A 72,089-nucleotide genomic window follows, 5' to 3' on the forward strand; every position below is an offset into this window, starting at 1 on the left:
GCACAAATGGAAAGGATTGCAGGAGAAACTTTTACTCTGGTTTCTCAGTCTGTTTCCTAGTGCCGGTTTGAAGTTCCTGCAGTTTTCACTGTAAACCCGAGTTGGAGCTTGTACCCCCCCATATATATGTATTTAGTGGAGTTTGCAACTGAAAATAAACTTTGTGTTCCCAACAAGCTAGGTGAAGGATGGCTTTCACACACACTTATCTCTCAGAAATGAGCATGTGGAGAGACATTCGTTCATCTAGCCCAAAGGGAACGGGTTGCAGGGGAAACATTTTCTCTGGTATCTCATTCTGTTTCCTAGTGCCGGTTTGAAGTTCCTGCAGTTTTCACTGTTAAAACGAGGTGGAGCTTGTACCTACCCATATAAATGTATGGATTGGAGTTTACAAGTGTAAAGAAACTTTGTGTTCCCAACAAGCTAGGTGAAGGACGGCTTTCACACACACATTTCTCTCAGAACTGAACATGTGGAGAGAAGTTCGTTCACGTAGCACAAAAGGAACGGGTTGCAGGGGAAACTTTTACTCTGGGTTCTCAGTCTGTTTCCTAGTGCCGGGATGAAGTTCCTGCATTTTTCACTGTAAACCGAGTAGGAGTTAGTACCTCCACATATATATGTATGGAGTGGAGTTTGCAACTGAAAAGAAACTTTGTGTTCCCAACAAGCTAGGTGAAGTACGGCTTTCACACACACTTATCTCTCAGATCTGAGCATGTGGAAAGACGTCCGTTCATCTAGCACAAAGAGAACGGGATGCAGGGATACTTTTACTCTGGTTTCTCAGTCTGTTTCCTAGTGCCGGTTTGATGTTCCTGCAGTTTTCACTGTTAAAACGACTTGGAGCTACTAAATCCCCATATATATGTATGGAGTGGAATTTGCAACTGAAAAGAAACATTGTGTTCCCAACAAGCTAGGTGAAGGACGGCTTTCACACACACATATCTCTCTGACTGAGCATGTGGAGAGACGTTCGTTCAGCTAGCACAAAGGGAACGGGTTGCAGAAGAAACTTTTACTCTGGTTTCTCAGTCTGTTTCCTAGTGCCGGTTTGAAGTTCCTGCAGTTTTCACTGTAAAACCGAGTTGGAGCTTGTACCTCCCCATATATATGGATGGAGTGGAGTTTGCAACTGAAAAGAAACTTTGTGTTCCCAACAAGCTAGGTGAAGCACGGCTTTCACACACACTTATCTCTCCGAAATGAGCATGTGGAGAGACATACATTCATATAGCACAAAGGGAACGCGTTGCAGGAGAAACTTTTTCTCTGGTCTCTCAGTCTGTTTCCTAGTGCCGGTTTGAATTTCCTGCAGTTTTCACTGTTAAACCTAGGTGGAGCTAGAACCTACCCATATAAATGTATGGATTGGAATTTGCAAGTGTAAAGAAACTTTGTGTTCCCAACAAGCTAGGTGAAGGACGGCTTTCACACACACATTTCTCTCAGAACTGAGCATGTGGAGAGATGTCCGTTCATGTAGCACACAGGGAACGGGTTGCAGGAGAAACTTTTACTCTGGTTTATCAGTCTGTTTCCTAGTGCCGTTTTGAAGTTCCTGCAGTTTTCACTGTAAACCGAGTTGGAGCTAGTACCTCCACATATTTATGTATGGAGTGGTGTTTGCAACTGAAATGAAACTTTATGTTCCCAACAAGCTAGGTGAAGGACGGCTTTTACACACAATTATCTTTCAGAACTGAGCATGTGGAGAGACTTTCGTTCATCTAGCACAAAGGGAAAGGGTTGCAGAAGAAACATTTACTCTGGTTTCTAAGTCTGTTTCCTAGTGCCGGTTTGAAGTTCCTGCAGTTTTCACTGTAAAACCGAGTTGGAACTTGTACTTCCCCATACAAATGTAAGGAGTGGAGTTTGCAATTGAAAAGAAACTTTGTGTTCCCAACAAGCTAGGTGAAGGACGGCATTTACACACAATTATCTCTCAGAACTGAGCATGTGGAGAGACTTTCGTTCATCTAGCACAAAGGGAAAGGGTTGCAGGAAAAACATTTACTCTGGTTTCTAAGTCTGTTTCCTAGTGCCGGTTTGAAGTTCCTGCAGTTTTCACTGTTAAACCGAGGTTGAGTTAGAACCTACCCATATAAATGTATGGATTGGAGTTTGCAAGTGTAAAGAAACTTTATGTTCCCAACAAGCTAGGTGAAGGACGGCTTTCACACACACTTATCTCTCAGAACTGAGCATGTGGAGAGACTTTCATTCATGTAGCACAAAGGAAACGGGTTGCAGGCGAAACTTTTACTCTGGGTTCTCCGTCTGTTTCCTAGTGCCGGTATGAAGTTCCTGCAGTTTTCACTGTAAACCGAGTAGGAGCTAGTACCTCCACATATATAAGTATGGAGTGGAGTTTGCAACTGAAAAGAAACTTTGTGTTCCCAACAAGCTATGTGAAGGACGGCTTTCACACACAATTATCTCTCAGGACTGAGCATGTGGAGAGACTTTCGTTCATCTAGCACAAATGGAAAGGGTTGCAGGAGAAACTTTTACTCTGGTTTCTCAGTCTGTTTCCTAGTGCCGGTTTGAAGTTCCTGCAGTTTTCACTGTAAAACCGAGTTGGAGCTAGTACCCCCCCATATATATGTATTTAGTGGAGTTTGCAACTGAAAATAAACTTTGTGTTCCCAACAAGCTAGGTGAAGGACGGCTTTCACACACAATTATCTCTCAGAAATGAGCATGTGGAGAGACATTCGTTCATCTAGCACAAAGGGAACGGGTTGCAGGGGAAACATTTTCTCTGGTTTCTCATTCTGTTTCCTAGTGCCGGTTTGAAGTTCCTGCAGTTTTCACTGTTAAACCGAGGTGGAGCTAGTACCTACCCATATAAATGTATGGATTGGAGTTTGCAAGTGTAAAGAAACTTTGTGTTCCCAACAAGCTAGGTGAAGTACGGCTTTCACACACACTTATCTCTCAGAAATGAGCATGTGGAGAGACGTTCGTTCATCTAGCACAAAGGGAACAGGTTGCAGGAGAAACTTTTTCTCTTCTTTCTCAGTATGTTTCCTAGTGCCGGTTTGAAGTTCCTGCAGTTTTCACTGTAAAACCGAGTTGGAGCTGGTACCTCCCCATATATATGTATGGAGTGAAATTTGCAAGTGAAAAGAAACTTTGTGTTCCCAACAAGCTAAATGAAGGACGGCTTTCACACACACTTATCTCTCAGAACTGAGCATGTGGGGACACGTTCGTTCATCTAGCACAAAGGGAACGGGTAGCAAGAGAAACTTTTACTCTGGTTTCTCAGTCTGTTTCCTAGTGCCGTTTTGAAGTTCTTGCAGTTTTCATTGTAAAACAGAGTTGGAGCTAGTACTTCCCCATATATATGGATGGAGTGGAGTTTGCAACTGAAAAGATACTGTGTGTTCCCAAGAAGCTAGGTGAAGCACGGCTTTCACACACACTTATCTCTCCGAAATGAGCATGTGGAGAGACATACATTCATATAGCACAAAGGGAACGCGTTGCAGGAAAAACTTTTTCTCTGGTCTCTCAGTCTGTTTCCTAGTGCCGGTTTGAATTTAATGCAGTTTTCACTGTTAAATCGAGGTGGAGCTAGTACCTACCCATATAAATGTATTGATTGAAGTTTGCAAGGGAAAAGAAACTTTGTGTTCCCAACAAGCTAGGTGAAGGACGGCTTTCACACACACTTATCTCTCAGAACTGAGCATGTGGAGAGACTTTCGTTCATCTAGCACAAAGGGAACGGGTTGCAGGAGAAATTTTTACTCTGGTTCCTCAGTCTGTTTAATAGTGCCTGTCTGAAGTTCCTGCTGTTTTCACTGTAAAACTGATTTGGAGCTAGTACCTACCCATATATATGTATGGAGTGGAGTTTGTAATTGAAAAGAAACTTTGTGTTCCCAACAAGCTATTTGAAGGACGGCTTTCACACATACATATTTCTCAGAACTGAGCATGTGGAGAGACGTTCGTTCATCTAGCAAAAATGAAAAGGGTTGCAGGGGAAACTTTTACTCTGGTTTCTCAGTCTGTTTCCTAGTACCGGTTTGAAGTTCCTGCAGTTTTCACTGTAAAACCGAGTTGGAGCAAGTACCTCCCCATGTATACGTATGGAGTGGAGTTTGCAAGTGAAAAGAAACTATGTTTTCCCAACAATCTACGTGAACGGCGGCTTTCACACACACTTATCTCTCAGAACTGAGCATGTGGAGAGACGTTCGTTCATCTAGCACAAAGGGAACGGGTTGCAGGAGAAATTTTTACTCTGGTTTCTCAGTCTGTTTCCTAGTGCCGGTTTGAAGTTCCTGCAGTTTTCACTGTAAAACCGAGGTGGAGCTAGTACCTCCCCATATATATATATGGAGTGGAGTTTACAAATGAAAAGAAACTTTGTGTTCCCAACAAGCTAGGTGAAGGACGGCTTTCACACACACATTTCTCTCAGAACTGAGCATGTGGAGAGATGTCCGTTCATGTAGCACACAGGGAACGGGTTGCAGGAGAAACTTTTACTCTGGTTTATCAGTCTGTTTCCTAGTGCCGTTTTGAAGTTCCTGCAGTTTTCACTGTAAACCGAGTTGGAGCTAGTACCTCCACATATTTATGTATGGAGTGGTGTTTGCAACTGAAATGAAACTTTATGTTCCCAACAAGCTAGGTGAAGGACGGCTTTTACACACAATTATCTTTCAGAACTGAGCATGTGGAGAGACTTTCGTTCATCTAGCACAAAGGGAAAGGGTTGCAGAAGAAACATTTACTCTGGTTTCTAAGTCTGTTTCCTAGTGCCGGTTTGAAGTTCCTGCAGTTTTCACTGTAAAACCGAGTTGGAACTTGTACTTCCCCATACAAATGTAAGGAGTGGAGTTTGCAATTGAAAAGAAACTTTGTGTTCCCAACAAGCTAGGTGAAGGACGGCATTTACACACAATTATCTCTCAGAACTGAGCATGTGGAGAGACTTTCGTTCATCTAGCACAAAGGGAAAGGGTTGCAGGAAAAACATTTACTCTGGTTTCTAAGTCTGTTTCCTAGTGCCGGTTTGAAGTTCCTGCAGTTTTCACTGTTAAACCGAGGTTGAGTTAGAACCTACCCATATAAATGTATGGATTGGAGTTTGCAAGTGTAAAGAAACTTTATGTTCCCAACAAGCTAGGTGAAGGACGGCTTTCACACACACTTATCTCTCAGAACTGAGCATGTGGAGAGACTTTCATTCATGTAGCACAAAGGAAACGGGTTGCAGGCGAAACTTTTACTCTGGGTTCTCCGTCTGTTTCCTAGTGCCGGTATGAAGTTCCTGCAGTTTTCACTGTAAACCGAGTAGGAGCTAGTACCTCCACATATATAAGTATGGAGTGGAGTTTGCAACTGAAAAGAAACTTTGTGTTCCCAACAAGCTATGTGAAGGACGGCTTTCACACACAATTATCTCTCAGGACTGAGCATGTGGAGAGACTTTCGTTCATCTAGCACAAATGGAAAGGGTTGCAGGAGAAACTTTTACTCTGGTTTCTCAGTCTGTTTCCTAGTGCCGGTTTGAAGTTCCTGCAGTTTTCACTGTAAAACCGAGTTGGAGCTAGTACCCCCCCATATATATGTATTTAGTGGAGTTTGCAACTGAAAATAAACTTTGTGTTCCCAACAAGCTAGGTGAAGGACGGCTTTCACACACAATTATCTCTCAGAAATGAGCATGTGGAGAGACATTCGTTCATCTAGCACAAAGGGAACGGGTTGCAGGGGAAACATTTTCTCTGGTTTCTCATTCTGTTTCCTAGTGCCGGTTTGAAGTTCCTGCAGTTTTCACTGTTAAACCGAGGTGGAGCTAGTACCTACCCATATAAATGTATGGATTGGAGTTTGCAAGTGTAAAGAAACTTTGTGTTCCCAACAAGCTAGGTGAAGTACGGCTTTCACACACACTTATCTCTCAGAAATGAGCATGTGGAGAGACGTTCGTTCATCTAGCACAAAGGGAACAGGTTGCAGGAGAAACTTTTTCTCTTCTTTCTCAGTATGTTTCCTAGTGCCGGTTTGAAGTTCCTGCAGTTTTCACTGTAAAACCGAGTTGGAGCTGGTACCTCCCCATATATATGTATGGAGTGAAATTTGCAAGTGAAAAGAAACTTTGTGTTCCCAACAAGCTAAATGAAGGACGGCTTTCACACACACTTATCTCTCAGAACTGAGCATGTGGGGACACGTTCGTTCATCTAGCACAAAGGGAACGGGTAGCAAGAGAAACTTTTACTCTGGTTTCTCAGTCTGTTTCCTAGTGCCGTTTTGAAGTTCTTGCAGTTTTCATTGTAAAACAGAGTTGGAGCTAGTACTTCCCCATATATATGGATGGAGTGGAGTTTGCAACTGAAAAGATACTGTGTGTTCCCAAGAAGCTAGGTGAAGCACGGCTTTCACACACACTTATCTCTCCGAAATGAGCATGTGGAGAGACATACATTCATATAGCACAAAGGGAACGCGTTGCAGGAAAAACTTTTTCTCTGGTCTCTCAGTCTGTTTCCTAGTGCCGGTTTGAATTTAATGCAGTTTTCACTGTTAAACCGAGGTGGAGCTAGTACCTACCCATATAAATGTATTGATTGAAGTTTGCAAGGGAAAAGAAACTTTGTGTTCCCAACAAGCTAGGTGAAGGACGGCTTTCACACACACTTATCTCTCAGAACTGAGCATGTGGAGAGACTTTCGTTCATCTAGCACAAAGGGAACGGGTTGCAGGAGAAATTTTTACTCTGGTTCCTCAGTCTGTTTAATAGTGCCTGTCTGAAGTTCCTGCTGTTTTCACTGTAAAACCGATTTGGAGCTAGTACCTACCCATATATATGTATGGAGTGGAGTTTGTAATTGAAAAGAAACTTTGTGTTCCCAACAAGCTATTTGAAGGACGGCTTTCACACATACATATTTCTCAGAACTGAGCATGTGGAGAGACGTTCGTTCATCTAGCAAAAATGAAAAGGGTTGCAGGGGAAACTTTTACTCTGGTTTCTCAGTCTGTTTCCTAGTACCGGTTTGAAGTTCCTGCAGTTTTCACTGTAAAACCGAGTTGGAGCAAGTACCTCCCCATGTATACGTATGGAGTGGAGTTTGCAAGTGAAAAGAAACTATGTTTTCCCAACAATCTACGTGAACGGCGGCTTTCACACACACTTATCTCTCAGAACTGAGCATGTGGAGAGACGTTCGTTCATCTAGCACAAAGGGAACGGGTTGCAGGAGAAATTTTTACTCTGGTTTCTCAGTCTGTTTCCTAGTGCCGGTTTGAAGTTCCTGCAGTTTTCACTGTAAAACCGAGGTGGAGCTAGTACCTCCCCATATATATATATGGAGTGGAGTTTGCAAGTGAAAAGGAACTTTGTGTTCCCAACAAGCTAGGTGAAGGACGGCTTTCATACACAATTTTCTCTCAGATCTGAGCATGTGGAGAGACGTTCGTTCATCTAGCACAAAGAGAACGGGTTGCAGGAGAAACTTTTACTCTGGTTCCTCAGTCTGTTTCCTAGTGCCGGTTTGATGTTCCTGCAGATTTCACTGTTAAACCGACTTGGAGCTAGTAAATACCCATATATATGTAAGGAGTGGAATTTGCAACTGAAAAGAAATTTGTGTTCCCAACAAGCTAGGTGAAGGTCGGCTTTCACACACAATTATCTCTCAGAACTGAGCATGTGGAGAGACGTTCGTTCATGTAGCACAAATGGAACGGGTTGCAGGAGAAACTTTTTCTCTGGTTTCTCAGTCTGATTCCTTGTGCCGGTTTGAAGTTCGTGCAGATTTCACTGTAAAACCGAGCTGGAGCTAGTACTTACCCATATATATGTATGGAGTGGAGTTTGCAATTTAAAAGATACTTGGTGTTCCCAACAAGCTAGGTGAAGAACGGGTTTCACACAGACTTATCTCTCAGAACTGAGCATGTGGAGAGACGTTCGTTCATCTAGCACAAAGGGATCGGGTTGCAGGAAAAATTTTACTCTGGTTTCTCAGTCTGTTTCCTAGTGCCGGTTTGAAGTTCCTGCAGTTTTCACTGTAAAACCGAGTTGGAGCTAGTACCTCCCCATATATATGTATGGAGTGGAGTTTGCAATTGAAAAGAAACTTTGTGTTCCCAACAAGCTAGGTGAAGGACGGCTTTCAAACACACGTATCTCTCAGAACTGATCATGTGGAGAGACGTTCGTTCATCTAGCACAAAGGGAATGTGTTGCAGGAGAAACTATTACTCTGGTTTCTCATTCTGTTTCCTAGTGCCGGTTTGAATTTCCTTTAGTTATCACTGTAAAACCGAGTTGGAGCTAGTACCTCCACATATATATGTATGGAGTGGAGTTTGCAACTGCAAAGAAACTTTGTGTTCCCAACAAGCTAGGTGAAGGACGGCTTTCACAAACAATTATCTCTCAGATCTAATCATGTGGAGAGGCATTCGTTCATCTAGCACAAAGGGAATTGGTTGCAGGAGAAACTTTTACTCTGGTTTCTCAGTCTTTTTCCTAGTGCCGGTTTGAAGTTCCTGCAGATTTCTCTGTAAAACCGAGTTGGAGCTAGTACCTCCCCATATATATGTATGGAGTGGAGTTTGCAACTGAAAAGAAAGTTTGTGTTCCCAACAAGCTAAGTGAAGCACGGCATTCACACACACTTATCTCTCCGAAATGAGCAGGTGGAGAGACGTTCGTTCATCTAGCCCAAAGGGAACTTGTTGCAGGAGAAACTTTTTCTCTGGTCTCTCAGTCTGTTTCCTAGTGCCGGTTTGAAGTTCCTGCAGTTTTCACTTTTAAACCGAGGTGGAGCTAGTACCTACCCATATAAATGTATTGATTGGAGATTGCAAATGAAAAGAAACTTTGTGTTCCCAGCAAGCTAGGTGAAGGACGGCTTTGACACACACATATCTCTCAGAACTGAGCATGTGGAGAGACGTTCTTTCATGTAGCACAAAGGGAACGGGTTGCAGGAGAAACTTTTACTCTGGTTTCTCAGTCTGTTTCCTAGTTCCGGTTTGAAGTTCCTGAAATTTTCACTGTAAAACCGATTTGGAGCTAGTACCTACCCATATATATGTATGGAGTGGAGTTTGCAATTGAAAAGAAACTTTGTGTTCCCAACAAGCTATTTGAAGGACGGCTTTCACACATACATATTTCTCACAACTGAGCATGTGGAGAGACGTTCGTTCATCTAGCACAAAAGAAAAGGGTTGCAGGGGAAACTTCTCCTCTGGTTTCTCAGTCTGTTTCCTAGTGCCGGTTTTAAGTTCCTGCATTTTTTACTGTAAAACCGAGTTGGAGCTAGTTCGTTCCCATATATATGTATGGATTGGGGTTTGCAAGTGAAAAGTTACTTTGTGTTCCCAACAAGATAGGTGAAGTACTGCTTTCACACACACATATCTCTCAGAACTGAGCATGTGGAGAGACGTTCGTTCATCTAGCCCAAAGGGAACGGGTTGCAGGAGAAACTTTTACACTGGTTTCTCAGTCTGTTTCCTAGTGCCGGTTTGAAGTTCCTGCAGTTTTCACTGTAAAACCGAGTTGGAGCAAGTACCTCCCCATATATATGTATGGAGTGGAGTTTGCAAGTGAAAAGATACTTTGTTTCCCCAACAAGATAGGTGAAGGACGGCTTTCACACACACTTATCTCTCAGAAATGAGGATGTATAGAGACGTTCGTTCATCTAGCACAAAGGGAACGGGTTGCAGGAGAAACTTTTACTCTGGTTTCTCAGTCTGTTTCCTAGTACCGGTTTGAAGTTCCTGCAGTTTTCACTGTAAAACCGAGTTGGAGCTAGTACCTCCCCATATATATGTATGGAGTGGAGTTTGCAATTGAAAAGAAACTTTGTGTTCCCAACAAGCTAGGTGAAGGACGGCTTTCACACACAATTTTCTCTCAGATCTGAGCATGTGGAGAGACGTTCGTTCATCTAGCACAAAGAGAACGGCTTGCAGGAGAAACTTTTACTCTGGTTCCTCAGTCTGTTTCCTAGTGCCGGTTTGATGTTCCTGCAGATTTCACTGTTAAACCGACTTGGAGCTAGTAAATCCCCATAAATATGTACGGAGTGGAATTTGCAACTGAAAAGAAATTTGTGTTCCCAAAAAGCTAGGTGAAGGACGGGTTTCACACAGACATATCTCTCAGAAATGAGCATGTGGAGAGACGTTCGTTCATCTAGCACAAAGGGATCGGGTTGCAGGAGAAATTTTACTCTCTTTTCTCAGTCTGTTTCCTAGTGCCGGTTTGAAGTTCCTGCAGTTTTCACTGTAAAACCGAGTTGGAGCTAGTACCACCCCATATATATGTATGGAGTGGAGTTTGCAAGTGAAAAGAAACTTTCTGTTCCCAACAAGCTAGGTGAAGGACGGCTTTCAAACACACTTATCTCTCAGAACTGTGCATGTGGAGAGACGTTCGTTCATCTAGCACAAAGGGAACGTTTTGCAGGAGAAACTTTTACTCTGGTTTCTCAGACTGTTTCCTAGTGCCGGTTTGAATTTCCTTCAGTTATCACTGTAAAACCGAGTTGGAGCTAGTACCTCCACATATATATGTATGGAGTGGAGTTTGCAACTGCAAAGAAACTTTGTGTTCCCAACAAGCTAGGTGAAGGACGGCTTTCACAAACAATTATCTCTCAGATCTAATCATGTGGAGAGGCATTCGTTCATCTAGCACAAAGGGAAATGTTTGCAGGAGAAACTTTTACTCTGGTTTCTCAGTCTTTTTCCTAGTGCCGGTTTGAAGTTCCTGCAGATTTCACTGTAAAACCGAGTTGGAGCTAGTACCTCCCCATATATATGTATGGAGTGGAGTTTGCAACTGAAAAGAAACTTTGTGTTCCCAACAAGCTATTTGAAGGACGGCTTTCACACATATATATTTCTCAGAACTGAGCATGTGGAGAGACGTTCGTTCATCTAGCACAAAAGAAAAGGGTTGCAGGGGAAACTTCTCCTCTGGTTTCTCAGTGTGTTTCCTAGTGCCGGTTTTAAGTTCCTGCATTTTTTACTGTAAAACCGAGTTGGAGCTAGTACCTCCCCATGTATATGTATGGAGTGGTGTTTGCAACTGAAAAGAAACTTTGTGTTCCCAACAAGCTAAGTGATGCACGGCTTTCACACACACACATCTCTCCGAAATGAGCAGGTGGAGAGACATTCGTTCATCTAGCACCAAGGGAACGGGTTGCAAGAGAAACTTTTTCTCTGGTTTTTCAGTCTGTTTCCTAGTGCCGGTTTGAAGTTCCTGCAGTTTTCACTTTTAAACCTAGGTGGAGCTAGTACCTACCCATATAAGTGTATTGATTGGAGTTTACAAATGAAAAGAAACTTTGTGTTCCCAACAAGCTAGGTGAAGGACGGCTTTCACACACACATATCTCTCAGAACTGAGCATGTGGAGAGACGTTGTTTCATGTAGCACAAAGGGAACGGTTTGCAGGAGAAACTTTTACTCTGGTTTCTCAGTCTGTTTCCTAGTGCCGGTTTGAAGTTCTTGCAGTTTTCATTGTAAAACAGAGTTGGAGCTAGTACTTCCCCATATATATGTATGGAGTGGAGTTTGCAAATTAAAAGATACTTTGTGTTCCCAACAAGCTAGGTGAAGGACGGGTTTCACACAGACATATCTCTCAGAAATGAGCATGAGGAGAGACGTTCGTTCATCTAGCACAAAGGGATCGGGTTGCAGGAGAAATTTTACTCTGGTTTCTCAGTCTGTTTCCTAGTGCCGGTTTGAAGTTCCTGCAGTTTTCACTGTAAAACCGAGTTGGAGCTAGTACCACCCCATATATATGTATGGAATGGAGTTTGCAAGTGAAAAGAAACTTTCTGTTCCCAACAAGCTAGGTGAAGGGCGGCTTTCAAACACACTTATCTCTCAGAACTGAGCATGTGGAGAGACGTTCGTTCATCTAGCACAAAGGGAACGTGTTCCAGGAGAAACTTTTACTCTGGTTTCTCAGACTGTTTCCTAGTGCCGGTTTGAATTTCCTTCAGTTATCACTGTAAAACCGAGTTGGAGCTAGTACCTCCACATATATATGTATGGAGTGGAGTTTGCAACTGAAAAGAAACTTTGTGTTCCCAAACAGCTAGGTGAAGGACGGCTTTCACACACAATTATCTCTCAGAACTGATCATGTGGAGAGACATTCGTTCATCTAGTACAAAGTGAAATGGTTGCAGGAGAAACTTTTACTCTGGTTTCTCAGTCTTTTTCCTAGTGCCGGTTTGAAGTTCCTGCAGATTTCACTGTAAAACCGAGTTGGAGCTAGTACCTCCCCATATATATGTATGGAGTGGAGTTTGCAACTGAAAAGAAACTTTCTGTTCCCAACAAGCTAGGTGAAGGACGGCTTTCAAACACACTTATCTCTCAGAACTGAGCATGTGGAGAGACGTTCGTTCATCTAGCACAAAGGGAACGTGTTGCAGGAGAAACTTTTACTCTGGTTTCTCAGACTGTTTCCTAGTGCCGGTTTGAATTTCCTTCAGTTATCACTGTAAAACCGAGTTGGAGCTAGTACCTCCACATATATATGTATGGAGTGGAGTTTGCAACTGCAAAGAAACTATGTGTTCCCAACAAGCTAGGTGAAGGACGGCTTTCACAAACAATTATCTCTCAGATCTAATCATGTGGAGAGGCATTCGTTCATCTAGCACAAAGGGAAATGTTTGCAGGAGAAACTTTTACTCTGGTTTCTCAGTCTTTTTCCTAGTGCCGGTTTGAAGTTCCTGCAGATTTCACTGTAAAACCGAGTTGGAGCTAGTACCTCCCCATATATATGTATGGAGTGGAGTTTGCAACTGAAAAGAAACTTTGTGTTCCCAACAAGCTATTTGAAGGACGGCTTTCACACATATATATTTCTCAGAACTGAGCATGTGGAGAGACGTTCGTTCATCTAGCACAAAAGAAAAGGGTTGCAGGGGAAACTTCTCCTCGGGTTTCTCAGTCTGTTTCCTAGTGCCGGTTTTAAGTTCCTGCATTTTTTACTGTAAAACCGAGTTGGAGCTAGTACCTCCCCATGTATATGTATGGAGTGGAGTTTGCAAGTGAAAAGAAACTTTGTGTTCCCAACAATCTACGTGAAGGGCGGCTTTCACACACACTTATCTCTCAGAACTGAGCATGTGGAGGGACGTTCGTTCATCTAGCACAAAGGGAACGGGTTGCAGGAGAAATTTTTACTCTGGTTTCTCAGTCTGTTTCCTAGTGCCGGTTTCAAGTTCCTGCAATTTCACTGTAAAACCGAGTTGGAGCTTGTACCTCCCCATATATATGTATGGAGTGGAGTTTACAAGTGAAAAGGAACTTTGTGTTCCCAACAAGCTAGGTGAAGGACGGCTTTCACACACAATTTTCTCTCAGATCTGAGCATGTGGAGAGTCGTTCGTTCATCTAGCACAAAGAGAACGGGTTGCAGGAGTAACTTTTACTCTGAATCCTCAGTCTGTTTCCTAGTGCCGGTTTGATGTTCCTGCAGATTTCACTGTTAAACCGACTTGGAGCTAGTAAATCCCCATAAATATGTAAGGAGTGGAATTTGCAACTGAAAAGAAATTTGTGTTCCCAACAAGCTAGGTGAAGGACGGCTTTCACACACACTTATCTCTCAGAACTGAGCATGTGGAGAGACTTTCGTTCATCTAGCACAAAGGGATCGGGTTGCAGGAGAAATTTTACTCTGGTTTCACAGTCTGTTTCCTAGTGCCGGTTTGAAGTTCCTGCAGATTTCACTGTAAAACCGAGTTGGAGCTAGTACTTCCCCATATATATGTATGGAGTGGAGTTTGCAAATTAAAAGATACTTTGTGTTCCCAAAAAGCTAGGTGAAGGACGGGTTTCACACAGACATATCTCTCAGAAATGAGCATGAGGAGAGACGTTCTTTCATCTAGCACAAAGGGATCGGGTTGCAGGAGAAATTTTACTCTGGTTTCTCAGTCTGATTCCTAGTGCCGGTTTGAATTTCCTTCAGTTATCACTGTAAAACCGAGTTGGATCTAGTACCTCCACATATATATGTATGGAGTGGAGTTTGCAACTGAAAAGAAACTTTGTGTTCCCAAACAGCTAGGTGAAGGACGGCTTTCACACACAATTATCTCTCAGAACTGATCATGTGGAGAGACATTCGTTCATCTAGTACAAAGGGAAATGGTTGCAGGAGAAACTTTTACTCTGGTTTCTCAGTCTTTTTCCTAGTGCCGGTTTGAAGTTCCTGCAGATTTCACTGTAAAACCGAGTTGGAGCTAGTACCTCCCCATATATATGTATGGAGTGGAGTTTGCAACTGAAAAGAAACTTTGTGTTCCCAACAATCTAAGTGATGCACGGCTTTCACACACACACATCTCTCCGAAATGAGCAGGTGGAGAGACATTCGTTCATCTAGCACCAAGGGAACGGGTTGCAAGAGAAACTTTTTCTCTGGTTTTTCAGTGTGTTTCCTAGTGCCGGTTTGAAGTTCCTGCAGTTTTCACTTTTAAACCTAGGTGGAGCTAGTACCTACCCATATAAGTGTATTGATTGGAGTTTACAAATGAAAAGAAACTTTGTGTTCCCAACAAGCTAGGTGAAGGACGGCTTTCACACACACATATCTCTCAGAACTGAGCATGTGGAGAGACATTGTTTCATGTAGCACAAAGGGAACGGTTTGCAGGAGAAACTTTTACTCTGGTTTCTCAGTCTGTTTCCTAGTGCCGGTTTGAAGTTCTTGCAGTTTTCATTGTAAAACAGAGTTGGAGCTAGTACTTCCCCATATATATGTATGGAGTGGAGTTTGCAAGTGAAAAGAAATTTGTTTTCCCAACAAGCTAGGTGAAGGACGGCTTTCAAACACACTTATCACTCAGAACTGAGAATGTGGAGAGACGTTCGTTCTTCTAGCACAAATGGAACGGTTTGCAGGAGAAACTTTTTCTCTGGTTTCTCAGTCTGTTTCCTAGTGCCTGTATGAATTTCCTGCTGTTATCACTGTAAAACCGATTTCGAGCTAGTACCTACCGATATATATGTATGGAGTGGAGTTTGCAATTGAAAAGAAACTTTGTGTTCCCAACAAGCTATTTGAAGGACGGCTTTCACACATACATATTTCTCAGAACTGAGCATGTGGAGAGACGTTCGTTCATCTAGCACAAAAGAAAAGGTTTGCAGGGGAAACTTTTACTCTGGTTTCTCAGTCTGTTTCCTAGTGCCGGTTTTAAGTTCCTGCATTTTTCACTGTAAAACCGAGTTGGAGCTAGTTCCTCCCCATATATATGTATGGATTGGGGTTTGCAAGTGAAAAGTTTCTTTGTGTTCCCAACAAGCTAGGTGAAGGACGGCTTTCACACACACTTATCTCTCAGAACTGAGCATGTGGAGAGACGTTCGTTCATCTAGCACAAATGGAACGGGTTGCAGGAGAAACTTTTACTCTGGTTTCTCAGTCTGTTTCCTACTGCCGGTTTGAAGTTCCCGCAGATTTCACTGTAAAACCGAGTTGGAGCTAGTACTTCCCCATATATATGTATGGAGTGGAGTTTGCAATTTAAAAGATACTTTGTGTTCCCAACAAGCTAGGTGAAGGACGGGTTTCACACAGACATATCTCTCAGAACTGAGCTTGTGGAGAGACGTTCGTTCATCTAGCACAAAAGGAACGGGTTACAGGAGAAACTTTTACTCTGGTTTCTCAGTCTGTTTCCTAGTGCCGGTATGAAGTTCTTGCAGTTTTCACTGTAAAACCGAGTTGGAGCTAATACCTCCCCATATATATGTATGGAGTGGAGTTTGCAAGTGAAAAGTAACTTTGTGTTCCCAACAAGCTAGGTGAAGTACGGCTTTCACACACACTTATCCCTCAGAACTGAGCATGTGGAGAGACTTTCGTTCATCTAGCCCAAAGGGAACGGGTTGCAAGAGAAACTTTTACTCTGGTTTCTCAGTCTGTTTCCTAGTGCCGGTATGAAGTTCTTGCAGTTTTCACTGTAAAACCGAGTTGGAGCTAGTACCTCCCCATATATATGTATGGAGTGGAGTTTGCAAGTGAAAAGAAACTTTGTGTTCCCAACAAGCTAGGTGAAGGGCGGCTTTCACACACACTTATCTCTCAGAACTGAGCATGTGGAGAGGCTTTCGTTCATCTAGCACAAAAGGAACGGGTTGCAGGAGAAACTTTTACTCTGGATTCTCAGTCTGTTTCCTAGTGCCGTTTTGATGTTCCTGCAGTTTGCACTGTAAAACCGAGTTGGAGTTTGTACCTCCCCATATATATGTATGAAGTGGAGTTTTCAAGTGAAAAGTAACTTTGTGTTCCCTACAAGCTAGGTGAAGGACGGCTTTCACACACACTTATCCCTCAGAACTGAGCATGTGGAGAGACGTTCGTTCATCGAGCACAAAGGGAACGGGTTGCAGGAGAAACATTTACTCTGGTTTCTCAGTCTGTTTCCTAGTGCCGGTTTGAAGTTCCTGCAGTTTTCACTGTAAAACCGAGTTGGAGCTAGTACCTCCCCATATATATGTATGGAGTGGAATTTGCAATTGAAAAGAAACTTTGTGTTCCCAACAAGCTAGTTGAAGGACGGTTTTCACACACACTTATCTCTCAGTACTGAGCATGTGGAGAGACGTTCGTTCATATAGCACAAAGGGAAAGGGTTGCAGGAGAAACTTTAACTCTGGTTTCTCAGTCTGTTTCCTAGTGCCGGTTTGAAGTTCCTGCAGTTTTCACTGTAAAACTGAGTTGGAGCTAGTACCTCCCCATATATATGTATGGAGTGAAGTTTGCAAGTGAAAAGAATCATTGTGTTCCCAACAAGCTAAGTGAAGGACGGCTTTCGCACACACTTATCTCTCAGAACTGAGCATGTGGATAGACGTTCGTTCATCTAGCACAAAGGGAACGGGTAGCAGGAGAAACTTTTTCTCTGCTTTCTCAGTCTGTTTCCTAGTGCCGGTTTGAAGTTCCTGCAGTTTTCACTGTAAAACCGAGTTGGAGCAAGTACCTCCCCATATATATGTATGGAGTGGAGTTTGCAAGTGAAAAGAAACTCTGTGTTCCCTACAATCTACGTGAAGGGCGGCTTTCACACACACTTATCTCTCAGAACTGAGCATGTGGAGAGACGTTCGTTCATCTAGCACAAAGGGAACGGGTTGCATGAGAAATTTTTACTCTGGTATCTAAGTCTGTTTCCTAGTGCCGGTTTGAAGTTCCTGCAGTTTTCACTGTAAATCGAGTTGGAGCTAGTACCTCCCCATATATATGTATGGAGTGGAGTTTGCAACTGAAAAGGAACTTTGTGATCCCAACAGGCTAGGTGAAAGACGGCTTTTACACACACTTTTCTCTCAGATCTGAGCATGTGGAGAGACGTTCGTTCATCTAGCACAAAGAGAACGGGTTGCAGGAGAAACTTTTACTCTGGTTACCCAGTCTGTTTCCTAGTGCCGGTTTGATGTTCCTGCAGATTTCACTGTTAAACCGACTTGGAGCTAGTAAATCCCCATATATATGTAAGGAGTGGAATTTGCAACTGAAAAGAAACTTTGTGTTCCCAACAAGCTAGGTGAAGGACGGCTCACACACACACATATCTCTCAGAACTGAGCATGTGGAGAGACGTTCGTTCATCTAGCACAAATGGAACGGGTTGCAGGAGAAACTTTTACTCTGGTTTCTCAGTCTGTTTCCTAGTGCCGGTTTGAAGTTCCTGCAGATTTCACTGTAAAACCGAGTTGGAGCTAGTACTTCCCCATATATATGTATGGAGTGGAGTTTGCAAGTTAAAAGATACTTTGTGTTCCCAACAAGCTTGGTGAAGGACGGCTTTCACACAGACTTATCTCTCAGAACTGAGCATGTGGAGAGACGTTCGTTCATCTAGCACAAAGGGATCGCGTTGCAGGGGAAATTTTACTCTGGTTTCTCAGTCTGTTTCCTAGTGCCGGTTTGAAGTTCCTGCAGTTTTCACTGTAAAACCGAGTTGGAGCTAGTACCTCCCCATATATATGTATGGAGTGGAGTTTGCAAGTGAAAATAACTTTGTGTTCCCAACAAGCTAGGTGAAGGACGGCTTTCACACACACTTATCTCTCAGAACTGAGCATGTGGAGAGACGTTCGTTCATCTAGCACAAAGGGAACGTGTTGCAGGAGAAACTTTTACTCTGGTTTCTAAGTCTGTTTCCTAGTGCCGGTATGAATTTCCTGCAGTTATCACTGTAAAATCGAGTTGGAGCTAGTACCTCCACATATATATGTATGGAGTGGAGTTTGCAACTGAAAAGAAACTTTCTGTTCCCAACAAGCTAGGTGAAGTACGGCCTTCACACACAATTATCTCTCAGAACTGAGCATGTGGAGAGACATTCGTTCATCTAGCACAAAGGGAAATGGTTGCAGGAGAAACTTTTACTCTGGTTTCTCAGTCTTTTTCCTAGTGCCGATTTGAAGTTCCTGCAGATTTCACTGTAAAACCGAGTTGGAGCTAGTACCTCCCCATATATATGTATGGATTGGAGTTTGCAACTGAAAAGAAACTTTGTGTTCCCAACAAGCTAATTCAAGGACGGCTTTCACACACACTTATCTCTCCGAAATGAGCATGTGGAAAGACATTCGTTTATCTAGCACAAATGAACGGGTTGCAGGAGAAACTTTTTCTCTGGTCTCTCAGTCTGTTTCCTAGTGCCGGTTTGAATTTCCTGCAGTTTTCACTGTTAAACCGAGGTGGAGCTAGTACCTACCCATATAAATGTATTGATTCGAGTTTGCAAATGAAAAGAAACTTTGTGTTCCCAACAAGCTAGGTGAAGGACGGCTTTCACACACACATATCTCTCAGAACTGAGCATGTGGAGAGACGTTCGTTCATGTAGCACAAAGGGAACGGGTTGCAGGAGAAACTTTTACTCTGGTTTCTCAGTCTGTTTCCTAGTGCCGTTTTGAAGTTCCTGAAATTTTCACTGTAAAACAGAGTTGGAGCTAGTACCTCCCCATATATATGTATGGTGTGGAGTTTGCAAGTGAAAAGATACATAGTGTTCCCAACAAGCTAGGTGAAGTACTGCTTTTACACACACTTTTCTCTCAGAACTGAGCATGTGGAGAGACGTTCGTTCATCTAGCACAAAGGGAACGGTTTGCAGGAGAAATTTTTACTCTGGTTTCTCAGTCTGTTTCCTAGTGCCGGTTTGAAGTTCTTGCAGTTTTCATTGTAAAAAAAGAGTTGGAGCTAGTACTACCCCATATATATATATGGAGTGGAGTTTGCAAGTGAAAAGAAATTTGTGTTCCCAACAAGCTAGGTTAAGGACGGCTTTCAAACACACTTATCACTCAGAACTGAGAATGTGGGGAGACGTTCATTCTTCTAGCACAAAGGGAACGGTTTGCAGGAGAAACTTTTACTCTGGTTTCTCAGTCTGTTTCTTTGTGCCGGTTTGAAGTTCCTGCAGTTTTCACTGTAAAACCGAGTTGGAGCTGGTACATCCCCATATATATGTATGGAGTGGAGTTTGCAAGTGAAAAGAAAATTTGTGTTCCCAACAAACTAGGTGAAGGACGGCTTTCACACACAAATATCTCACAGAACTGAGCATGTGGAGAGATGTTCGTTCATCGAGCCCAAAGAGAACGGGTTGCAGGAGAAACTTTTACTCTGGTCTCTCAGTCTGTTTCCTAGTGCCGGTTTGAAGTTCTTGCAGTTTTCACTGTAAAACCGAGTTGGAACTTGTACCTCACCATATATATGTATGAATTGTAGTTTGCAAGTGAAAAGAAACTTTGTGTTCCCAACAAGCTAGTTGAAGGACGGCTTTCACACACACTTATCTCTCAGAAATGAGCATGTGGAGAGACTTTCGTTCATCTAGCACAAAAGGAACGGGTTGCAGGGGAAACTTTTACTCTGGGTTCTCAGTCTGTTTCCTAGTGCCGTTTTGATGTTCCTGCAGTTTGCACTGTAAAACCGAGTTGGAGTTTGTACCACCCCATATATACGTATGAAGTGAAGTTTTCAAGTGAAAAGTAACTTTGTGTTCCCAACAAGCTAGTTGAAGTACGGCTTTCACACACACTTATCCCTCAGAACTGAGCATGTGGAGAGACGTTCGTTCACCTAGCCCAAAGGGAACGGGTTGCAGGAGAAACTTTTACTCTGCTTTCTCAGTCTGTTTCCTAGTGCCGGTATGAAGTTCTTGCAGTTTTCACTGTAAAACCGAGTTGGAGCTAGTACCTCCCCATATATATGTATGGATTGGGGTTTGCAAGTGAAAAGAATCTTTGTGTTCCCAACACGCTAGGAGAAGGACGGCTTTCACACACACTTATCTCTCAGAACTGAGCATGTGGAGAGACTTTCGTTCATCTAGCACAAAGGGAACGGTTTTCAGGAGAATCTTTTACTCTGGTTTCTCAGTCTGTTTCCCAGTGCCGGTTTGAATTTCCTGCAGTTTTCACTGTAAAACCGAGTTGAGGCTTGTACCTCCCCATATATATGTATGGAGTGGAGTTTGCACCTGAAAAGTAACTTTTTGTTCCCAACAAGCTAGGTGAAGGAAGGCTTTCACACACACTTTCCTCTCAGAACTGAGCATGTGGAGAGACGTTCGTTCATCTAGCACAAAGGGAACGTGTATCCGGAGAATCTTTTTCTCTGGTTTCTCAGTATGTTTCCTAGGGCCTGTTTGAAGTTCCTGCAGTTTTCATTGTAAAACCGTGTTGGAGCTAGTACCTCTCCATATATATGTATGGAGTGGAGTTGGCAAGTGAAAAGTTACTTTGTGTTCCCAACAAGCTAGGTGAAGGAAGGCTTTCACACACACTTATCTCTCAGAACTGAGCATGTGGAGAGACGTTCGTTCATCTAGCACAAAGGGAACGGGTTGCAGGAGAAACTTTTTCTCTGGTTTGTCAGTCTTTTCCCTAGTGCTGGTTTGAAGTTCCTGCAGTTTTCACTGTAAAACCGAGTTGGAGCTAGTAACTCCCCGTATATATGTATGGAGTGGAGTTTGCAATTGAAAAGAAACTTTGTTTTCTCAACAAGCTAGGTGAAGGACGGCTTTCATACACACTTATCTCTCAGAACTGAGCATGTGGAGAGACGTTCGTTCATCTAGCACAAAGGGAACGGGTTGCAGGAGAAACTTTTACTCTGGTTTCTCAGTCTGTTTCCTAGTGCCGGTTTGAAGTTCCTGCAGTTTTCACTGTAAAACCGAGTTGGAGCTAGTACCTCCCCATATATATGTATGGAGTGGAGTTTGCAACTGAAAAGAATCTTTGTGTTCCCAACAAGCTAGGTGAAGCACGGCTTTCACACACACTTATCTCTCAGAACTGAGCATGTGGAGAGACTTTTGTTCATCTAGCACAAAGGGAACTGGTTGCAGGAGAAACTTTTACTCTGGTTTCTCAGTCTGTTTCCTAGTGCTGGTTTGATGTCCCTGCAGTTTTAACTGTAAAAGCGATTTGGAGCTCGTAGCTCCTCATTTATATGTATAGAGTTCAGTTTGCAACTGAACAGAATCTTTGTGTTTCCAACAAGCTAGGTGAATGACGGCTTTCACACACACTTATCTCTCAGAACTGAGCATGTGGAGAGACGTTCGTTCATCTAGCAAAAAGGGAACGGTTTGCAGGAGAAACTTTTACTCCGGGTTCTCAGTCTGTTTCCTAGTGCCGGGTTGAATTTCCTGCAGTTTTCACTGTAAAACAGAGTTGGGGCTTGTACCTCCCCATATATATGTATGGAGTGGAGTTTGCACCTTAAAAGTGACTTTGTGTTCCCAACAAGCTAGGTGAAGGAAGGCTTTCACACTCACTTTCCTCTCAGAACTGAGCATGTGGAGAGACGTTCATTCATCTAGCACAAATGGAACGGGTTGCAGGAGAATCTTTTTCTCTGGTTTCATAGTATGTTTCCTAGTGCCTGTTTGAAGTTCCTGCAGTTTTCACTGTAAAACAGAGTTGGAGCTAGTACCTCCCCATATATATGTATGGATTGGAGTTTGCAAGTGAAAAGATACTTTGTGTTCCCAACAAGCTAGGTGAAGGACGGCTTTCACACACACTTATCTCTCAGAAATGAGCATGTGAAGAGACGTTCGTTCATGTAGCACAAAGGGAACGGGTTGCAGGAGAAACTTTTTCTCTGGTTTCTCAGTCTTTTCCCTAGTGCCGGTTTGAAGTTCCTGCAGTTTTCACTGTAAAACCGAGTTGGAGCTAGTACCTCCCCATATATATGTATGGAGTGGGGTTTGCAATTGAAAAGAAACTTTGTGTTCCCAACAAGCTAGGTGAAGGACGGCTATCACACACACTTATCTCTCAGAACTGAGCATGTCGAGAGACATTCGTTCATCTAGCACAAAGGGAACGGGTTGCAGGAGAAACTTTTACTCTGGATTCTCAGTCTGTTTCCTAGTGCCGGTTTGAAGTTCCTGCATTTTTCACTGTAAAACCGAGTTGGAACTAGTACCTCCCCATATATATGTATGGATTGGATTTTGCAAGTGAAAAGAAACTTTGTGTTCCCAACAAGCTAGGTGAAGGACGGCTTTCCAACACACTTATCTCTCAGAGCTGAGCATGTGGAGAGACTTTCGTTCATCTAGGACAAAGGGAATTGGTTGCAGGAGAAACTTTTACTCTGGTTTCTCAGTCTGTTTCCTAGTGCCGGTTTGACGTTCCTGCAGTTTTCAATGTAAAACCGAGTTGGAGCTAGTACCACCCCATATATATGTATGAAATGGAGTTTGCAACTGAAAAGAAACTTTGTGTTCACAACAAGCTATGTGAAGGACGGCTTTCACACACACATATCTCTCAGAACTGGGCATGTGGAGAGACGTTCGTTCATCTAGCACAAACGGAACTGGTTGTAGGAGAAACTTTTACTCTGGTTTCTCAGTCTGTTTCCTAGTGCCGGTTTGAAGTTCCTGCAGTTTGCACTGTAAAACCGAGTTGTAGCTAGTACCTCCCCATATATATGTATGGAGTGGAGTTTGCAATTGAAAAGAAACTTTGTGTTCCCAACAAGCTTGGTGAAGGACGGCTTTCACACACACATATCTCTCAGAACTGTGAATTTGGAGAGACGTTCGTTCATCTAGCACAAAGTGAACGGTTTGCAGAAGAAATTTTACTCTGGTTTCTCAGTCTGTTTCCTAGTGCCGGGTTGAAGTTCCTGCAGTTTTCACTGGAAAACCGTGTTGGAGCTAGTACCTACCCATAAATATGTATGGAGTGGGGTTTGCAACTGAAAAGAAATTTTGTGTTCCCAACAAGCTAGGTGAAGGGCGGCTTTCACACACACTTATCTCTCAGAACTGAGCATGAGAGAGACGTTCGTTCATCTAGCAAAAAAGGGAACGGGTTGTAGGAGAAACTTTTACTCTGGTTTCTCAGTCTGTTTCCTAGTACCGGTTTGAAGTTCCAGCAATTTTCACTGTAAAACCGAGTTGGAGCTAGTACCTACCCATACATATGTATGGAGTGGGGTTTGCAACTGAAAAGAGATTTTGTGTTCCCAACAAGCTATGTGAAGGACGGCTTTCACACACAATTATCTCTCAGAACTGAGCATGTGGAGAGACGTTCGTTCGTCTAGCACAAAGGGAACGGTTTGCAGGAGAAACTTTTACTCTGGTTTCTCAGTCTGTTTCCTACTGCCGGTTTGAAGTTCCTGCAGTTTTCACTGAAAAACCGAGTTGGAGCTAGTACCTCCCCATATATATGTATGGAGTGGAATTTGCAAATGAAAAGAAACTTTGTGTTCCCAACAAGCTAGGTGAAGTACGGCTATCACACACACTTATCTCTCAGAACTGAGCATGTGGAGAGACGTTCGTTCATGTAGCAAAAAGGGAACGTGTTGCAGGGGAAACTTTTACTCTGGTTTCTCAGTCTGTCTCCTAGTACCGGTTTGAAGTACCTGCAGTTTTCACTGTAAAACCGAGTTGGAGCTGGTACCTCCCCATATATATATATGGAGTGGAGTTTGCAACTGAAAAGAATCTTTGTGTTCCCAACAAGCTAGGTGAAGGACGGCTTTCACACACACTTATCTCTCAGAACTGATCATGTGGAGAGACTTTCGTTCATCTAGCACAATGGGATCGGGTGGCAGGAGAAACTTTTACTCTTGTTTCTCAGTCTTTTTCCTAGTGGCGGTTTGAAGTTCCTGCAGTTTTCACTGTAAAACTGTGTTGGAGCTACTACCTCCCCATATATATGTATGGATTGGAGTTTGCAAGTGAAAAGAAACTTAGTGTTCCCAACAAGCTAGGTGAAGTACGGCTTTCACACACAGTTATCTCTCAGAACTGAGTATGTGGAGAGACGTTCGTTCAACTAGCACAAAGGGAACGGGTTGCAGGTGAAACTTTTACTCTGGTTTCTCAGTCGGTTTCCTAGTGCCGGTTTGAATTTCCTGCTGTTTTCACTGTAAAACCGAGTTGGAGCTAGTACCTCCCCATAAATATGTATGGAGTGGAGTTTTCAACTGAAAAGAAACTTTGTGTTCCCAACAAGATAGGTGAAGGACGGCTTTCACACACACTTATCTCTCAGAACTGAGCATGTGGAGAGACGTTCGTTCATCTAGCACAAAGGGAACTGGTTGCAGTTGAAACTTTACTTTGGTTTCTCAGTCTGTTTCCTTGTGCCGGATTGAAGTCCCTGCAGTTTTCACTGTAAAACCGATTTGGAGCTCGTAGCTCCCCATTTATACATATGGAGTGGAGTTTGCAACTGAAAAGAATCTTTGTGTTCCCAACAAGCTAGGTGAAGGACGGCTTTCACACACACTTATCTCTCAGAACTGAGCATGTGGAGAGACTTTCGTTCATCTAGCACAAAGGGAACGTGTTGCAGGAGAAATTTTTACTCTGGTTTCTCAGTCTGTTTCCTAGTGTCGGTTTGAATTTCCTGCATTTTTCACTGTAAAACCGAGTTGGAGCTTTTACCTCCCCATATATATGTATGGAGTGGAGTTTGCAACTGTAAAGAAACTTTGTGTTCCCAACAAGCTAGGTGAAAGAAGGCTTTCACACACACTTTCCTCTCAGAACTGAGCATGTGGAGAGACGTTCGTTCTTCTAGCACAAATGGAACGGTTTGCAGGAGAAACTTTTACTCTGGTTTCTCAGTCTGTTTCCTAGTGCCGGTTTGAATTTCCTGCAGTTTTCACTGTAAAACCGAGTTGGGGCTTGTACCTCCCCATATATACTTATAGAGTGGAGTTTGCACCTGAAAAGTAACTTTGTGTTCCCAACAAGCTAGGTGAAAGAAGGCTTTCACACGCACTTTCCTCTCAGAACTGAGCATGTGGAGAGACGTTCGTTCATCTAGCACAAAGGGAACGGGTTGCAGGAGAATCTTTTTCTCTGGTTTTTCAGTATGTTTCCTAGTGCCTGTTTGAAGTTCCTGCAGTTTTCACTGTAAAACCGAGTTGGAGCTAGTACCTCCCCTTATATATGTATGGAGTGGAGTTTGCAAGTGAAAAGAAACTTTGTGTTCCCAACAAGACAGGTGAAGGACGTCTTTCACACACACTTATCTCTCAGAACTGAGCATGTGGTGAGACGTTCATTCATGTAGCACAAAGGGAACGGGTTGCAGGAGAAACTTTTACTCTGGTTTCTCAGTCTTTTCCCTAGTGCCTTTTTGAAGTTCCTGCAGTTTTCACTGTAAAACAGATTTGGAGCTAGTACCTCCCCATATATATGTATGGAGTTCAGTTTGCAAGTTAAAAAACTTTGTGTTCCCAACAAGCTAGGTGATGGACGGATTTCACACACACTTATCTCTCAGAACTGAGCATGTGGAGAGACGTTCGTTCATCTAGCACAAAGTGAACGGTTTGCAGGAGAAATTTTACTCTGGTTTCTCAGTCTGTTTCCTAGTGCCGGTTTGAAGTTCCTGCAGTTTTCACTGGAAAACCGTGTTGGAGCTAGTACCTACCCATAAATATGTATGGAGTGGGGTTTGCAACTGAAAAGAAATTTTGTGTTCCCAACAAGCTAGGTGAAGGACGGCTTTCACACACACTTATCTCTCAGAACTGAGCATGTGGAGAGACGTTCGTTCATCTAGCACAAAGGGAAGGTTTGCAGGAGAAACTTTTACTCTGGTTTTTCAGTCTGTTTCCTACTGCCGGTTTGAAGTTCCTGCAGTTTTCACTGAAAAACCGAGTTGGAGCTAGTACCTCCCCATATATATGTATGGAGTGGAATTTGCAAATGAAAAGAAACTTTGTGTTCCCAACAAGCTAGGTGAAGGACGGCTATCACACACACTTATCTCTCAGAACTGAGGATGTGGAGAGACGTTCGTTCATGTAGCACAAAGGGAACGGGTTGCAGGGGAAACTTTTACTCTGGTTTCTCAGTCTGTCTCCTAGTACCGGTTTGAAGTTCCTGCAGTTTTCACTGTAAAACCGAGTTGGAGCTAGTACCTCCCCATATATATGTATGGATTGGAGTTTGCAACTGAAAAGAATCTTTGTGTTCCCAACAAGCTAGGTGAAGGACGGCTTTCACACACACTTATCTCTCAGAACTGAGCATGTGGAGAGACTTTCGTTCATCTAGCACAATGGGATCGGGTTGCAGGAGAAACTTTTACTCTTGTTTCTCAGTCTTTTTCCTAGTGCCGGTTTGAAGTTCCTGCAGTTTTCACCGTAAAACCGTGTTGGAGCTAGTACCTCCCCATATATATTTATGGATTGGAGTTTGCAAGTGAAAAGAAACTTAGTGTTCCCAACAAGCTAGGTGAAGTACGGCTTTCACACACAGTTATCTCTCAGAACTGAGTATGTGGAGAGACGTTCGTTCAACTAGCACAAAGGGAACGGGTTGCAGGTGAAACTTTTACTCTGGTTTCTCAGTCTTTTTCCTAGTGCCGGTTTGAATTTCCTGCAGTTTTCACTGTAAAACCGAGTTGGGGCTTGTACCTCCCCATATATACTTATAGAGTGGAGTTTGCACCTGAAAAGTAACTTTGTGTTCCCAACAAGCTAGGTGAAAGAAGGCTTTCACACGCACTTTCCTCTCAGAACTGAGCATGTGGAGAGACGTTCGTTCATCTAGCACAAAGGGAACGGGTTGCAGGAGAATCTTTTTCTCTGGTTTTTCAGTATGTTTCCTAGTGCCTGTTTGAAGTTCCTGCAGTTTTCACTGTAAAACCGAGTTGGAGCTAGTACCTCCCCTTATATATGTATGGAGTGGAGTTTGCAAGTGAAAAGAAACTTTGTGTTCCCAACAAGACAGGTGAAGGACGTCTTTCACACACACTTATCTCTCAGAACTGAGCATGTGGTGAGACGTTCATTCATGTAGCACAAAGGGAACGGGTTGCAAGAGAAACTTTTACTCTGGTTTCTCAGTCTTTTCCCTAGTGCCTTTTTGAAGTTCCTGCAGTTTTCACTGTAAAACAGATTTGGAGCTAGTACCTCCCCATATATATGTATGGAGTTCAGTTTGCAAGTTAAAAAACTTTGTGTTCCCAACAAGCTAGGTGATGGACGGATTTCACACACACTTATCTCTCAGAACTGAGCATGTGGAGAGACGTTCGTTCATCTAGCACAAAGTGAACGGTTTGCAGGAGAAATTTTACTCTGGTTTCTCAGTCTGTTTCCTAGTGCCGGTTTGAAGTTCCTGCAGTTTTCACTGGAAAACCGTGTTGGAGCTAGTACCTACCCATAAATATGTATGGAGTGGGGTTTGCAACTGAAAAGAAATTTTGTGTTCCCAACAAGCTAGGTGAAGGACGGCTTTCACACACACTTATCTCTCAGAACTGAGCATGTGGAGAGACGTTCGTTCATCTAGCACAAAGGGAAGGTTTGCAGGAGAAACTTTTACTCTGGTTTTTCAGTCTGTTTCCTACTGCCGGTTTGAAGTTCCTGCAGTTTTCACTGAAAAACCGAGTTGGAGCTAGTACCTCCCCATATATATGTATGGAGTGGAATTTGCAAATGAAAAGAAACTTTGTGTTCCCAACAAGCTAGGTGAAGGACGGCTATCACACACACTTATCTCTCAGAACTGAGGATGTGGAGAGACGTTCGTTCATGTAGCACAAAGGGAACGGGTTGCAGGGGAAACTTTTACTCTGGTTTCTCAGTCTGTCTCCTAGTACCGGTTTGAAGTACCTGCAGTTTTCACTGTAAAACCGAGTTGGAGCTAGTACCTCCCCATATATATGTATGGATTGGAGTTTGCAACTGAAAAGAATCTTTGTGTTCCCAACAAGCTAGGTGAAGGACGGCTTTCACACACACTTATCTCTCAGAAGTGAGCATGTGGAGAGACTTTCGTTCATCTAGCACAATGGGATCGGGTTGCAGGAGAAACTTTTACTCTTGTTTCTCAGTCTGTTTCCTAGTGCCGGTTTGAAGTTCCTGCAGTTTGCACTGTAAAACCGAGTTGTAGCTAGTACCTCCCCATATATATGTATGGAGTGGTGTTTGCAATTGAAAAGAAACTTTGTGTTCCCAACAAGCTTGGTGAAGGACGGCTTTCACACACACATAACTCTCAGAACTGTGAATTTGGAGAGACGTTCGTTCATCTAGCACAAAGTGAACGGTTTGCAGGAGAAATTTTACTCTGGTTTCTCAGTCTGTTTCCTAGTGCCGGTTTGAATTTCCTGCATTTTTCACTGTAAAACCGAGTTGGAGCTTGTACCTCCCCATATATATGTATGGAGTGGAGTTTGCAACTGAAAAGAAACTTTGTGTTCCCAACAAGCTAGGTGAAAGGAGGCTTTCACACACACTTTCCTCTCAGATCTGAGCATGTGGAGAGACGTTCGTTCTTCTAGCACAAATGGAACGGTTTGCAGGAGAAACTTTTACTCTGGTTTCTCAGTCTGTTTCCTAGTGCCGGTTTGAATTTCCTGTAGTTTTCACTGTAAAACCGAGTTGGGGCTTGTACCTCCCCATATATACTTATGGAGTGGAGTTTGCACCTGAAAAGTAACTTTGTGTTCCCAACAAGCTAGGTGAAAGAAGGCTTTCACACGCACTTTCCTCTCAGAACTGAGCATGTGGAGAGACGTTCGTTCATCTAGCACAAAGGGAACGGGTTGCAGGAGAATCTTTTTCTCTGGTTTTTCAGTATGTTTCCTAGTGCCTGTTTGAAGATCCTGCAGTTTTCACTGTAAAACCGAGTTGGAGCTAGTACCTCCCCTTATATATGTATGGAGTGGAGTTTGCAAGTGAAAAGAAACTTTGTGTTCCCAACAAGACAGGTGAAGGACGTCTTTCACACACACTTATCTCTCAGAACTGAGCATGTGGAGAGACGTTCATTCATGTAGCACAAAGGGAACGGGTTGCAGGAGAAACTTTTACTCTGGTTTCTCAGTCTTTTCCCTAGTGCCTTTTTGAAGTTCCTGCAGTTTTCACTGTAAAATCGATTTGGAGCTAGTACCTCCCCATATATATGTATGGAGTTCAGTTTGCAAGTGAAAAAACTTTGTGTTCCCAACAAGCTAGGTGATGGACGGATTTCACACACACTTATCTCTCAGAACTGAACATGTGGAGAGACGTTCGTTCATCCAGCACAAAGGGAACGGGTTGCAGGAGAAACTTTTACTCTGGTTACTCAGTCTGTTTCCTAGTGCCGGTTTGATATTCCTGCAGTTTTCACTGTAAAACCGAGTTGGAGCTAGTACCTCCCCATATATATATTTATGGAGTGGATTTTGCAAGTGAAAAGAAACTTTGTGTTCCCAACAAACTAGGTTAAAGACGGCTTTCCCACACACTTATCTCTCAGAACTGAGCATGTGGAGAGACGTTCTTTCATCTAGCACAAAGGGAACGGGTTGCAGGAGAAACTTTTTCTCTGGTTTCTCAGTCTATTTCCTAGTCCCGGTTTGAAGTTCCTGCAATTTTCACTGTAAAACCGTTTTGGAGCTCGTAGCTCCCCATTTATATGTATGGAGTGGAGTTTGCAACTGAAAAGAAACTTTGTGTTCATAACAAGCTAGGTGAAGAACGGCTTTCATACACACTTATCTCTCAGAACTGAGCATGTGTAGAGACTTTCGTTCATCTAGCACAAATGGAACGGTTTGCAGGAGAAATTTTTACTCTGGTTTCTCAGTCTGTTTCCTACTGCCGGTTTGAAGTTCCTGCAGTTTTCACTGTAAAACCGTGTTGAAGCTAGTACCTCCCCATATATATCTATGGAGTGGAGTTTGCAACTGAAAAGAAACTTTGTGTTCCCAACAAGCTAGGTTAAGGAAGGCTTTCACACACACTTTCCTCTCAGAACTGAGCATGTGGATAGACGTTCGTTCATCTAGCACAAAGGGAACGGGTTGCAGGAGAATCTTTTTCCCTGGTTTCTCAGTCTGTTTCCTAGTGCCGGTTTGAAGTTCCTGCAGTTTTTACTGTAAAACCGAGTTGGAGCTAGTACCTCCCAATATATATGTATGGAGTGGAGTTTGCAAATGAAAAGAAACTTTGTGTTCCCAACAAGCTAGTTGAAGGACGCCTTTTACACACACTTATCTCTCAGAACTGAGCATGTGGAGAGAGTTTCGTTCATTTAGCACAAAGGGAAATGTTTGGAGGAGAAACTTTTACTCTGGTTTCTCAGTCTGTTTCCTAGTGCCGGTTTGACGTTCCTGCAGTTTTCACTGTAAAACCGAGTTGGAGCTAGTACCACCCCATATATATGTATGAAATGGAGTTTGCAACAGAAAAGAAACTTTGTGTTCCCAACAAGCTATGTGAAGGACGGCTTTCACACACACATATCTCTCAGAACTGAGCATGTGGAGAGACGTTCGTTCATCTAGCACAAATGGAACTGGTTGTAGGAGAAATTTTTACTCTGGTATCTCAGTCTGTTTCCTAGTGCCGGTTTGAAGTTCCTGCAGTTTGCACTGTAAAACCGAGTTGTAGCTAGTACCTCCCCATATATATGTATGGAGTGGAGTTTGCAATTGAAAAGAAACTTTGTGTTCCCAACAAGCTTGGTGAAGGACGGCTTTCACACACACATATCTCTCAGAACTGTGAATTTGGAGAGACGTTCGTTCATCTAGCACAAAGTGAACGGTTTGCAGGAGAAATTTTACTCTGGTTTCTCAGTCTGTTTCCTAGTGCCGGTTTGAAGTTCCTGCAGTTTTCACTGGAAAACCGTGTTGGAGCTAGTACCTACCCATAAATATGTATGGAGTGGGGTTTGCAACTGAAAAGAAATTTTGTGTTCCCAACAAGCTAGGTGAAGGACGGCTTTCACACACACTTATCTCTCAGAACTGAGCATGTGGAGAGACGTTCGTTCATCTAGCACAAAGGGAACGGGTTGTAGGAGAAACTTTTACTCTGGTTTCTCAGTCTGTTTCCTAGTACCGGTTTGAAGTTCCTGCAATTTTCACTGTAAAACCGAGTTGGAGCTAGTACCTACCCATACATATGTATGGAGTGGGGTTTGCAACTGAAAAGAGATTTTGTGTTCCCAACAAGCTATGTGAAGGACGGCTTTCACACACAATTATCTCTCAGAACTGAGCATGTGGTGAGAAGTTCGTTCGTCTAGCACAAAGGGAACAGGTTGCAGTTGAAACTTTACTTTGGTTTCTGAGTCTGTTTCCTTGGGCCGGATTGAAGTCCCTGCAGTTTTCACTGTAAAACCGATTAGGAGCTCGTAGCTCCCCATTTATACGTATGGACTGGAGTTTGCAACTGAAAAGAATCTTTGTGTTCCCAACAAGCTAGGTGAAGGACGGCTTTCATACACACTTATCTCTCAGAACTGAGCATGTGGAGAGACTTTCGTTCATCTAGCACAAAGGGAACGTGATGCAGGAGAAATTTTTACTCTGGTTTCTCAGTCTGTTTCCTAGTGCCGGTTTGAATTTCCTGCATTTTTCACTGTAAAACCGAGTTGGAGCTTGTAACTCCCCATATATATGTATGGAGTGGAGTTTGCAACTGAAAAGAAACTTTGTGTTCCTAGCAAGCTAGGTGAAGGAAGGCTTTCACACACAATTTCCTCTCAGAACTGAGCATGTGGAGAGACGTTCGTTCTTCTAGCACAAATGGAACAGTTTGCAGGAGAAACTATTACTCTGGTTTCTCAGTCTGTTTCCTAGTGCCGGTTTGAATTTCCTGTAGTTTTCACTGTAAAACCGAGTTGGGGCTTGTACCTCCCCATATATACTTATGGAGTGGAGTTTGCACCTGAAAAGTAACTTTGTGTTCCCAACAAGCTAGGTGAAGGAAGGCTTTCACACGCACTTTCCTCTCAGAACTGAGCATGTGGAGAGACGTTCGTTCATCTAGCACAAAGGGAACGGGTTGCAGGAGAATCTTTTTCTCTGGTTTTTCAGTATGTTTCCTAGTGCCTGTTTGAAGTTCCTGCAGTTTTCACTGTAAAACCGTGTTGGAGCTAGTACCTCCCCTTATATATGTATGGAGTGGAGTTTGCAAGTGAAAAGAAACTTTGTGTTCCCAACAAGACAGGTGAAGGACGTCTTTCACACACACTTATCTCTCAGAACTGAGCATGTGGAGAGACGTTCGTTCATGTAGCACAAAGGGAACGGGTTGCAGGAGAAACTTTTACTCTGGTTTCTCAGTCTTTTCCCTAGTGCCGGTTTGAAGTTCCTGCAGTTTTCACTGTAAAACCGATTTGGAGCTAGTACCTCCCCATATATATGTATGGAGTTCAGTTTGCAAGTGAAAAAAACTTTGTGTTCCCAACAAGCTAGGTGATGGACGGATTTCACACACACTTATCTCTCAGAACTGAGCATGTGGAGAGACGTTCGTTCATCCAGCACAAAGGGAACGGGTTGCAGGAGAAACTTTTACTCTGGTTACTCAGTCTGTTTCCTAGTGCCGGTTTGATATTCCTGCAGTTTTCACTGTAAAACCGAGTTGGAGCTAGTACCTCCCCATATATATATTTATGGAGTGGATTTTGCAAGTGAAAAGAAACTTTGTGTTCCCAACAAGCTAGGTGAAGGACGGCTTTCCCACACACTTATCTCTCAGAACTGAGCATGTGGAGAGACGTTCTTTCATCTAGCACAAAGGGAACGGTTTGCAGGAGAAACTTTTTCTCTGGTTTCTCAGTCTATTTCCTAGTCCCGGTTTGAAGTTCCTGCAATTTTCACTGTAAAACCGATTTGAAGCTCGTAGCTCCCCATTTATATGTATGGAGTGGGGTTTGCAACTGAAAATAAACTTTATGTTCCCAACAAGCTAGGTGAAGAACGGCTTTCATACACACTTATCTCTCAGAACTGAGCATGTGTAGAGACTTTCGTTCATCTAGCACAAATGGAACGGTTTGCAGGAGAAATTTTTACTCTGGTTTCTCAGTCTGTTTCCTACTGCCGGTATGAATTTCCTGCAATTTTCACTATAAAACCGATTTGGAGCTTGTACCTCCCCATATATATCTATGGAGAGGAGTTTGCAACTGAAAAGAAACTTTGTGTTCCCAACAAGCTAGGTTTAGGAAGGCTTTCACACACACTTTCCTCTCAGAACTGAGCATGAGGATAGACGTTCGTTCATCTAGCACAAAGGGAACGGGTTGCAGGAGAAACTTTTTCTCTGGTTTCTCAGTCTGTTTCCTAGTGCCGGTTTGAATTTCCTGCAGTTTTTACTGTAAAACCGAGTTGGAGCTAGTACCTCCCAATATATATGTATGGAGTGGAGTTTGCAAGTGAAAAGAAACTTTGTTTTCCCAACAAGCTAGATGAAGGACGCCTTTTACACACACTTATCTCTCAGAACTGAGCATGTGGAGAGACTTTCGTTCATCTAGCACAAAGGGAAATGGTTGCAGGAGAAACTTTTACTCTGGTTTATCAGTCTGTTTCCTAGTGCCGGTTTGACGTTCCTGCAGTTTTCACTGTAAAACCGAGTTGGAGCTAGTACCACCCCATATATATGTATGGAATGGAGTTTGCCACTGAAAAGAAACTTTGTGTTCCCAACAAGCTAAGTGAAGGACGGCTTTCACACACAGATATCTCTCAGAACTGAGCATGTGGAGAGACGTTCGTTCATCTAGCACAAATGGAACTGGTTGCAGGAGAAACTTTTACTCTGGTTTCTCAGTCTGTTTCCTAGTGCCGGTTTGAAGTTCCTGCAGTTTGCACTGTAAAACCGAGTTGTAGCTAGTACCTCCCCATATATATGTATGGAGTGGAGTTTGCAATTGAAAAGAAACTTTGTGTTCCCAACAAGCTTGGTGAAGGACGGCTTTCACACACACATATCTCTCAGAACTGTGAATTTGGAGAGACGTTCGTTCATCTAGCACAAAGTGAACGGTTTGCAGGAGAAATTTTACTCTGGTTTCTCAGTCTGTTTCCTAGTGCCGGTTTGAAGTTCCTGCAGTTTTCACTGGAAAACCGTGTTGGAGCTAGTACCTACCCATAAATATGTATGGAGTGGGGTTTGCAACTGAAAAGAAATTTTGTGTTCCCAACAAGCTAGGTGAAGGACGGCTTTCACACACACTTATCTCTCAGAACTGAGCATGTGGAGAGACGTTCTTTCATCTAGCACAAAGGGAACGGGTTGTAGGAGAAACTTTTACTCTGGTTTCTCAGTCTGTTTCCTAGTACCGGTTTGAAGTTCCTGCAATTTTCACTGTAAAACCGAGTTGGAGCTAGTACCTACCCATACATATGTATGGAGTGGGGTTTGCAACTGAAAAGAGATTTTGTGTTCCCAACAAGCTATGTGAAGGACGGCTTTCACACACAATTATCTCTCAGAACTGAGCATGTGGTGAGACGTTCGTTCGTCTAGCACAAAGGGAACAGGTTGCAGTTGAAACTTTACTTTGGTTTCTGAGTCTGTTTCCTTGGGCCGGATTGAAGTCCCTGCAGTTTTCACTGTAAAACCGATTTGGAGCTCGTAGCTCCCCATTTATACGTATGGACTGGAGTTTGCAACTGAAAAGAATCTTTGTGTTCCCAACAAGCTAGGTGAAGGACGGCTTTCATACACACTTATCTCTCAGAACTGAGCATGTGGAGAGACTTTCGTTCATCTAGCACAAAGGGAACGTGATGCAGGAGAAATTTTTACTCTGGTTTCTCAGTCTGTTTCCTAGTGCCGGTTTGAATTTCCTGCATTTTTCACTGTAAAACCGAGTTGGAGCTTGTAACTCCCCATATATATGTATGGAGTGGAGTTTGCAACTGAAAAGAAACTTTGTGTTCCTAGCAAGCTAGGTGAAGGAAGGCTTTCACACACAATTTCCTCTCAGAACTGAGCATGTGGAGAGACGTTCGTTCTTCTAGCACAAATGGAACAGTTTGCAGGAGAAACTATTACTCTGGTTTCTCAGTCTGTTTCCTAGTGCCGGTTTGAATTTCCTGTAGTTTTCACTGTAAAACCGAGTTGGGGCTTGTACCTCCCCATATATACTTATGGAGTGGAGTTTGCACCTGAAAAGTAACTTTGTGTTCCCAACAAGCTAGGTGAAGGAAGGCTTTCACACGCACTTTCCTCTCAGAACTGAGCATGTGGAGAGACGTTCGTTCATCTAGCACAAAAGGAACGGGTTGCAGGAGAATCTTTTTCTCTGGTTTTTCAGTATGTTTCCTAGTGCCTGTTTGAAATTCCTGCAGTTTTCACTGTAAAACCGTGTTGGAGCTAGTACCTCCCTTTATATATGTATGGAGTGGAGTTTGCAAGTGAAAAGAAACTTTGTGTTCCCAACAAGACAGGTGAAGGACGTCTTTCACACACACTTATCTCTCAGAACTGAGCATGTGGAGAGACGTTCGTTCATGTAGCACAAAGGGAACGGGTTGCAGGAGAAACTTTTACTCTGGTTTCTCAGTCTTTTCCCTAGTGCCGGTTTGAAGTTCCTGCAGTTTTCACTGTAAAACCGATTTGGAGCTAGTACCTCCCCATATATATGTATGGAGTTCAGTTTGCAAGTGAAAAAAACTTTGTGTTCCCAACAAGCTAGGTGATGGACGGATTTCACACACACTTATCTCTCAGAACTGAGCATGTGGAGAGACGTTCGTTCATCCAGCACAAAGGGAACGGGTTGCAGGAGAAACTTTTACTCTGGTTACTCAGTCTGTTTCCTAGTGCCGGTTTGATATTCCTGCAGTTTTCACTGTAAAACCGAGTTGGAGCTAGTACCTCCCCATATATATATTTATGGAGTGGATTTTGCAAGTGAAAAGAAACTTTGTGTTCCCAACAAGCTAGGTGAAGGACGGCTTTCCCACACACTTATCTCTCAGAACTGAGCATGTGGAGAGACGTTCTTTCATCTAGCACAAAGGGAACGGTTTGCAGGAGAAACTTTTTCTCTGGTTTCTCAGTCTATTTCCTAGTCCCGGTTTGAAGTTCCTGCAATTTTCACTGTAAAACCGATTTGAAGCTCGTAGCTCCCCATTTATATGTATGGAGTGGGGTTTGCAACTGAAAATAAACTTTATGTTCCCAACAAGCTAGGTGAAGAACGGCTTTCATACACACTTATCTCTCAGAACTGAGCATGTGTAGAGACTTTCGTTCATCTAGCACAAATGGAACGGTTTGCAGGAGAAATTTTTACTCTGGTTTCTCAGTCTGTTTCCTACTGCCGGTATGAATTTCCTGCAATTTTCACTATAAAACCGATTTGGAGCTTGTACCTCCCCATATATATCTATGGAGAGGAGTTTGCAACTGAAAAGAAACTTTGTGTTCCCAACAAGCTAGGTTTAGGAAGGCTTTCACACACACTTTCCTCTCAGAACTGAGCATGAGGATAGACGTTCGTTCATCTAGCACAAAGGGAACGGGTTGCAGGAGAAACTTTTTCTCTGGTTTCTCAGTCTGTTTCCTAGTGCCGGTTTGAATTTCCTGCAGTTTTTACTGTAAAACCGAGTTGGAGCTAGTACCTCCCAATATATATGTATGGAGTGGAGTTTGCAAGTGAAAAGAAACTTTGTTTTCCCAACAAGCTAGATGAAGGACGCCTTTTACACACACTTATCTCTCAGAACTGAGCATGTGGAGAGACTTTCGTTCATCTAGCACAAAGGGAACGTGATGCAGGAGAAATTTTTACTCTGGTTTCTCAGTCTGTTTCCTAGTGCCGGTTTGAATTTCCTGCATTTTTCACTGTAAAACCGAGTTGGAGCTTGTAACTCCCCATATATATGTATGGAGTGGAGTTTGCAACTGAAAAGAAACTTTGTGTTCCTAGCAAGCTAGGTGAAGGAAGGCTTTCACACACAATTTCCTCTCAGAACTGAGCATGTGGAGAGACGTTCGTTCTTCTAGCACAAATGGAACAGTTTGCAGGAGAAACTATTACTCTGGTTTCTCAGTCTGTTTCCTAGTGCCGGTTTGAATTTCCTGTAGTTTTCACTGTAAAACCGAGTTGGGGCTTGTACCTCCCCATATATACTTATGGAGTGGAGTTTGCACCTGAAAAGTAACTTTGTGTTCCCAACAAGCTAGGTGAAGGAAGGCTTTCACACGCACTTTCCTCTCAGAACTGAGCATGTGGAGAGACGTTCGTTCATCTAGCACAAAAGGAACGGGTTGCAGGAGAATCTTTTTCTCTGGTTTTTCAGTATGTTTCCTAGTGCCTGTTTGAAATTCCTGCAGTTTTCACTGTAAAACCGTGTTGGAGCTAGTACCTCCCTTTATATATGTATGGAGTGGAGTTTGCAAGTGAAAAGAAACTTTGTGTTCCCAACAAGACAGGTGAAGGACGTCTTTCACACACACTTATCTCTCAGAACTGAGCATGTGGAGAGACGTTCGTTCATGTAGCACAAAGGGAACGGGTTGCAGGAGAAACTTTTACTCTGGTTTCTCAGTCTTTTCCCTAGTGCCGGTTTGAAGTTCCTGCAGTTTTCACTGTAAAACCGATTTGGAGCTAGTACCTCCCCATATATATGTATGGAGTTCAGTTTGCAAGTGAAAAAAACTTTGTGTTCCCAACAAGCTAGGTGATGGACGGATTTCACACACACTTATCTCTCAGAACTGAGCATGTGGAGAGACGTTCGTTCATCCAGCACAAAGGGAACGGGTTGCAGGAGAAACTTTTACTCTGGTTACTCAGTCTGTTTCCTAGTGCCGGTTTGATATTCCTGCAGTTTTCACTGTAAAACCGAGTTGGAGCTAGTACCTCCCCATATATATATTTATGGAGTGGATTTTGCAAGTGAAAAGAAACTTTGTGTTCCCAACAAGCTAGGTGAAGGACGGCTTTCCCACACACTTATCTCTCAGAACTGAGCATGTGGAGAGACGTTCTTTCATCTAGCACAAAGGGAACGGTTTGCAGGAGAAACTTTTTCTCTGGTTTCTCAGTCTATTTCCTAGTCCCGGTTTGAAGTTCCTGCAATTTTCACTGTAAAACCGATTTGAAGCTCGTAGCTCCCCATTTATATGTATGGAGTGGGGTTTGCAACTGAAAATAAACTTTATGTTCCCAACAAGCTAGGTGAAGAACGGCTTTCATACACACTTATCTCTCAGAACTGAGCATGTGTAGAGACTTTCGTTCATCTAGCACAAATGGAACGGTTTGCAGGAGAAATTTTTACTCTGGTTTCTCAGTCTGTTTCCTACTGCCGGTATGAATTTCCTGCAATTTTCACTATAAAACCGATTTGGAGCTTGTACCTCCCCATATATATCTATGGAGAGGAGTTTGCAACTGAAAAGAAACTTTGTGTTCCCAACAAGCTAGGTTTAGGAAGGCTTTCACACACACTTTCCTCTCAGAACTGAGCATGAGGATAGACGTTCGTTCATCTAGCACAAAGGGAACGGGTTGCAGGAGAAACTTTTTCTCTGGTTTCTCAGTCTGTTTCCTAGTGCCGGTTTGAATTTCCTGCAGTTTTTACTGTAAAACCGAGTTGGAGCTAGTACCTCCCAATATATATGTATGGAGTGGAGTTTGCAAGTGAAAAGAAACTTTGTTTTCCCAACAAGCTAGATGAAGGACGCCTTTTACACACACTTATCTCTCAGAACTGAGCATGTGGAGAGACTTTCGTTCATCTAGCACAAAGGGAAATGGTTGCAGGAGAAACTTTTACTCTGGTTTATCAGTCTGTTTCCTAGTGCCGGTTTGACGTTCCTGCAGTTTTCACTGTAAAACCGAGTTGGAGCTAGTACCACCCCATATATATGTATGGAATGGAGTTTGCCACTGAAAAGAAACTTTGTGTTCCCAACAAGCTAAGTGAAGGACGGCTTTCACACACAGATATCTCTCAGAACTGAGCATGTGGAGAGACGTTCGTTCATCTAGCACAAATGGAACTGGTTGCAGGAGAAACTTTTACTCTGGTTTCTCAGTCTGTTTCCTAGTGCCGGTTTGAAGTTCCTGCAGTTTGCACTGTAAAACCGAGTTGTAGCTAGTACCTCCCCATATATATGTATGGAGTGGAGTTTGCAATTGAAAAGAAACTTTGTGTTCCCAACAAGCTTGGTGAAGGACGGCTTTCACACACACATATCTCTCAGAACTGTGAATTTGGAGAGACGTTCGTTCATCTAGCACAAAGTGAACGGTTTGCAGGAGAAATTTTACTCTGGTTTCTCAGTCTGTTTCCTAGTGCCGGTTTGAAGTTCCTGCAGTTTTCACTGGAAAACCGTGTTGGAGCTAGTACCTACCCATAAATATGTATGGAGTGGGGTTTGCAACTGAAAAGAAATTTTGTGTTCCCAACAAGCTAGGTGAAGGACGGCTTTCACACACACTTATCTCTCAGAACTGAGCATGTGGAGAGACGTTCTTTCATCTAGCACAAAGGGAACGGGTTGTAGGAGAAACTTTTACTCTGGTTTCTCAGTCTGTTTCCTAGTACCGGTTTGAAGTTCCTGCAATTTTCACTGTAAAACCGAGTTGGAGCTAGTACCTACCCATACATATGTATGGAGTGGGGTTTGCAACTGAAAAGAGATTTTGTGTTCCCAACAAGCTATGTGAAGGACGGCTTTCACACACAATTATCTCTCAGAACTGAGCATGTGGTGAGACGTTCGTTCGTCTAGCACAAAGGGAACAGGTTGCAGTTGAAACTTTACTTTGGTTTCTGAGTCTGTTTCCTTGGGCCGGATTGAAGTCCCTGCAGTTTTCACTGTAAAACCGATTTGGAGCTCGTAGCTCCCCATTTATACGTATGGACTGGAGTTTGCAACTGAAAAGAATCTTTGTGTTCCCAACAAGCTAGGTGAAGGACGGCTTTCATACACACTTATCTCTCAGAACTGAGCATGTGGAGAGACTTTCGTTCATCTAGCACAAAGGGAACGTGATGCAGGAGAAATTTTTACTCTGGTTTCTCAGTCTGTTTCCTAGTGCCGGTTTGAATTTCCTGCATTTTTCACTGTAAAACCGAGTTGGAGCTTGTAACTCCCCATATATATGTATGGAGTGGAGTTTGCAACTGAAAAGAAACTTTGTGTTCCTAGCAAGCTAGGTGAAGGAAGGCTTTCACACACAATTTCCTCTCAGAACTGAGCATGTGGAGAGACGTTCGTTCTTCTAGCACAAATGGAACAGTTTGCAGGAGAAACTATTACTCTGGTTTCTCAGTCTGTTTCCTAGTGCCGGTTTGAATTTCCTGTAGTTTTCACTGTAAAACCGAGTTGGGGCTTGTACCTCCCCATATATACTTATGGAGTGGAGTTTGCACCTGAAAAGTAACTTTGTGTTCCCAACAAGCTAGGTGAAGGAAGGCTTTCACACGCACTTTCCTCTCAGAACTGAGCATGTGGAGAGACGTTCGTTCATCTAGCACAAAAGGAACGGGTTGCAGGAGAATCTTTTTCTCTGGTTTTTCAGTATGTTTCCTAGTGCCTGTTTGAAATTCCTGCAGTTTTCACTGTAAAACCGTGTTGGAGCTAGTACCTCCCTTTATATATGTATGGAGTGGAGTTTGCAAGTGAAAAGAAACTTTGTGTTCCCAACAAGACAGGTGAAGGACGTCTTTCACACACACTTATCTCTCAGAACTGAGCATGTGGAGAGACGTTCGTTCATGTAGCACAAAGGGAACGGGTTGCAGGAGAAACTTTTACTCTGGTTTCTCAGTCTTTTCCCTAGTGCCGGTTTGAAGTTCCTGCAGTTTTCACTGTAAAACCGATTTGGAGCTAGTACCTCCCCATATATATGTATGGAGTTCAGTTTGCAAGTGAAAAAAACTTTGTGTTCCCAACAAGCTAGGTGATGGACGGATTTCACACACACTTATCTCTCAGAACTGAGCATGTGGAGAGACGTTCGTTCATCCAGCACAAAGGGAAAGGGTTGCAGGAGAAACTTTTACTCTGGTTACTCAGTCTGTTTCCTAGTGCCGGTTTGATATTCCTGCAGTTTTCACTGTAAAACCGAGTTGGAGCTAGTACCTCCCCATATATATATTTATGGAGTGGATTTTGCAAGTGAAAAGAAACTTTGTGTTCCCAACAAGCTAGGTGAAGGACGGCTTTCCCACACACTTATCTCTCAGAACTGAGCATGTGGAGAGACGTTCTTTCATCTAGCGCAAAGGGATCGGTTTGCAGGAGAAACTTTTTCTCTGGTTTCTCAGTCTATTTCCTAGTCCCGGTTTGAAGTTCCTGCAATTTTCACTGTAAAACCGATTTGAAGCTCGTAGCTCCCCATTTATATGTATGGAGTGGAGTTTGCAACTGAAAATAAACTTTATGTTCCCAACAAGCTAGGTGAAGAACGGCTTTCATACACACTTATCTCTCAGAACTGAGCATGTGTAGAGACTTTCGTTCATCTAGCACAAATGGAACGGTTTGCAGGAGAAATTTTTACTCTGGTTTCTCAGTCTGTTTCCTACTGCCGGTATGAATTTCCTGCAATTTTCACTATAAAACCGATTTGGAGCTTGTACCTCCCCATATATATCTATGGAGTGGAGTTTGCAACTGAAAAGAAACTTTGTGTTCCCAACAAGCTAGGTTAAGGAAGGCTTTCACACACACTTTCCTCTCAGAACTGAGCATGTGGATAGACGTTCGTTCATCTAGCACAAAGGGAACGGGTTGCAGGAGAATCTTTTTCTCTGGTTTCTCAGTCTGTTTCCTAGTGCCGGTTTGAATTTCCTGCAGTTTTTACTGTAAAACCGAGTTGGAGCTAGTACCTCCCAATATATATGTATGGAGTGGAGTTTGCAAGTGAAAAGAAACTTTGTTTTCCCAACAAGCTAGATGAAGGACGCCTTTTACACACACTTATCTCTCAGAACTGAGCATGTGGAGAGACTTTCGTTCATCTAGCACAAAGGGAAATGGTTGCAGGAGAAACTTTTACTCTGGTTTCTCAGTCTGTTTCCTAGTGCCGGTTTGACGTTCCTGCAGTTTTCACTGTAAAACCGAGTTGGAGCTAGTACCACCCCATATATATGTATGGAATGGAGTTTGCAACTGAAAAGAAACTTTGTGTTCCCAACAAGCTAGGTGAAGGACGGCTTTCACACACAGATATCTCTCAGAACTGAGCATGTGGAGAGACGTTCGTTCATCTAGCACAAATGGAACTGGTTGCAGGAGAAACTTTTACTCTGGTTTCTCAGTCTGTTTCCTAGTGCCGGTTTGAAGTTCCTGCAGTTTGCACTGTAAAACCTTGTTGTAGCTAGTACTTCCCCATATATATGTATGGAGTGGAGTTTGCAATTGAAAAAAAACTTTGTGTTCCCAACAAGCTTGGTGAAGGACGGCTTTCACACACACATATCTCTCAGAACTGTGAATTTGGAGAGACGTTCTTTCATCTAGCACAAAGTGAACGGTTTGCAGGAGAAATTATACTCTGGTATCTCAGTCTGTTTCCTAGTGCCGGTTTGAAGTTCCTGCAGTTTTCACTGTAAAACCGTGTTGGAGCTAGTACCTACCCATAAATATGTATGGAGTGGTGTTTGCAACTGAAAAGAAATTTTGTGTTCCCAACAAGCTAGGTGAAGGACGGCTTTCACACACACTTATCTCTCAGAACTGAGCATGTGGAGAGACGTTCGTTCATCTAGCACAAAGGGAACGGGTTGTAGGAGAAACTTTTACTCTGGTTTCTCAGTCTGTTTCCTAGTACCGGTTTGAAGTTCCTGCAATTTTCACTGTAAAGCCGAGTTGGAGCTAGTACCTACCCATACATATGTATGGAGTGGGGTTTGCAACTGAAAAGAGATTTTGTGTTCCCAACAAGCTATGTGAAGGACGGCTTTCACACACAATTATCTCTCAGAACTGAGCATGTGGAGAGAAGTTCGTTCGTCTAGCACAAAGGGAACGGTTTGCAGGAGAAACTTTTACTCTGGTTTCTCAGTCTGTTTCCTACTGCCGGTTTGAAGTTCCTGCAGTTTTCACTGTAAAACCGAGTTGGAGCTAGTACCTCCCCATATATATGTATGGAGTGGAATTTGCAAGTGAAAAGAAACTTTGTGTTCCCAACAAGCTAGGTGAAGGACGGCTATCACACACACTTATCTCTCAGAACTGAGAATGTGGAGAGACGTTCGTTCATGTAGCACAAAGGGAACGGGTTGCAGGGGAAACTTTTACTCTGGTTTCTCAGTCTGTCTCCTAGTACCGGTTTGAAGTACCTGCAGTTTTCACTTTAAAACCGAGTTGGAGCTAGTACCTCCCCATATATAAGTATGGAGTGGAGTTTGCAACTGAAAAGAATCTTTGTGTTCCCAACAAGCTAGGTGAAGGACGGCTTTCACACACACTTATCTCTCAGAACTGAGCATGTGGAGAGACTTTCGTTCATCTAGCACAAAGGGAACTGGTTGCAGGAGAAACTTTTACTCTGGTTTCTCAGTCTGTTTCCTAGTGCTGGTTTGAAGTCCCTGCAGTTTTAACTGTAAAAGCGATTTGGAGCTCGTAGCTCCCCATTTATATGTATGGAGTGGAGTTTGCAACTGAACAGAATCTTTTGGTTCCCAACTAGCTAGGTGAATGACGGCTTTCACACACACTTATCTCTCAGAACTGAGCATGTGGAGAGACGTTCGTTCATCTAGCACAAAGGGAACGGTCTGCAGGAGAAAATATACTGTTGTTTCTCAGTCTTTTTCCTAGTGCCGGTTTGAAGTTCCTGCAGTTTTCACTGTAAAACTGTGTTGGAGCTAGTACCTCCCCATATATATGTATGGATTGGAGTTTGCAAGTGAAAAGAAACTTTGTGTTCCCAACAAGCTAGGTGAAGTACGGCTTTCACACACAGTTATCTCTCAGAACTGAGTATGTGGAAAGACGTTCGTTCAACTAGCACAAAGGGATCGGGTTGCAGGGGAAACTTTTACTCTGGTTTCTCAGTCTGTTTCCTAGTGCCGGTTTGAAGTTACTGCAGTTTTCACTGTAAAACCGAGTTGGAGCTAGTACCTCCCCATATATATGTATGGAGTTGAGTTTTCAACTGAAAAGAAACTTTGTGTTCCCAACCAGATAGGTGAAGGACGGCTTTCACACACACTTATCTCTCAGAACTGAGCATGTGGAGAGACGTTCGTTCATCTAGCACAAAAGTAATGGGTTGCAGGAGAAACTTTTACTCTAGTTTCTCAGTCGGTTTCCTAGTGCCTGTTAGAAGTTCCTGCAGTTTTCACTGTAAAACCGAGTTGGAGCTTGTACCTCCCCATTTGTATGTATGGATTGGAGTTTGCAAGTGAAAAGAATCTTTGTGTTCCCAACAAGCTAGTTGAAGTACGGCTTTCATACACACTTATCTCTCAGAACTGAGCATGTGGAGAGACTTTCGTTCATCTAGCACAAAGGGAACGTGATGCAGGAGAAATTTTTACTCTGGTTTATCAGTCTGTTTCCTAGTGCCGGGTTGAATTTCCTGCAGTTTTCACTGTAAAACCGAGTTGGAGCTTGTACCTCCAGATATATATGTATGGAGTGGAGTTTGCAACTGAAAAGAAACTTTGTGTTCCCAACAAGCTAGGTGAAGGAAGGCTTTCACACACATTTTCCTCTCAGAACTTAGCATGTGGAGAGACGTTCGTTCTTCTAGCACAAAGGGAACGGTTTGCAGGAGAAACTTTTACTCTGGTTTCTCAGTCTGTTTCCTAGTGCCGGTTTGAATTTCCTGTAGTTTTCACTGTAAAACCGTGTTGGGGCTTGTACTTCCCCATATATATATTTATGGAGTGGATTTTGCAAGTGAAAAGAAACTTTGTGTTACCAACAAGCTAGGTGAAGGACGGCTTTCCCACACACTTATCTCTCAGAACTGAGCATATGGAGAGACGTTCTTTCATCTAGCACAAAGGGAACGGGTTGCAGGAGAAACTTTTACTCTGGTTTCTCAGTCTATTTCCTAGTGCCGGTTTGAAGTTCCTGCAATTTTCACTGTAAAACCGATTTGGAGCTCGTAGCTCCCCATTTATATGTATGGAGTGGAGTTTGCAACTGAAAAGCATCTTTGTGTTCCCAACAAGCTAGGTGAAAGACGGCTTTCATACACACTTATCTCTCAGAACTGAGCATGTGTAGAGACTTTCGTTCATCTAGCACAAAGGGAACAGTTTGCAGGAGAAATTTTTACTCTGGTTTCTCAGTCTGTTTCCTAGTGCCGGTTTGAATTTCCTGCAGTTTTCACTATAAAACCGATTTGGAGCTTGTAGTTCCCCATATATATCTATGGAGTGGAGTATACAACTGAAAAGAAACTTTGTGTTCCCAACAAGCTAGGTTAAGGAAGGCTTTCACACACACTTTCCTCTCAGAACTGAGCATGTGGATAGACGTTCGTTCATCTAGCACAAAGGGAACGTGTTGCAGGAGAATCTTTTTCCCTGGTTTCTCAGTCTGTTTCCTAGTGCCGGTTTGAAGTTCCTGCAGTTTTTACTGTAAAACCGAGTTGGAGATAGTACCTCCCTATATATATGTATGGAGTGGAGTTTGCAAGTGAAAAGAAACTTTGTGTTCCCAACAAGCTTGTTGAAGGACGCCTTTTACACACACTCTTCTCTCAGAACTGAGCATGTGGAGAGACGTTCGTTCATCTACCTCAAACGGAACGGGTTGCAGGAGAAACATTTACTCTGGTTTCTCAATCTGTTTCCTAGTGCCGGTTTGAATATCCTGCAGTTTTCACTGTAAAACCGAGTTGGAGCTATTACCTCCCCATATATATGTATAGAGTGGAGTTTCCAAGTGAAAAGAAACTTTGGGTTCCCAACAAGCTAGGTGAAGGACGGCTTTCACACACACTTATCTCTCAGAACTGAGTATGTGAGAGACGTTCGTTCATCTAGCACAAAGGGAACAGGTTACAGGAGAATCTTTTTCTCTGGTTTCTCAGTCTGTTTCCTAGTGCCGTTTTGAAGTTCCTGCAGTTTTCACTGTAAAACAGAGTTGGAGCTAGTACCTTCCCATATATATGTATGGATTGGAGTTTGCAAGTGAAAAGAAACTTTGTGTTCCCAACAAGCTAGGTGAAGGACGGCTTTCACACACACTTATCTCTCAGAACTGAGCATGTGGAGAGACGTTCGTTCATCTAGCTCAAAGGGAACAGGTTGCAGGAGATACTTAAACTCTGGTTTCTAAGAATGTTTCCTAGTGCTGGTTTGAAGTTCCTGCAGTTTTCACTTTAAAACCGAGTTGGAGCTAGTACCTCCCCATATAAATGTATGGATTGGAGTTTGCAACTGAAAAGAAACATTGTGTTCCCACCAAGGTAGGTGAAGCACGGCTTTCACACACACATATCTCTCAGAACTGAGCATGTGGAGAGACGTTCGTTCATCAAGCACAAAGGGAACAGGTTGCAGGAGAATCTTTTTCTCTGGTTTCTCAGTCTGTTTCCTAGTGCCGGTTTGAATTTCCTGTAGTTTTCACTGTAAAACCGTGTTGGGGCTTGTACCTCCCCATATATATATTTATGGAGTGGATTTTGCAAGTGAAAAGAAACTTTGTGTTCCCAACAAGCTAGGTGAAGGACGGCTTTCCCACACACTTATCTCTCAGAACTGAGCATGTGGAGAGACGTTCTTTCATCTAGCACAAAGGGAACGGGTTGCAGGAGAAACTTTTACTCTGGTTTCTCAGTCTATTTCCTAGTGCCGGTTTGAAGTTCCTGCAATTTTCACTGTAAAACCGATTTGGAGCTCGTAGCTCCCCAATTATATGTATGGAGTGGAGTTTGCAACTGAAAAGAATCTTTGTGTTCCCAACAAGCTAGGTGAAAGACGGCTTTCATACACACTTATCTCTCAGAACTGAGCATGTGTAGAGGCTTTCGTTCATCTAGCACAAAGGGAACAGTTTGCAGGAGAAATTTTTACTCTGGTTTCTCAGTCTGTTTCCTAGTGCCGGTTTGAATTTCCTGCAGTTTTCACTATAAAACCGATTTGGAGCTTGTACCTCCCCATATATATCTATGGAGTGGAGTTTGCAACTGAAAAGAAACTTTGGGTTCCCAACAAGCTAGGTTAAGGAAGGCTTTCACACACACTTTCCTCTCAGAACTGAGCATGTGGATAGACGTTCGTTCATCTAGCTCAAAGGGAACGTGTTGCAGGAGAATCTATTTCCCTGGTTTCTCAGTCTGTTTCCTAGTGCCGGTTTGAAGTTCCTGCAGTTTTTACTGTAAAACCGAGTTGGAGCTAGTACCTCCCAATATATATGTATGGAGTGGAGTTTGCTAGTGAAAAGAAAATTTGTGTTCCCAACAAGCTAGTTGAAGGACGCCTTTTACACACACTTATCTCTCAGAACTGAGCATGTGGAGAGACGTTCGTTCATCTAGCTCAAACGGAACGGGTTTCAGGAGAAACTTTTACTCTGGTTTCTCAATCTGTTTCCTAGTGCCGGTTTGAATATCCTGCAGTTTTCACTGTAAAACCGAGTTGGAGCTATTACCTCCCCATATATATGTATAGAGTGGAGTTTCCAAGTGAAAAGAAACTTTGGGTTCCCAACAAGCTAGGTGAAGGACGGCTTTCACACACACTTATCTCTCAGAACTGAGTATGTGAGAGACGTTCTTTCATCTAGCACAAAGGGAACAGGTTACAGGAGAATCTTTTTCTCTGGTTTCTCAGTCTATTTCCTAGTGCCGTTTTGAAGTTCCTGCAGTTTTCACTGTAAAACAGAGTTGGAGCTAGTACCTCCCCATATATATGTATGGATTGGAGTTTGCAAGTGAAAAGAAACTTTGTGTTCCCAACAAGCTAGGTGAAGGACGGCTTTCACACACACTTATTTCTCAGAACTGAGCATGTGGAGAGACGTTCGTTCATCTAGCTCAAAGGGAACAGGTTGCAGGAGATACTTAAACTCTGGATTCTAAGAATGTTTCCTAGTGCCGGTTTGAAGTTCCTGCAGTTTTCACTGTAAAACCGAGTTGGAGCTAGTACCTCCCCATATATATGTATGGAGTGGAGTTTGCAACTGAAAAGAAACTTTGGGTTCCCAACAAGCTAGTTGAAAGACGGCTTTCACACACACTTATCTCTCAGAACTGAGCATGTGGAGAGACGTTCGTTCATCTAGCAAAAATGGAACGGGTTGCAGGAGAAAATTTTACTCTGGATTCTCACTCTGTTTCCTAGTGCCGGTTTCAAGTTCCTGCAGTTTTCAGTGTAAAACCGAGTTGTAGCTAGTACCACCCCATATATATGTATGGAGTGGAGTTTGCAACTGAAAAGAAACTTTGTGTTCCCAACAAGGTAGGTGAAGGATGGCTTTCACACACACTTATCTCTCAGAACTGAGCATGTGGAGAGATGTTCGTTCATCTAGCACAAAGGTAACGTGTTGCAGAAGAAATTTTTACTCTGGTTTCTCAGTCTGTTTCCTAGTGCCGGTTTGTAGTTCCTGCAGTTTTTACTGTAAAACCGATTTGGTGCTAGTACCTCCCCATATATATGTATGGAGTGGAGTTTGCAAGTGAAAAGAAACTTTGTGTTCCCAACAAGCTATGTGAAGGACGGCTTTCACACACACTTATCTCTCAGAACAGAGCATGTGGAGAGATGTTCGTTCATCTAGCACAAAGGGAACGTGTTGCAGAAGAAATTTTTACACTGGTTTCTCAGTCTTTTTCCTAGTGCCGGTTTGAATATCCTGCAGTTTTCACTGTAAAACCGAGTTGGAGCTTGTACCTCCCCATATATATGTATGGAGTGGAGTTTGCAACTGAAAAGAAACTTTGTGTTCCCAACAAGCTAGGTGAAGGAAGGCTTTCAAACACACTTCCCTCTCAGAACAGAGCATGTGGAGAGACTTTCGTTCATCTAGCACAAAGTGAACGGTTTGCAGGAGAAACCTTTTCTCTGGTTTCTCAGTCGGTTTCCTAGTGACGGTTTGAAGTTCCTGCAGTTTTCACTGTAAAACCGAGTTGGAGCTAGTACCTCCCCATATATATGTATGGAGTGGAGATTGCAAGTGAAAAGAAACTTTGTGTTCCCAACAAGCCAGGTGAAGTACGGATTTCACACACACATATCTCTCAGAAATGAGCATGTGGAGAGATTTTCGTTCATCTAGCTCAAAGGGAACAGGTTGCAGGAGATACTTAAACACTGGTTTCTAAGAATGTTTCCTAGTGCTGGTTTGAAGTTCCTGCAGTTTCACTGTAAAACCGAGTTGGAGCTAGTACCTCCCCATATATATGTATGGATTGGAGTTTGCAAGTGAAAAGAAACATTGTGTTCCCACCAAGATAGGTGAAGCACGGCTTTCACACACACATATCTCTCAGACCTGAGCATGTGGAGAGACGTTCGTTCATCTAGCACAAAGGGAAAAGGTTGCAGGAGAATCTTTTTCTCTGGTTTCTCAGTCTGTTTCCTACTGCCGGTTTGAAGTTCCTGCAGTTTTCACTGTAAAACCGATTTGGAGATAGTACCCCCCCATATATATGTATGGAGTGGAGTTTGCAAGTGAAAAGAAACTTTGTGTTCCCAACAAGCTAGGTGAAGTAAGGCTTTCACACACACTACCGTCTCAGAACTGAGCATGTGGAGAGAAGTTCGTTCATCTAGCACAAAGGGAACGGGTTGCAGGAGAATCTTTTTCTCTGGTTTCTCAGTCTGTTTCCTAGTGACGGTTTGAAGTTTCTGCAGTTTTCACTGTAAAACCGAGTTGGAGCTAGGACCTCCCCATATATATGTATGGAGTGGAGTTTGCAAGTGAAAAGAAACTTTGTGTTCCCAACAAGCTAGGTGAAGGACGGCTTTCACACACACTTATCTCTCAGAACTGAGCATGTGGAGAGACGTTCGTTCATCTAGCAAAAATGGAACGGGTTGCAGGAGAAACTTTTACTCTGGATTCTCAGTCTGTTTCCTAGTGCCGGTTTGAATTTCCTGCAGTTTTCACTGTAAACCGAGTTGTAGCTAGTACCTCCCCATATATATGTATGGAGTGGAGTTTGCAACTGAAAAGAAACTTTGGGTTCCCAACAAGCTAGTTGAAGGACGGCTTTCACACACACTTATCTCTCAGAACTGAGCATGTGGAGAGACGTTCGTTCATCTAGCAAAAATGGAACGGGTTGCAGGAGAAAATTTTTCTCTGGATTCTCACTCTGTTTCCTAGTGCCGGTTTGAAGTTCCTGCAGTTTTCACTTTAAAACCGAGTTGTAGCTAGTACCACCCCATATATATGTATGGAGTGGAGTTTGCAACTGAAAAGAAACTTTGTGTTCCCAACAAGCTAGGTGAAGGACGGCTTTCACACACACTTATCTCTCAGAACTGAGCATGTGGAGAGATGTTCGTTCATCTAGCACAAAGGGAACGTGTTGCATAAGAAATTTTTACTCTGGTTTCTCAGTCTGTTTCCTAGTGCCGGTTTGAAGTTCCTGCAATTTTCACTGTAAAACCGATTTGGAGCTAGTACCTCCCCATATATATGTATGGAGTGGAGTTTGCAAGTGAAAAGAAACTTTGTGTTCCCAACAAGCTATGTGAAGGACGGCTTTCACACACACTTATCTCTCAGAACAGAGCATGTGGAGAGATGTTCGTTCATCTAGCACAAAGGGAACGTGTTGCAGTAGAAATTTTACACTGGTTTCTCAGTCTTTTTCCTAGTGCCGGTTTGTATTTCCTGCAGTTTTCACTGTAAAACCGAGTTGGAGCTTGTACCTCCCCATATATATGTATGGAATGGAGTTTGCAACTGAAAAGAAACTTTGTGTTCCCAACAAGCTAGGTGAAGGAAGGCTTTCAAACTCACTTCCCTCTCAGAACAGAGCATGTGGAGAGACTTTCGTTCATCTAGCACAAAGTGAACGGTTTGCAGGAGAAACCTTTTCTCTGGTTTCTCAGTCGGTTTCCTAGTGACGGTTTGAAGTTCCTGTAGTTTTCACTGTAAAACCGTGTTGGGGCTTGTACCTCCCCATATATATATTTATGGAGTGGATTTTGCAAGTGAAAAGAAACTTTGTGTTCCCAACAAGCTAGGTGAAGGACGGCTTTCCCACACACTTATCTCTCAGAACTGAGCATGTGGAGAGACGTTCTTTCATCTAGCACAAAGGGAACGGGTTGCAGGAGAAACTTTTACTCTGGTTTCTCAGTCTATTTCCTAGTGCCGGTTTGAAGTTCCTGCAATTTTCACTGTAAAACCGATTTGGAGCTCGTAGCTCCCCAATTATATGTATGGAGTGGAGTTTGCAACTGAAAAGAATCTTTGTGTTCCCAACAAGCTAGGTGAAAGACGGCTTTCATACACACTTATCTCTCAGAACTGAGCATGTGTAGAGGCTTTCGTTCATCTAGCACAAAGGGAACAGTTTGCAGGAGAAATTTTTACTCTGGTTTCTCAGTCTGTTTCCTAGTGCCGGTTTGAATTTCCTGCAGTTTTCACTATAAAACCGATTTGGAGCTTGTACCTCCCCATATATATCTATGGAGTGGAGTTTGCAACTGAAAAGAAACTTTGGGTTCCCAACAAGCTAGGTTAAGGAAGGCTTTCACACACACTTTCCTCTCAGAACTGAGCATGTGGATAGACGTTCGTTCATCTAGCTCAAAGGGAACGTGTTGCAGGAGAATCTATTTCCCTGGTTTCTCAGTCTGTTTCCTAGTGCCGGTTTGAAGTTCCTGCAGTTTTTACTGTAAAACCGAGTTGGAGCTAGTACCTCCCAATATATATGTATGGAGTGGAGTTTGCTAGTGAAAAGAAAATTTGTGTTCCCAACAAGCTAGTTGAAGGACGCCTTTTACACACACTTATCTCTCAGAACTGAGCATGTGGAGAGACGTTCGTTCATCTAGCTCAAACGGAACGGGTTTCAGGAGAAACTTTTACTCTGGTTTCTCAATCTGTTTCCTAGTGCCGGTTTGAATATCCTGCAGTTTTCACTGTAAAACCGAGTTGGAGCTATTACCTCCCCATATATATGTATAGAGTGGAGTTTCCAAGTGAAAAGAAACTTTGGGTTCCCAACAAGCTAGGTGAAGGACGGCTTTCACACACACTTATCTCTCAGAACTGAGTATGTGAGAGACGTTCTTTCATCTAGCACAAAGGGAACAGGTTACAGGAGAATCTTTTTCTCTGGTTTCTCAGTCTATTTCCTAGTGCCGTTTTGAAGTTCCTGCAGTTTTCACTGTAAAACAGAGTTGGAGCTAGTACCTCCCCATATATATGTATGGATTGGAGTTTGCAAGTGAAAAGAAACTTTGTGTTCCCAACAAGCTAGGTGAAGGACGGCTTTCACACACACTTATTTCTCAGAACTGAGCATGTGGAGAGACGTTCGTTCATCTAGCTCAAAGGGAACAGGTTGCAGGAGATACTTAAACTCTGGATTCTAAGAATGTTTCCTAGTGCCGGTTTGAAGTTCCTGCAGTTTTCACTGTAAAACCGAGTTGGAGCTAGTACCTCCCCATATATATGTATGGAGTGGAGTTTGCAACTGAAAAGAAACTTTGGGTTCCCAACAAGCTAGTTGAAAGACGGCTTTCACACACACTTATCTCTCAGAACTGAGCATGTGGAGAGACGTTCGTTCATCTAGCAAAAATGGAACGGGTTGCAGGAGAAAATTTTACTCTGGATTCTCACTCTGTTTCCTAGTGCCGGTTTCAAGTTCCTGCAGTTTTCAGTGTAAAACCGAGTTGTAGCTAGTACCACCCCATATATATGTATGGAGTGGAGTTTGCAACTGAAAAGAAACTTTGTGTTCCCAACAAGGTAGGTGAAGGATGGCTTTCACACACACTTATCTCTCAGAACTGAGCATGTGGAGAGATGTTCGTTCATCTAGCACAAAGGTAACGTGTTGCAGAAGAAATTTTTACTCTGGTTTCTCAGTCTGTTTCCTAGTGCCGGTTTGTAGTTCCTGCAGTTTTTACTGTAAAACCGATTTGGTGCTAGTACCTCCCCATATATATGTATGGAGTGGAGTTTGCAAGTGAAAAGAAACTTTGTGTTCCCAACAAGCTATGTGAAGGACGGCTTTCACACACACTTATCTCTCAGAACAGAGCATGTGGAGAGATGTTCGTTCATCTAGCACAAAGGGAACGTGTTGCAGAAGAAATTTTTACACTGGTTTCTCAGTCTTTTTCCTAGTGCCGGTTTGAATATCCTGCAGTTTTCACTGTAAAACCGAGTTGGAGCTTGTACCTCCCCATATATATGTATGGAGTGGAGTTTGCAACTGAAAAGAAACTTTGTGTTCCCAACAAGCTAGGTGAAGGAAGGCTTTCAAACACACTTCCCTCTCAGAACAGAGCATGTGGAGAGACTTTCGTTCATCTAGCACAAAGTGAACGGTTTGCAGGAGAAACCTTTTCTCTGGTTTCTCAGTCGGTTTCCTAGTGACGGTTTGAAGTTCCTGCAGTTTTCACTGTAAAACCGAGTTGGAGCTAGTACCTCCCCATATATATGTATGGAGTGGAGATTGCAAGTGAAAAGAAACTTTGTGTTCCCAACAAGCCAGGTGAAGTACGGATTTCACACACACATATCTCTCAGAAATGAGCATGTGGAGAGATTTTCGTTCATCTAGCTCAAAGGGAACAGGTTGCAGGAGATACTTAAACACTGGTTTCTAAGAATGTTTCCTAGTGCTGGTTTGAAGTTCCTGCAGTTTCACTGTAAAACCGAGTTGGAGCTAGTACCTCCCCATATATATGTATGGATTGGAGTTTGCAAGTGAAAAGAAACATTGTGTTCCCACCAAGATAGGTGAAGCACGGCTTTCACACACACATATCTCTCAGACCTGAGCATGTGGAGAGACGTTCGTTCATCTAGCACAAAGGGAAAAGGTTGCAGGAGAATCTTTTTCTCTGGTTTCTCAGTCTGTTTCCTACTGCCGGTTTGAAGTTCCTGCAGTTTTCACTGTAAAACCGATTTGGAGATAGTACCCCCCCATATATATGTATGGAGTGGAGTTTGCAAGTGAAAAGAAACTTTGTGTTCCCAACAAGCTAGGTGAAGTAAGGCTTTCACACACACTACCGTCTCAGAACTGAGCATGTGGAGAGAAGTTCGTTCATCTAGCACAAAGGGAACGGGTTGCAGGAGAATCTTTTTCTCTGGTTTCTCAGTCTGTTTCCTAGTGACGGTTTGAAGTTTCTGCAGTTTTCACTGTAAAACCGAGTTGGAGCTAGGACCTCCCCATATATATGTATGGAGTGGAGTTTGCAAGTGAAAAGAAACTTTGTGTTCCCAACAAGCTAGGTGAAGGACGGCTTTCACACACACTTATCTCTCAGAACTGAGCATGTGGAGAGACGTTCGTTCATCTAGCAAAAATGGAACGGGTTGCAGGGGAAACTTTTACTCTGGATTCTCAGTCTGTTTCCTAGTGCCGGTTTGAATTTCCTGCAGTTTTCACTGTAAACCGAGTTGTAGCTAGTACCTCCCCATATATATGTATGGAGTGGAGTTTGCAACTGAAAAGAAACTTTGGGTTCCCAACAAGCTAGTTGAAGGACGGCTTTCACACACACTTATCTCTCAGAACTGAGCATGTGGAGAGACGTTCGTTCATCTAGCAAAAATGGAACGGGTTGCAGGAGAAAATTTTTCTCTGGATTCTCACTCTGTTTCCTAGTGCCGGTTTGAAGTTCCTGCAGTTTTCACTTTAAAACCGAGTTGTAGCTAGTACCACCCCATATATATGTATGGAGTGGAGTTTGCAACTGAAAAGAAACTTTGTGTTCCCAACAAGCTAGGTGAAGGACGGCTTTCACACACACTTATCTCTCAGAACTGAGCATGTGGAGAGATGTTCGTTCATCTAGCACAAAGGGAACGTGTTGCATAAGAAATTTTTACTCTGGTTTCTCAGTCTGTTTCCTAGTGCCGGTTTGAAGTTCCTGCAATTTTCACTGTAAAACCGATTTGGAGCTAGTACCTCCCCATATATATGTATGGAGTGGAGTTTGCAAGTGAAAAGAAACTTTGTGTTCCCAACAAGCTATGTGAAGGACGGCTTTCACACACACTTATCTCTCAGAACAGAGCATGTGGAGAGATGTTCGTTCATCTAGCACAAAGGGAACGTGTTGCAGTAGAAATTTTACACTGGTTTCTCAGTCTTTTTCCTAGTGCCGGTTTGTATTTCCTGCAGTTTTCACTGTAAAACCGAGTTGGAGCTTGTACCTCCCCATATATATGTATGGAATGGAGTTTGCAACTGAAAAGAAACTTTGTGTTCCCAACAAGCTAGGTGAAGGAAGGCTTTCAAACTCACTTCCCTCTCAGAACAGAGCATGTGGAGAGACTTTCGTTCATCTAGCACAAAGTGAACGGTTTGCAGGAGAAACCTTTTCTCTGGTTTCTCAGTCGGTTTCCTAGTGACGGTTTGAAGTTCCTGCAGTTTTCACTGTAAAACCGAGTTGGAGCTAGTACCTCCCCATATATATGTATGGAGTGGAGATTGCAAGTGAAAAGAAACTTTGTGTTCCCAACAAGCCAGGTGAAGTATGGATTTCACACACACATATCTCTCAGAAATGAGCATGTGGAGAGACTTTCGTTCATCTAGCTCAAAGGGAACGGGTTGAAGGAGAAACTTTTACTCTGGTTTCTCAGTCTGTTTCCTAGTGCCGGTTGGGAGTTCCTGCAGTTTTCACTGTATAACCGAGTTAGAGCTAGTACCTCCCCATATATATCTATGGAGTGGAGTTTGCAACTGTAAAGGAACTTTGTGTTCCCATCAAGATATATGAAGGAAGGCTTTCACACACACTTTCCTCTTAGAACTGAGCATGTGGAGAGACGTTCGTTCATCTAGCACAAAGGGAACGGGTTGCAGGAGAATCTTTTTCTCTGGGTTCTCAGTCTGTTTCCTAGTGCCGGTTTGAAGTTCCTGCAGTTTTCACTGTAAAACCGAGTTGGAGCTAGTACCTCCCCATATATATGTATGGAGTGGAGTTTGCAATTGAAAAGAAACTTTGTGTTGCCAACAAGCTAGGTGAAGGACGGCTTTCACACACACTTATCTCTCAGAACTGAGCATGTGGAGAGACGTTCGTTCATCTAGCTCAAATGGAACGAGTTGCAGGAGAAACTTTTACTCTGGTTTCTCAGTCTGTTTCCTAGTGCCGGTTTGAAGTTCCTGCAGTTTTCACTGTAAAACCGAGTTGGAACTAGTACCTCCCCATATATATGTATGGAGTGGATTTTGCAAGTGAAAAGAAACTTTGTGTTCCCAACAAGCTAGTTGAAGGACGCCTTTTACACACACTTATCTCTCAGAACTGAGCATGTGGAGAGACGTTCGTTCATCTAGCTCAAACGGAACGGGTTGCAGGAGAAACTTTTACTCTGGTTTCTCAGTCTGTTTCCTAGTGCCGGTTTGAATATCCTGCAGTTTTCACTGTAAAACCGAGTTGGAGCTATTACCTCCCCATATATATGTATGGAGTGGAGTTTGCAAGTGAAAAGAAACTTTGAGTTCCCAACAAGCTAGGTGAAGTACGGCTTTCACACACATATATCTCTCAGAACTGAGCATGTGGAGAGACTTTCGTTCATCTAGCACAAAGGGAACAGATTACAGGAGAATCTTTTTCTCTGGTTTCTCAGTCTGTTTCCTAGTGCCGGTTTGAAGTTCCTGCAGTTTTCACTGTAAAACCGATTTGGAGCTAGTACCTCCCCATATATATGTATGGAGTGGAGTTTGCAAGTGAAAAGAAACTTTGTGTTCCCAACAAGCTAGTTGAAGGACGGCATTCACACACAATTATCTCTCAGAACTGAGCATGTGGAGAGACGTTCGTTCATCTAGCTCAAAGGGAACAGGTTGCAGGAGATACTTAAACTCTGGTTTCTAATTCTGTTTCCTAGTGCTGGTTTGAAGTTCCTGCAGTTTTCACTGTAAAACCGAGTTGGAGCTAGTACCTCCCCATATATATGTATGGAGTGGAGTTTGCAATTGAAAAGAAACTTTGTGTTGCCAACAAGCTAGGTGAAGGACGGCTTTCACACACACTTATCTCTCAGAACTGAGCATGTGGAGAGACGTTCGTTCATCTAGCTCAAATGGAACGAGTTGCAGGAGAAACTTTTACTCTGGTTTCTCAGTCTTTTCCCTAGTGCCGGTTTGAAGTTCCTGCAGTTTTCACTGTAAAACCGAGTTGTAGCTAGTACCTCCCCATATATATGTATGGAGTGGAGTTTGCAATTAAAAAAAACTTTGTGTTCCCAACAAGCTAGGTGAAGGACGGATTTCACACACACTTATCTCTCAGAACTGAGCATGTGGAGAGACGTTCTTTCATCTAGCACAAAGGGAACGGGTTGTAGGAGAAACTTTTACTCTGGTTACTCAGTCTGTTTCCTAGTGCCGGTTTGATATCCCTGCAGTTTTCACTGTAAAACCGAGTTGGAGCTAGTACCTCCCCATATATTTATTTATGGAGTGGATTTTGCAGGTGAAAAGAAACTTTGTGTTCCCAACAAGCTAGGTGAAGGACGGCTTTCCCACACACTTATCTCTCAGAACTGAGCATGTGGAGAGACGTTCTTTCATCTAGCACAAAGGGAACGGGTTGCAAGGAACTTTTACTCTGGTTTCTCAGTCTATTTCCTAGTGCCGGTTTGAAGTTCCTGCAATTTTCACTGTAAAACCGATTTGGAGCTCGTAGCTCCCCATTTATATGTATGGAGTGGAGATTGCAACTGAAAAGAATCTTTGTGTTCCCAACAAGCTAGGTGAAGGACGGCTTTCATACACACTTATCTCTCAGAACTGAGCATGTGTAGAGACTTTCGTTCATCTAGCAAAAAGGGAACGGTTTGAAGGAGAAATTTTTTCTCTGGTTTCTCAGTCTGTTTCCTAGTGCCGGTTTGAAGTTCCTGCAGTTTTCACAGTAAAACCGAGTTGGAGCTTGTACCTCCCCATATATATGTATGGATTGGAGTTTGCAACTGAAAAGAAACTTTGTGTTCCCACCAAGATAGGTGAAGCACGGCTTTCAGACACAAATATCTCTCAGAACTGAGCATGTGGAGAGATGTTCGTTCATCTAGCACAAAGGGAACAGGTTGCAGGAGAAACTTTTACTCTGGTTTCTCAGTCTGTTTCCTAGTGCCGGTTTGAAGTTCCTGCAGTTTTAACTGTAAAACCGAGTTGGAGCTAGTACCCCCCATTATATATGTATGGAGTGGATTTTGCAAGGGAAAAGAAACTTTGTGTTCCCAACAAGCTATTTGAAGGACGCCTTTTACACACACTTATCTCTCAGAACTGAGCATGTGGAGAGACGTTCGTTCATCTAGCTCAAACGGAACGGGTTGCAGGAGAAAGTTTTACTCTGGTTTCTCAGTCTGTTTCCTAGTGCCGGTTTGAATATCCTGCAGTTTTCACTGTAAAACCGAGTTGGAGCTATTACCTCCCCATATATATGTATGGAGTGGAGTTTGCAAGTGAAAAGAAACTTTGGGTTCCCAACAAGCTAGGTGAAGGACGGCTTTCACACACATATATCTCTCAGAACTGAGCATGTGGAGAGATTTTCGTTCATCTAGCACAAAGGGAACAGGTTACAGGAGAATCTTTATCTCTGGTTTCTCAGTCTGTTTCCTAGTGCCGGTTTGAAGTTCCTGCAGTTTTCACTGTAAAACAGATTTGGAGCTAGTACCTCCCCATATATATGTATGGAGTGGAGTTTGCAAGTGAAAAGAAACTTTGTGTTCCCAACAAGCTAGTTGAAACACGGCATTCACACACAATTATCTCTCAGAACTGAGCATGTGGAGAGACGTTCGTTCATCTAGCTCAAAGGGAACAGGTTGCAGGAGATACTTAAACTCTGGTTTCTAAGTCTGTTTCCTAGTGCTGGTTTGAAGTTCCTGCAGTTTTCACTGTAAAACCGACTTGGAGCTAGTACCTCCCCATATATATGTATGGATTGGAGTTTGCAACTGAAAAGAAACTTTGTGTTCCCACCAAGATAGGTGAAGCACGGCTTTCACACACACATATCTCTCAGAACAGAGCATGTGGAGAGACGTTCGTTCATCTAGCACAAAGGGAACAAGTTGCAGGAGAATCTTTTTCTCTGGTTTCTCAGTCTGTTTCCTACTGCCGGTTTGAAGTTCCTGCAGTTTTCACTGTAAAACCGATTTGGAGCTAGTACCTCCCCATATATATGTATGGAGTGGAGTTTGCAAGTGAAAAGAAACTTTGTGTTCCCAACAAGCTAGGTGAAGGAAGGCTTTCACACACACTTCCCTCTCAGAACTGAGCATGTGGAGAGACGTTCGTTCATCTAGCACAAAGGGAACGGGTTGCAGGAGAATCTTTTTCTCTGGTTACTCAGTCTGTTTCCTAGTGCCGGTTTGATATCCCTGCAGTTTTCACTGTAAAACCGAGTTGGAGGTAGTACCTCCCCATATATTTATTTATGGAGTGGATTTTGCAGGTGAAAAGAAACTTTGTGTTCCCAACAAGCTAGGTGAAGGACGGCTTTCCCACACACTTATCTCTCAGAACTGAGCATGTGGAGAGACGTTCTTTCATCTAGCACAAAGGGAACGGGTTGCAAGGAACTTTTACTCTGGTTTCTCAGTCTATTTCCTAGTGCCGGTTTGAAGTTCCTGCAATTTTCACTGTAAAACCGATTTGGAGCTCGTAGCTCCCCATTTATATGTATGGAGTGGAGATTGCAACTGAAAAGAATCTTTGTGTTCCCAACAAGCTAGGTGAAGGACGGCTTTCATACACACTTATCTCTCAGAACTGAGCATGTGTAGAGACTTTCGTTCATCTAGCAAAAAGGGAACGGTTTGAAGGAGAAATTTTTTCTCTGGTTTCTCAGTCTGTTTCCTAGTGCCGGTTTGAAGTTCCTGCAGTTTTCACTGTAAAACCGAGTTGGAGCTTGTACCTCCCCATATATATGTATGGATTGGAGTTTGCAACTGAAAAGAAACTTTGTGTTCCCACCAAGATAGGTGAAGCACGGCTTTCAGACACAAATATCTCTCAGAACTGAGCATGTGGAGAGATGTTCGTTCATCTAGCACAAAGGGAACAGGTTGCAGGAGAAACTTTTACTCTGGTTTCTCAGTCTGTTTCCTAGTGCCGGTTTGAAGTTCCTGCAGTTTTAACTGTAAAACCGAGTTGGAGCTAGTACCCCCCATTATATATGTATGGAGTGGATTTTGCAAGGGAAAAGAAACTTTGTGTTCCCAACAAGCTATTTGAAGGACGCCTTTTACACACACTTATCTCTCAGAACTGAGCATGTGGAGAGACGTTCGTTCATCTAGCTCAAACGGAACGGGTTGCAGGAGAAAGTTTTACTCTGGTTTCTCAGTCTGTTTCCTAGTGCCGGTTTGAATATCCTGCAGTTTTCACTGTAAAACCGAGTTGGAGCTATTACCTCCCCATATATATGTATGGAGTGGAGTTTGCAAGTGAAAAGAAACTTTGGGTTCCCAACAAGCTAGGTGAAGGACGGCTTTCACACACATATATCTCTCAGAACTGAGCATGTGGAGAGATTTTCGTTCATCTAGCACAAAGGGAACAGGTTACAGGAGAATCTTTTTCTCTGGTTTCTCAGTCTGTTTCCTAGTGCCGGTTTGAAGTTCCTGCAGTTTTCACTGTAAAACAGATTTGGAGCTAGTACCTCCCCATATATATGTATGGAGTGGAGTTTGCAAGTGAAAAGAAACTTTGTGTTCCCAACAAGCTAGTTGAAACACGGCATTCACACACAATTATCTCTCAGAACTGAGCATGTGGAGAGACGTTCGTTCATCTAGCTCAAAGGGAACAGGTTGCAGGAGATACTTAAACTCTGGTTTCTAAGTCTGTTTCCTAGTGCTGGTTTGAAGTTCCTGCAGTTTTCACTGTAAAACCGATTTGGAGCTAGTACCTCCCCATATATATGTATGGATTGGAGTTTGCAACTGAAAAGAAACTTTGTGTTCCCACCAAGATAGGTGAAGCACGGCTTTCACACACACATATCTCTCAGAACAGAGCATGTGGAGAGACGTTCGTTCATCTAGCACAAAGGGAACAAGTTGCAGGAGAATCTTTTTCTCTGGTTTCTCAGTCTGTTTCCTACTGCCGGTTTGAAGTTCCTGCAGTTTTCACTGTAAAACCGATTTGGAGCTAGTACCTCCCCATATATATGTATGGAGTGGAGTTTGCAAGTGAAAAGAAACTTTGTGTTCCCAACAAGCTAGGTGAAGGAAGGCTTTCACACACACTTCCCTCTCAGAACTGAGCATGTGGAGAGACGTTCGTTCATCTAGCACAAAGGGAACGGGTTGCAGGAGAATCTTTTTCTCTGGTTTCTCAGTCTGTTTCCTAGTGACGTTTTGAAGTTTCTGCAGTTTTCACTGTAAAACCGAGTTGGAGCTAGTACCTCCCCATATATATGTATGGATTGGAGTTTGCAAGTGAAAAGAAACTTTGTGTTCCCAACAAGCTAGGTGAAGGACGGCTTTCACACACACTTATTTCTCAGAACTGAGCATGTGGAGAGACGTTCGTTCATCTAGCAAAAATGGAACGGGTTGCAGGAGAAACTTTTACTCTGGATTCTCAGTCTGTTTCCTAGTGCCGGTTTGAATTTCCTGCAGTTTTCACTGTAAAACCGAGTTGAAGCTAGTACCTCCCCATATATATGTATGGAGTGGAGTTTGCAACTGAAAAGAAACTTTGTGTTCCCAACAAGCTAGGTGAAGGACGGCTTTCATACACACTTATCTCTCAGAACTGAGCATGTGTAGAGACTTTCGTTCATCTAGCACAAAGGGAACGGTTTGCAGGAGAAATTTTTACTCTGGTTTCTCAGTCTGTTTCCTAGTGCCGGTTTGAATTTCCTGCAGTTTTCACTATAAAACCGATTTGGAGCTTGTACATCCCCATATATATCTATGGAGTGGAGTTTGCAACTGAAAAGAAACTTTGTGTTACCAACAAGCTAGGTTAAGGAAGGCTTTCACACACAATTTCCTCTCAGAACTGAGCATGTGGATAGACGTTCGTTCATCTAGCACAAAGGGAACGGGTTGCAGGAGAATCTTTTTCTCTGGTTTCTCAGTCTGTTTCCTAGTGCCGGTTTGAAGTTCCTGCAGTTTTTACTGTAAAACCGAGTTGGAGCTAGTACCTCCCAATATATATGTATGGAGTGGAGTTTGCAAGTAAAAAGAAACTTTGTGTTCCCAACAAGCTAGTTGAAGGACGCCTTTTACACAAACTTATCTCTCAGAACTGAGCATGTGGAGAGACGTTCGTTCATCTAGCTCAAACGGAACGGGATGCAGGAGAAACTTTTACTCTGGTTTCTCAGTCTGTTTCCTAGTGCCGGGTTGAATATCCTGCAGTTTTCACTGTAAAACCGAGTTGGAGCTATTACCTCCCCATATATATGTATGGAGTGGATTTTCCAAGTGAAAAGAAACTTTGGGTTCCCAACAAGCTAGGTGAAGGACGGCTTTCACACACACTTATCTCTCAGAACTGAGCATGTGGAGAGACGTTCGTTCATCTAGCACAAAGGGAACAGGTTACAGGAGAATCTTTTTCTCTGGTTTCTCAGTCTGTTTCCTAGTGCCGGTTTGAAGTTCCTGCAGTTTTCACTGTAAAATCGAGTTGAAGCTAGTACCTCCCCATATATATGTATGGATTGGAGTTTGCAACTGAAAAGAAACTTTGTGTTCCCACCAAGATAGGTGAAGCACGGCTTTCACACACACATATCTCTCAGAACTGAGCATGTGGAGAGACGTTCGTTCATCTAGCACAAAGGGAACGGGTTGCAGGAGAAATTTTTACTCTGGTTTCTCAGTCTGTTTCCTAGTGCCGGTTTGAATATCCTGCAGTTTTCACTGTAAAACCGATTTGGAGCTATTACCTCCCCATATATATGTATGGAGTGGAGTTTCCAAGTGAAAAGAAACTTTGGGTTCCCAACAAGCTAGGTGAAGGACGGCTTTCACACACACTTATCTCTCAGAACTGAGCATGTGGAGAGACGTTCGTTAATCTAGCACAAAGGGAACAGGTTACAGGGGAATCTTTTTCTCTGGTTTCTCAGTCTGTTTCCTAGTGACGTTTTGAAGTTTCTGCAGTTTTCACTGTAAAACCGAGTTGGAACAAGTACCTCCCCATATATATGTATGGAGTAGAGTTTCCAACTGAAAAGAAACTTTGTGTTCCCAAAAAGATAGGTGAAGGACGGCTTTCACACACACTTATCTCTCAGAACTGAGCATGTGGAGAGACGTTCGTTCATCTAGCACAAAGGGAACAGGTTGCAGGAGAATCTTTACTCTGGTTTCTCAGTCTGTTTCTTAGTGCCGGTTTGAAGTTCCTGCAGTTTTCACTGTAAAACCGAGTTGGAGCTATTACCTCCCCATATATATGTATGGAGTGGATTTTCCAAGTGAAAAGAAACTTTGGGTTCCCAACAAGCTAGGTGAAGGACGGCTTTCACACACACTTATCTCTCAGAACTGAGCATGTGGAGAGACGTTCGTTCATCTAGCACAAAGGGAACAGGTTACAGGAGAATCTTTTTCTCTGGTTTCTCAGTCTGTTTCCTAGTGCCGGTTTGAAGTTCCTGCAGTTTTCACTGTAAAATCGAGTTGAAGCTAGTACCTCCCCATATATATGTATGGATTGGAGTTTGCAACTGAAAAGAAACTTTGTGTTCCCACCAAGATAGGTGAAGCACGGCTTTCACACACACATATCTCTCAGAACTGAGCATGTGGAGAGACGTTCGTTCATCTAGCACAAAGGGAACGGGTTGCAGGAGAAATTTTTACTCTGGTTTCTCAGTCTGTTTCCTAGTGCCGGTTTGAATATCCTGCAGTTTTCACTGTAAAACCGATTTGGAGCTATTACCTCCCCATATATATGTATGGAGTGGAGTTTCCAAGTGAAAAGAAACTTTGGGTTCCCAACAAGCTAGGTGAAGGACGGCTTTCACACACACTTATCTCTCAGAACTGAGCATGTGGAGAGACGTTCGTTAATCTAGCACAAAGGGAACAGGTTACAGGGGAATCTTTTTCTCTGGTTTCTCAGTCTGTTTCCTAGTGACGTTTTGAAGTTTCTGCAGTTTTCACTGTAAAACCGAGTTGGAACAAGTACCTCCCCATATATATGTATGGAGTAGAGTTTCCAACTGAAAAGAAACTTTGTGTTCCCAAAAAGATAGGTGAAGGACGGCTTTCACACACACTTATCTCTCATGAACTGAGCATGTGGAGAGACGTTCGTTCATCTAGCACAAAGGGAACAGGTTGCAGGAGAATCTTTACTCTGGTTTCTCAGTCTGTTTCTTAGTGCCGGTTTGAAGTTCCTGCAGTTTTCACTGTAAAACGGAGTTGGAGCTAGTACCTCCCCATATATATGTATGGAGTGGAGTTTGCAAGTGAAAAGAAACTTTGTGTTCCCAACAAGCTATGTGAAGGACGGCTTTCACACACACTTATCTCTCAGAACAGAGCATGTGGAGAGATGTTCGTTCATCTAGCACAAAGGGAACGTGTTGCAGAAGAAATTTTTACTCTGGTTTCTCAGTCTTTTTCCTAGTGCCGGTTTGAATTTCCTGCAGTTTTCACTGTAAAACCGAGTTGGAGCTTGTACCTCCCCATATATATTTATGGCGTGGAGTTTGCAACTGAAAAGAAACTTTGTGTTCCCAACAAGCTAGGTGAAGGAAGGCTTTCACACACACTTCCCTCTCAGAACAGAGCATGTGGAGGGACGTTCGTTCATCTAGCACAAAGTGAACGGTTTGTAGGAGAAACTTTTTCTCTGGTTTCTCAGTCTGTTTCCTAGTGATGGTTTGAAGTTCCTGCAGTTTTCACTGTAAAACCGAGTTGGAGGTATTACCTCCCCATATATATGTATGGAGTGGAGATTGCTAGTGAAAAGAAACTTTGTGTTCCCAACAAGCTAGGTGATGTACGGCTTTCACACACACTTATCTCTCAGAAATGAGCATGTGGGGAGACTTTCGTTCATCTAGCTCAAAGGGAACGGGTTGAAGGAGAAACTTTTACTCTGGTTTATCAGTCTGTTTCCTAGTGCCGGTTGGGAGTTCCTGCAGTTTTCACTGTATAACCGAGTTAGAGCTAGTACCTCCCCATATATATGTATGGAGTGGAGTTTGCAATTGAAAAGAAACTTTGTGTTCCCAACAAGCTAGGTGAAGGACGGCTTTCACACACACTTATCTCTCAGAACTGAGCATGTGGAGAGACGTTCGTTCATCTAGCTCAAAGGGAACGGGTTGCAGGAGAAACTTTTACTCTGGTTTCTCAGTCTGTTTCCTAGTGCCGGTATGAATTTCCTGCAGTTTCCACTGTAAAACCGAGTTGGAGCTATTACCACCCCATATATATGTATGGATTAGAGTTTCCAACTGAAAAGAAACTTTGTGTTCCCAAAAAGTTAGGTGAAGTACGGCTTTCACACACACTTATCTCTCAGAAATGAGCATGTGGAGAGACGTTCGTTCATCTAGCACAAAAGGATCGGGTTGCAGGGGAAATTTATACTCTGGATTCTCAGACTGTTTCCTAGTGCCGTTTTGAATTTCCTGCAGTTTTCACTGTAAAACCGAGTTGGAGCTAGTACCTATCCATATATATGTATGGAGTGGAGATTGCAACTGATAAGAAATTTTGTGTTCCCAACAAGCTAGGTGAAGGACGGCTTTCACACACACTTATCTTTCAGAACTGAGCATGTGGATCGGCGTTCGTTCAACTAGCACAAAGGGAACGGGTTGCAGGAGAAACTTTTTCTCTGGTTTCTCAGTCTGCTTCCTAGTGCCGGTTTGAAGTTAACGCAGTTTGCACTGTAAAACCGAGTTGGAGCAAGTACCTCCCCATATATATGTATGGAGTGGAGTTTTCAAGTGAAAAGAACTTTGTGTTCCCAACAAGCTAGGTGAAGGACAGCTTTCACACACACTTCTCTCTCAGAATTGAGCATGTGGAGGGACGTTCGTTTATCTAGCACAAAGGGAACGGGTTGCAGAAGAAACATTTACTCTGGTTTCTCAGTATGTTTCCTAGTGCCAGTTTGAAGTTCCTGCAGTTTTCACTGTAAAACCGAGTTGGAGCTAGTACCACACCATATATATATATGGAGAGGAGTTTGCAACTGAAAAGATACTATGTGTTCCCAACAAGCTAGGTGAAGGACGGCTTTCACACACACTTATATCTCAGAACTGAGCATGTGGAGAGACGTTCGTTCATCTAGCTCAAAGGGAAAGGGTTGAAGGAGAAACATTTACTCTGGTTTCTCAGTCTGTTTCCTACTGCCGGTTTGAAGTTCCTGCAGTTTTCACTGTAAAACCGAGTTGGAGCTAGTACCTCCCCATATATATGTATGGAGTGGAGTTTGCAACTGAAAAGAAACTTTGTGTTCCCAACATGCTAGGTGAAGGACGGCTTACACACACACTTATCTCTCAGAAATGAGCATGTGGGGAGACGTTCGTTCATCTAGCACAAAGGGAACGGGTTGAGGAGAAACATTTACTCTGGTTTCTCAGTCTGTTTCCTAGTGTCGGTTTGAAGTTCCTGCAGTTTTCACTGTAAAACCGAGTTGGAGCTAGTACCTCCCCATATATATGTATGAATTGGAGTTTGCAAGTGAAAAGAAACTTTGTGTTCACAACAAGCTAGTTGAAGGACGGCTTTCACAAACACTTATCTCTCAGAACTGAGCATGTGGAGAGACGTTCGTTCATCTAGCTCAAAGGGAACGTGTTGCAGGAGAAACATTTACTCTGGTTTCTCAGTCTGTTTCCTAGTGCCGGTTTGAAGTTCCTGCAGTTTTCACAGTAAAACCGAGTTGGAGCTATTACCTCCCCGTATATATGTATGGAGTGGAGTTTGCAACTGAAAAGAAACTTTGTGTTCCCAACAAGCTAGGTGAAGAACGGCTTTCACACACACTTATCTCTCAGAACTGAGCATGTGGAGAGATGTTCGTTCATCTAGCACAAATGGAACGTGTTGCAGAAGAAATTTTTACTCTGTTTTCTCAGTCTGTTTCCTAGTGCCGGTTTGAAGTTCCTGCAGTTTTCACTGTAAAACCGATTTGGAGCTAGTACCTCCCCATATATATGTATGGAGTGGAGTTTGCAAGTGAAAAGAAACTTTGTGTTCCCAACAAGCTATATGAAGGACGGCTTTCACACACACTTATCTCTCAGAACAGAGCATGTGGGGAGATGTTCGTTCATCTAGCACAAAGGGAACGTGTTGCAGAAGAAATTTTTACTCTGGTTTCTCAGTCTGTTTCCTAGTGCCGGTTGGGATTTCCTGCAGTTTTCACTGTATAACCGAGTTAGAGCTAGTACCTCCCCATATATATGTATGGAGTGGAGTTTGCAACTGAAAAGAAACTCTGTGTTCCCAACAAGATATATGAAGGAAGGCTTTCACACACACTTTCCTCTTAGAACTGAGCATGTGGAGAGACGTTCGTTCATCTAGCTCAAAGGGAACGTGTTGCAGGAGAATCATTTTCTCTGGGTTCTCAGTCTGTTTCCTAGTGCCGGTTTGAAGTTCCTGCAGTTTTCACTGTAAAACCGAGTTGGAGCTAGTACCTCCCGTTATATATGTATGGAGTGGAGTTTGCAATTGAAAAGAAACTTTGTGTTCCCAACAATCTAGGTGAAGGACGGCTTTCACACACACTTATCTCTCAGAACTGAGCATGTGGAGAGACGTTCGTTCATCTAGCTCAAAGGGAACAGGTTGCAGGGGAAACTTTTACTCTGGTTTCTCAGTCTGTTTCCTAGTGCCGGTATGAATTTCCTGCAGTTTCCACTGTAAAACCGATTTGGAGCTATTACCACCACATATATATGTATGGAGTAGAGTTTCCAACTGAAAAGAAACTTTGTGTTCCCAAAAAGATAGGTGAAGGACGGCTTTCACACACACTTATCTCTCAGAACTGAGCATGTGGAGAGACGTTCGTTCATCTAGCACAAAGGGAACAGGTTGCAGGAGAATCTTTACTCTGGTTTCTCAGTCTGTTTCTTAGTGCCGGTTTGAAGTTCCTGCAGTTTTCACTGTAAAACGGAGTTGGAGCTTGTACCTCCCCATATATATGTATGGATTGGAGTTTGCTAGTGAAAAGAAACTTTGTGTTCCCAACAAGCTATGTGAAGGACGGCTTTCACACACACTTATCTCTCAGAACAGAGCATGTGGAGAGATGTTCGTTCATCTAGCACAAAGGGAACGTGTTGCATAAGAAATTTTTACTCTGGTTTCTCAGTCTGTTTCCTAGTGCTGGTTTGAAGTTCCTGCAGTTTTCACTGTAAAACCGATTTGGAGCTAGTACCTCCCCATATATATGTATGGAGTGGAGTTTGCAAGTGAAAAGAAACTTTGTGTTCCCAACAATCTATGTGAAGGACGGCTTTCACACACACATATCTCTCAGAACAGAGCATGTGGAGAGATGTTCGTTCATCTAGCACAAAGGGAACGTGTTGCAGAAGAAATTTTTACTCTGGTTTCTCAGTCTTTTTCCTAGTGCCGGTTTGAATTTCCTGCAGTTTTCACTGTAAAACCGAGTTGGAGCTTGTACCTACCAATATATATTTATGGAGTGGAGTTTGCAACTGAAAAGAAACTTTGTGTTCCCAACAAGCTAGGTGAAGGAAGGCTTTCACACACACTTCCCTCTCAGAACAGAGCATGTGGAGAGACGTTCGTTCATCTAGCACAAAGTGAACGGTTTGTAGGAGAAACTTTTTCTCTGGTTTCTCAGTCTGTTTCCTAGTGACGGTTTGAAGTTCCTGCAGTTTTCACTGTAAAACCGAGTTGGAGCTAGTACCTCCCCATATATATGTATGGAGTGGAGATTGCAAGTGAAAAGAAACTTTGTGTTCCCAACAAGCTAGGTGAAGTACGACTTTCACACACACTTATCTCTCAGAAATGAGCATGTGGAGAGACTTTCGTTCATCTAGCTCAAAGGGAACGGGTTGAAGGGGAAACTTTTACTCGGGTTTATCAGTCTGTTTCCTAGTGCCGGTTGGGAGTTCTTGCAGTTTTCACTGTATAACCGAGTTAGAGCTAGTACCTCCCCATATATATGTATGGATTGGAGTTTGCAACTGAAAAGAAACTTTGTGTTCCCAACAAGATATGTGAAGTACGGCTTTCACACACACTTTCCTCTTAGAACTGAGCATGTGGAGAGACGTTCGTTCATCTAGCACAAAGGGAACTGGTTGCAGGAGAATCTTTTTCTCTGGGTTCTCAGTCTGTTTCCTAGTGCCGGTTTGAATTTCCTGCAGTTTTCACTGTAAAACCGAGTTGGAGCTAGTACCTCCCCATATATATGTATGGAGTGGAGTTTGCAATTGAAAAGAAACTTTGTGTTCCCAACAAGCTAGGTGAAGGACGGCTTTCACACACAATTATCTCTCAGAACTGAGCATGTGGAGAGACGTTCGTTCATCTAGCTCAAAGGGAACGGGTTGCAGGAGAAACTTTTACTCTGGTTTCTCAGTCTGTTTCCTAGTGCCGGTATGAATTTCCTGCAGTTTCCACTGTAAAACCGAGTTGGAGCTATTACCACCCCTTATATATGTATGGAGTGGAGTTTTCAAGTGAAAAGAAACTTTGTGTTCCCAACAAGCTAGGTGAAGGACGGCATTCACACACACTTATCTCTCTGAAGTGAGCATTTGGAGAGACGTTCGTTCATCTAGCACAAAGGGAACGGGTTGCAGGAGAAACTTTTACTCTGGTTTCTCAGTCTGTTTTCTAGTGTCGGTTTGAAGTTCCTGCAGTTTTCACTGTAAAACCGAGTTGGAGCTAGTACCTCCCCATATATATGTATGGATTTGATTTTGCAAGTTAAAAGAATCTTTGTGTTCCCAAGAAGCTAGGTGAAGTACGGCTTTCACACACACTTAACTCTCAGAAATGAGCATGTGGGGAGACGTTCGTTCATCTAGCACAAAGGGAACGGGTTGAGGAGAAACTTTTACTATGGTTTCTCAGTCTGTTTCCTAGTGTCGGTTTGAAGTTCCTGCAGTTTTCACTGTAAAACCGAGTTGGAGCTAGTACCTCCCCATATATATGTATGAATTGGAGTTTGCAAGTGAAAAGAAACTTTGTGTTCCCAACAAGCTAGTTGAAGGACGGCTTTCACAAACACTTATCTCTCAGAACTGAGCATGTGGAGAGACGTTCGTTCATCTAGCACAAAGGGAACGGGTTGTAGGAGAAACTTTTACTCTGGTTTCTCAGTCTGTTTCCTAGGGCCGGTTTGAAGTTCCTGCAGTTTTCACTGTAAAACCGAGTTTGAGCTAGTACCTCCCCGTATATATGTATGGATTGGAGTTTGCATGTGAAAAGAAACTTTGTATTCCCAACAAGCTAGGTGAAGGACGGCTTTCACACACACTTATCTCTCAGAAGTGAGCATGTGGAGAGACGTTCGTTCATCTAGCCCAAAGGGAACAGTTTGCAGGAGAAACTTTTACTCTGGTTTCTCAGTCTGTTTCCTAGTGCTGGATTGATGTTCGTGCAGTTTTCACTGTAAAACCGAGTTGGAGCTAGTACCAACCCATATATTTGTATGGAGTGGAGTTTGCAAGTGAAAAGAACCTTTGTGTTCCCAACAAGCTATTTGAAGGACGGCTTTAACACACACATATCTCTCAGAAATCAGCATGTGGAGAGACGTTCGTTCATCTAGCAAAAAGAGAACGGGGTTCAGGAGAAACTTTTACTCTGGTTTCTCAGTCTGTTTCCTAGTGCCGGTTTGAAATTCCTGCAGTTTTCACTGTAAAATTAAGTTGGAGCTAGTACCTCCCCATATATATGTATGGAGTGGAGTTTGCAACTGAAAAGAAACTTTGTGTTCCCAACAAAATAGGTGAAGGACCGCTTTCACACACACTTATCTCTCAAAACTGAGCATGTGGAGAGGCGTTCCTTCATCTAGCACAAAGGGAACGGGTTGCAGGAGAAACTTTTACTCTGGTTTCTCAGTCTGTTTCCTAGTGCCGGTTTGAAGTTCCTGGAGTTTTCCCTGTAAAACCGAGTTGGAGATAGTACCTCCCCATATATATGTATGGAGTGGAGTTTGCAACTGAAAAGAAACTTTCTGTTCAGAACATGCTAGGTAAAGGACGGCTTTCACACACACTTATTTCTCTGAACTGAGCATGTGGAGAGAAATTCATTCATCTAGCACAAAAGGAACGGGTTGCAGGAAAAACTTTTACTCTGGTTTCTCAGTCTCTTTCCTACTGCCGGTTTGAATTTCCTGCAGTTTTCACTGTAAAATCGAGTTGGAGCTAGTACCTCCCCATATATATGTATGGATTGGAGTTTGCAAGTGAAAAGAAACTTTGTGTTCCCAACAAGCTAGGTTAAGGACGGCTTTCACACACACTTATCTCTCAAAACTGAGCATGTGGAGAGAATTTCGTTCATCTAGCACAAAGGGAACTGGTTGCAGGATAAACTTTTAGTCTGGTTTCTCAGACTGTTTCCTAGTGCTGGTTTGAATTTCCTGCAGTTTTCACTGTAAAACCGAGTTGGAGCTAGTACTTCCCCCTATAAATGTATGCAGTGAAGTTTGCAAGTGAAAAGAAACTTTGTGTTCCCAA

This window comes from Camelus dromedarius, chromosome 35 (genome assembly GCF_036321535.1).
Source record: "Camelus dromedarius isolate mCamDro1 chromosome 35, mCamDro1.pat, whole genome shotgun sequence".
Lineage (NCBI taxonomy): Eukaryota > Metazoa > Chordata > Mammalia > Artiodactyla > Camelidae > Camelus > Camelus dromedarius.